The following is a 72,089-nucleotide window of genomic DNA, read 5'->3' as shown; positions in this document are numbered from 1 at the left end:
TATCCAGATGTCTTCCCTGAGGAGTTACTAGGTATGCCACCTGAATGAGATATTGAGTTTATAATTGAACTTTTACCTAGAACTGCACCCATAGCTAAGAGACCCTATAGAATGTGAGTGAATGAATTAGCGGAACTTAAGAAACAAATAAGGGAACTACTAGATAAGGGTTATGTCCAACCTAGTTCTTCACCTTGGGGAGCACTAGTATTGTTTGTAGAGAAGAAAGATGGTACACAAAGAATGTGCATAGATTACAGATCACTTAATGAGGTCATAATTAAGAACAAGTATCCACTACCTAGAATCGATGACCTGTTTGACCAGTTGAAAGGAGCTTGTGTATTTTCCAAGATCGACCTCCGATCTGGATACCATCAGTTGAGAATAAGACGTTCTGATATTCCCAAAACCGCTTTTGTGACCCGATATGGATTATATGAGTTCACAGTCATGTCTTTTGGTCTAACAAATGCACCTACTTACTTCATGTATTTGATGAACAAAGTATTCATGGAGTACCTTGACAAGTTTGTTGTTGTGTTTATTGATGATATATTAGTCTACTCTAAGAATAAAGAAGAGCATGAGGAACATTTAAGGCTAGTATTGCAAAAGCTTAGAGAACATCAGCTCTATGCTAAGTTTAGCAAATGTGAGTTCTGGCTAAAAGAAGTATCTTTCCTTGGCCACATAATCTCTAATGGAGGAGTAGCAGTAGATCCCAAGAAGGTTAGAGATGTGTTGAGTTAGAAGCCACCTCAGGATGTTAGTGAGATTCGAAGTTTCCTTGGTATGGCTGGGTACTATAGGAGATTCATTGAGGGATTCTCTAAGTTAGCCAAACCTATGACTGCCCTGTTAGAGAAGAATGCCAAATTTGTATGGTCTAAGCAATGTCAGGATAGTTTTGAGGAGTTGAAAAAGAGACTGACTTCTGCCCCAGTGCTTGTCTTACCTGATCTTACCAAAAGTTTCTCTATCTATTGTGATGCCTCATGGCAAGGTCTAGGCTGCGTTCTTATGCAAGAGGGTAGAGTTGTTGCCTACGCATCTAGACAACTAAGAAAACATGAGTTAAATTATCCGACTCATGATCGAGAGTTAGCAGCTGTGGTACATGCTCTCAAGATTTGGAGGCATTACCTGATTGGTCACAAGTGTGAGATTTATACTGATCATAAGAGTTTGAAGTATATATTCACTCAGTCAGATTTGAATTTGAGACAGCGCAGGTGGCTAGAGTTGATCAAGGATTACGACTTGGAAATACACTATCATCCAGGAAAAGCTAACGTTGTAGCAGATGCTTTGAGTAGGAAGAGTTATGTTAACATGGCCTATGCAACTCAATTACCTAAATAGTTGTGTGAGGGTTCAAACATTTGAATTTGGGTATTGTGGCTAACACTATAGAGTTAGAGGTGGAACCTACTTTAGAACGAGAGATTCATAAGGGACAGTTGAATGATGAGAATATCAAAGATATTGCTGAGCGTATAGTGATTGGTAAAGCCCCAGGTTTCCACATGGATGATCAAGGAATAGTATGGTTTGGTAAAAGGATTTGTGTACCAGAAGTGAAGTCTATTAGAGAGTCTATTTTGAGGGAAGCTCATGACTCGGCCTATTCTATACACCCGGGGAGTACTAAAATGTATCTTGATCTTAAAGAGAGATATTGGTGGTACGGACTAAAAAGAGATGTAGCTGAACATGTGGCCATATGTGATACGTGCCAAAGAGTAAAGGCAGAGCATCAAAGGCCAACAGGTTTACTTCAACCTATGAAGATATCCGAGTGGAAATGGGAAGAAGTTGGAATGGATTTCATAGTGGGATTACCCCGTACACAGTGGGGATATGACTCTATTTGGGTAATTGTAGACCGTCTGATAAAAGTAGCACATTTTATTCCTGTCAAGACAACTTACTCTAGTGCGAAGTTGGTACAGCTATACATGGAAAGGATTGTATGTTTATATGGAGTACCAAAGAAGATTGTTTTAGATAGGGTTACACAGTTCACATCTCATTTTTGGCAGAAGTTGCATGGGTCCATGGACATGAAGTTGAACTTTAGCTTAGCTTATCATCCTCAGATAGATGGGCAGACCGAGAGAACAAATTAGATTTTAGAGGATATGTTGAGAGCTTGTGCTTCACAGTACGGAACAAGTTGGGATAAGAGTTTGCCCTATGCTAAATTCTCTTATAATAATAGCTACCAGAAAAGTCTTAAGATGGCACCATTTGAAGTGTTGTATGGCAGAAAGTGTAGGACACCACTGTTTTGGAATCAAACGGGGGAAAGTCAAGTCTTTGGACAAGAAGTTTTGCAACAGGTGGAGAAACAGGTACAAATAATAAGGCAAAATTTGAAGGTTGCACAGTCTCGACAGAAGAGTTATGCTGACACGAGAAGAAGGGATTTGATGTTTGATATTGGTGATTTTGTTTATCTCAAAGTTTCACCTATGAGGGGAGTTAAGAGGTTTCATGCTAAGGGAAAGTTATCACCCAGGTATGTGGGACCCTTCAAGATCATCAACAGGAGATGAGAAGTTGCTTACTAGCTGGAATTACCGGAACAACTCTCAGGTGTTCATGATGTTTTCCAAGTATCACAGGTCAAGAAATGTTTGAGGGTACCTGAGGAACAATTACCTTTGGATGAACTGGATATCTAGGAGGATCTCTCATACAAAGAATATCCAGTGAGAATTTTGGAAACAGCTGAGAGAATCACAAGGAGCAAGATTATAAGAATGTGTAAGGTTCAGTGGAACAGGCATTCGGTAGATGAGGCAACCTGGGAAAGAGAGGATGAATGGAAATCTGACTATCCTAATCTTTTTTAATCATTCAAATCTCGGGGACGAGATTCATCTTAAGGGGGGTAGGTTTGTAACACCCTAAAAATTTATTATAATTTAGTAAATAAATTTGAGCATTTAATTAATTTTTATGCATTTTAAACCAAGTAAAATAATAATTTTTGGCTAATTAAAAATTACCATAAGATTTAGTAACATGATTGCTGCATTCATGCAGAGGCATTTTGGTTTTTGTCTGATTGTAGGGTTAGAGTTGAGTGGCTTTGAATTCAAATCTAGTTTGAATTTGGAGCAAGTTTGCAAAAGCCAAAAAATGAAAAGGTTTCTATTTTCTTTTCCTTTCCTGCACTCCATTTCGGCCCAGGACTGTTGGCGGCCTAGCCCCATGCCTTCTTTCCCTCCTCTTGATCCACGCACGTGGCCCGGCAGTGCAGCCTTCTCAGCGGCCTGCTCCAGCGCCTTCGCTTCACCGCACTCGCGCGTGCACCCCGGCCCGGCTCGATGCACGCTCGGCCCAGCAGAAGCCTGCTCCGCGCCAACACCTACGCACCGCCGATTTCCCTCTTCTCTCACTGTGTCGTGGGACCTGCACGTTAGCTACTTATTTCTCTTTCCTTCTTCGCCGTCCGGTGATGGTGCTTGCCATCCATGGCCGCCCACCGTGCCCCGAGCTAGGAAAGGAAGGCATTCGAAATCTGTTGATTCTGCAGCTCCGCCGCGCCTGCTTCCCTTTTCTGTCACGCTTGCTCGCCTATAAAACCCACCCCCGAGCCCTTTCCCCTTCCCTTTTCCCCGTTCACACCCGAGCTCGCACCACCGCCCCCTAATTCGCTGCTCCAGTGCTCTCTCGTCGATGAGGTCATACCCAGGAGCTCCGCCGTGCCTCGCCGCGTCTGTAGGTAATTTCTACTTTGCGATTTGGTCACGGGTTTGGCATTCCCGAGCTCACCAGCAGCGGTTTCTCTCACCAGCTCACTGTCGCCATTGACCAGACCCTTCGGAGCCCTCCCGGACGCCTTGAACATCTTCCCCGGACTCGCGGTGAGCCACTTGACCTCCCTATACCCTCCTTTATGTGAATGATGCTCTGGAGCACCATATCGACGAGCTCTAGATCACACCTTCCATGGTGCCACCATGGGCCCATCGTCCTGATGTGTCTCCTCGCCCTTCGTTTATGTCGTGTTGGACTCATGTTGTTGTGCTCGTCACTTTCGTGCCCTCGGTTGGGTCTGAGGCGGCTGGAATCACCGTACCGATGATCACCGGCGAGCTTGGGCCATCGGCGTTTATGGCGCTGCCGTGCTAGCACTGCACGCCGGTGAGGGGAGCCCTCCCTTTCTTCTGTGCCATTAGATCACAAGTAAACGGCTCTGATTAGATACCCCTTCAGGGTTATGTAACCGGTCCACCATGGACCGTGGACTCGGCGCACCGCACCCGCGTCAGCGCGTCCACCGCACACATGGTGCACCAAACCAACCAGAGCGCTCCACATCATGTCCAGTCAGTGGCCACACGGTCAAACCACAGTCAGCCATGCTCTTTTGCAGTTTAGCCCCTGGGTTTTCAAGGAATCAACCCCGCAGTCCAACCATAGCTCAAAATCATTTCTTTCCAGTCCTGTTTTCTTTTGTTTTAGCCCCTGTACTTTTGAGTAATAGTGCGCACCATCTAGAACACGTTAGAGTTTAGTTTTTATTCAAATTTGAGTTCGGTTTATTTACAGAAATGCCATTGAAGTCTTATTTCATGCATAACTTTTGTGTTTTAAGTTCGATTAGGGTGATTCTTTCGCTCATGTGTTCGTAGCAGTACGTAGATTAGTTTTATAAGCTTTTCAGTCTATGTTTCTACTGTTTGGTGTACTATTCTAATAGAAGTATCTTTGTATGCATGTGATGATTGGAATGTATGCTTGATTGGTGAATTGGAACACGTTTAGAGGGTGATCAGTTCGAGGTTGCTGAGATCAGTTGGGTGACCAGCAGTACCAGGAAGGAAGCTTTGAGGAAGGCAAGTGTAGCAAAGGCCCCTTGTACCTATGAACTCTACAATTCATTTACATGCATGTGTTTAAATTTGAATTACCTTTAAGTACTTTACCTAGATTACTATTTGTACCATATATCCTTGATACCTATGGTTTGGGATGCATTTTGGATAGATGCTGCAGCGCTCAACATAAAATAATTGTTAAACATGATTAAAGGTATTATGCAATATGTTAAAATGGAGCTTTTTAGCAACAATTAGGGGGCTAGAGTATGGGGTTGAGTGCTCTAGTGCCTCTCCATAAGGACTTAATCCTGAAGCGGCCACCTAGGAGGTGTCGTACAACCCCGAGTGTTAAATGGCTCTGACTTTAACCTATTAACTAGATTGTACTAGCTCGTCTGTAGCTTTTCGTAAGGGCAAGAGGGGGGCACTAGTTGGTATGTTTCTTTTCTTGCTAGGGTGTGTACCATGCCATGACCATGAGTTCCACTCCTAGAGGAGGGTCACATATGGCTAGACGGCTGAAACCTTAGCAGCTACGACCTGTTAGTGCAACTAGCGAAGGGTTGTGTAGTGAAACCCTGCCACACTTCCTAGGTAGAGGTGATGTGGGCTTTGCAAACCCCGGCATTGGGAATCATGGCTCGATGGGTAAAGTTGTACAATTTTTACAGAAATATTTAACCTGTTATAATAGCCGTGCTCACGTATACGAGTGATCTAGATCCTTCATGATTAGTGGTTACTATGGATGGTTGGCAATTGACATAATCTGATTATTCATTATTACCACTTGGGTTGGGTCTATTCACTAAAGTAGTGATTTAGGATGCTAAAACTTGACCAACTAAAATTGCTAACCGTAGTCAAATCGTGCCTAGCCTTTGAGCCTCATAGATCCCTTTGTTATACTTGCTAAGCATGGTGCGCTTACACTTGTTTTACATTCAATGAAAATCCCGGATGGGTAACAGATAATGCATATGAAGAGTTTCCAGAGGATGTCCAGGATTACTAGGGTGATGTCCCCTGGTTGGAGTCCCTATGGTGTTTTGGGCTTAGTTCTCTACTCTATGCAATAATGTTGCCGATGAGCAAGACTTGTGAGAACTATGTGATGAAATATGCGATGTAATAAAGTACTTTACTTTGATATTATTGCAATTTGAGATTATATGTGTGTTTGGACATCCTGGGTGCACATATATGAGCACTTGGTTTTGTTATGCAAAATTGGGTGCGACAACCGTGCTCCACCAAGAAGACCCTACCGCCTAGCATCCAAAAGGATGCCTGAGCCACCACAGCACACTGGGGATCCTCCATTGCCGCCGCCGCAAATCCAACGAACACATTTGTTTCCACTTGCAGGGGATACATCCAATATATAAGTCAACCTATCCACACAGAGAACATATACTACTATTATGACTCCAAAGACAGGTCAACACAACTAGGCGTCTAGCGCAATGGTGAAGATGGTCTATTCCTTGATCTGGTCCTGGGTTCGACTCCTAGGTCTCATGGTTTTTTTAGTTTGAATTTATTAAACCCCGGTGGCAACAAGTGACACGCAAGTCGTCGGGTCCCACAAGTCAGATGGAGATGGAGAAAGGTCCCACTGGCTATCGGGTCCCAAAGGTCGGATGGTCCCACAGGTACACATGACATGCAAGCCGTTGGATCCCACTGGTCTGTTGGGTCCCACAGGTCGGATGGAGATGGAGAACAGTTCTACAGGTACACGTGACACGTAAGCCATTGGGTCCCACAGGTCAGATGCTGAAGGGTCCCATAGGTACTTGTCGGATGGAGAAAGGACCGAGCAGAGACATCTATGACAAATTTCAAGTGTCACGAATGAGTAACTACAGGTCCCACAGGTACACGTCAGATGAAGAAGGGTCCCATAGGTACACATTGCATGGATAAAGGATCGAGTGGAGACTTTTCTAATGAATTGCAAGCATCACGGATGAGTAACTATAGGTCCCATAGGTACACGTCGGATGGAGAAAGCACAGTGTGGAGATCTATGATGAAGCCATTCATTACAGATCAAATATTGTCTGTCACGGATGTGTAATTAGTTCAATGACGAAGCCCTGTTCGTCATAGGTTTAAACGAGATCGTCACAGATGAGTCACGCAAGTGATCTGTAATGAAACCCTATGCTCTTCTATGACATTTTTTTGTGACGATGCCTGATTTTGTCATAGAAAGGGAGGGTTGTAGGATCGTCACCACTGATCTATGATGAAACGGAAATATTCAACATAAAAAATGATCTTCTATGATGATTTCAGACTCGTCATTAGCATTTTCATCATAGAAGTGGATATTTCTAGTTGTGGGGGAAGGATAGGAGAGAGAGAGAAATATTGTGAGTTTCTGTTGAAGGTTTCTTGTGATGGCCAGGCATCAACATCTATCTATCTATTGTCCAGTGCTAGGAGGGATCTTGCGATCTAGGCAGGACTGGGTGGCTTGGTCACTGGAGTCGCTGCTTTGGGATTCCCCCGGCCTCCGGAGCGCTCTGGCTTGGATGTGCGAGGTGGCCCTTGCCATGGGTAGTTCCACCATGTCATCTCTGTCCTTGTGAGATGGTGGCATTGAAGCCATCTCTCAGCCCCGTGTCCCGTGCTCCGAGAGCTATGGTGCTAGATAGAGTTTTGTGGGGTGCTTCTCTCCATCGCGTTTTGTTACGATGGAGGGCTGCGTCCCGCAAGCCCCTATTCAGCACCATAGCTCCTGGAGCTTAGGTCGCTGCTATCGTGCCTAAGGTTGCCAGGGCATGTGGCATTGGTCGTGCTTGTTTCATTGGGAAGTAGAGAAGGGTTTGTTTGTGAAGTGTCGCGGTGCTCGACTAGGTCAGTTTGTAATTTCCTAGGCTTTGACCTAGGATTGTTTCTTGATTTAGGTGAAAATTTTGTTTGGGCTTGGCACCGGGGTTTTAGAGGTGTCTTCCTTGACCAGAGGTAGTCGCCTCAATCCGGCGCCATCAGGATCGTGGTTCTGGTGGGATGCGTTGCCATTCGATTGACTCCTCGGTGCTACGTCGAGGACTCCTCGGTGCTCAGATATTGCCAGCTACGTTAGGGACTCCTCGGTGCTCGGACCTCATCAGCTTCGCCGGGAACTCCTTAGTGCTTGGACATCACCAGCTACATCAGGGACTCCTCGGACCTCGCCAACTACGCCGAGGACTCCTTGGTGCTCGAACATCGCCAGCTACGCCGGGGACTCCTCGGTGCTCGGACCTCGCCAGCTTCACCGGGAACTCCTCGGTGCTCGAACATCGCCAGCTACGCCGGGGACTCCTCGGTGCTCGGACATCGCCAGCTACGCCGGGGACTCCTCGGTGCTCGGACCTCGCTAGCTTCGCTGGGAACTCCTCGGTGCTCGGACCTCGCCAGCTTCGCCGGAAACTCCTCGGTGCTCGGACATCGCCAGCTACGCCGGGGACTCCTCGGTGCTTGGGCGTCGCCAGCTACGTCGGGGACTCCTCGGTGCTTGGACATCGCCGCCTACACCGGGGACTCCTCGGTGCTCGGACATCGCCAGCTACGCCAGGGACTCCTCGGTGCTCGGACATCGCCAGCTACGCCAGGAACTTCTCGGTGCTCGGACGTCGCCAGCTACGCCGGGGACTCCTCGGCGCTCGGACATCGCCTTTGGTGGTCGGATCTTGCTACGTCTCATCGGTGTGCTATCAAGCTGCTCCATGCTGTTTGGATCAGGGTATTGATCTTGGGCAGCACGTCTGGGGTCTTGATACGTGCATGTCGGATGACGTCGGCAAAGCTTTTAGACTTCTTTTTCTTTGACCCTGCTACAAGATTCATTCTTCATCTTCCAGCAGGCTCGATGACTAAGTGGGCACACTTCACCTTACGGTGAATGTGCGCTTTTCTCATCTCGAGGCTACGCCCGGGGACGGACTGCCTGCTCGGCTAGTCTTCTACTTTTTGACCCTGGCACCACGTGACTACATCACCTACTATCAGGCTCGGGGACTAGCTGTGGGGGTATGGCCCCCCGGTATCCACAAGACAAGACATGGGCCGCACCATCAGAGATGGCCCAGCCCACAAGATCAAGGCGTGCACGGTGTTGCTCGGCGTGCACCGTAAGCTATTGTATAGTACTAAATATGATGCTTTCCTTGTAACCCTACCCCTCCAGAGTATATAAGGAGAGGCAGGGGTCCCCTACTCGACATCTCAATGCAATACATCAGAACACATGATATAGGTATTACGTCATACTGACGGTCGGATCTGTCTAAATCTTGTGTCTTTGTGCTTGTATTACCATCTCGCTCCTGATCTCGCTCACCTCCACCGACAAATCTACCATCGCGGGATACCTCTCGGTGGACTGCCGAGCATCTTTTGTCGACAGGGACCCAAAAGTGCATTTTTCGAGTCCGTGGACCTAAGTGACACGCTTACAAGTTTGAGGGCTATTGGAGCATTTAAGTCTATTAAATATTTAGACTAATATATAGATTATTCATCTAGGTATCTGATGCCTCTTGGACGAATGGATATGTGAAATACCCGTCATGTTTTCACTCACATTCCTATATATGGACAGGAATACAACATAGAGAAATGTTAGGGCATGATTGGTTGCTGCGGGGATGGCGAGCCGGGATGGAGGGCCGGTCCAGGCTCATGGGAAGCTGGCCGAAACCGTACACTTTGCTCTTTATGGTTGCAACTTAGTCTAGATACTAGATGACAGTCATTGTATTTGGTTACATATCAGAGTTTTGAGCGTCTGACACATGGGCCCATGCACCATATGTGCATCAAGCCATCCCGGCTCACGTGGGAAGGAGAAATCGAGAAGACGAAGGCGTGCGGGATGGAGAAAGAGAAAGGAATGGAACGAAGCAGGCAAATAGTGCGAGGCAGGGAACCAAACAAGGCCGAAGTGCATTGCGAGGTGCCGGATGGTCCTTTGGACAGTCCGAGCAGGACACCCAATCACGCCCTTACATTAACTTGTGAGAGCAAGTACATTGGTAGAAAGTCTCATGCAGTGCCACATAATTATGAGGCAACTGAAGATGTAACACATACAATAAGTTGTCTTTTTAGTTGTCTCATAGTAATACTAGGGTCCTTAATTTGTGCATACAACCCAGAAATGTTTGTGAGTTACGTGATAACAACTACCAGGCATTGAGCTCGCTGACGAAGTAGGAGCCGCCGTCGAAAGGCAGCGCCCAGTCAAATTCGCCTCTCAGCGAGCAGTCCGTGCTCTCGTGCACGTCGAGGCAGAGGGTGGTGTCCTGTGTGGGCTCTGAGTCCGGCCCTCCGCCGCGCCAGGGGGCAAAGATTTTCTTCTTGAAAGTTACAAAGACGGTTCGCCCGTCGGGGTGCACGGCGTAGGAGGTGACGCAGCTGGAATCGAAGGGCAGTTCCGCGTGGAGCTCGCGCCACCACCACAGGTGGCCACCGGCGGACTCCTGCTGCTGCGGCGGCGGTTCGAGGAGCTGGATGGAGCGCCCCCACAGAGCGCAGAGCCTGTCGCCGACGGGGATGAAGACAGGGCAGACATGGCGGTTGTTCCATGGATTTCGAACCTCGCCGTCGTCGGGCCGAGGGCCGTAGACGTGGGACCTCGAGCGGACGTCGAAGCAGCGGGCGTCGTTCAGCTGGGGATGCATGGCCATGATCTTTGATGAGCCCAAGGAGGCCGCGAAATACATGGACACGTGCAACGCGCTCGGCCCCTCCAGTTGGAGGATGGGTCTCGGCACAGGTTGTAGGCCGGCGTAGCATCCGTAGGCCGCCGCCAGATCGATCTTGCGGATGGAGTACCCCAGCGACCAGTCGTCCAAGACGAGATAGAGGTCCCGCCGCCGCCGCATCGGCCTTCTTCTTGCCTTACGGTCTCCGCCACGCTCGTCGGGATCAGACCGCCGCTTTGGCATCCTCCGACCTTTCTTGCTCGCTTGATTTCTTCTCCTGATCCTTGACGCCCTGCGGTTCGAACTCCAATGGTAAGACAAGAATCAATCCGCCTAAATGCTACTCCTATTGCAACTTAATTCGACGTGTATACGATCCTAAAATCTGAATCTCAAACGGGTGACAAGGAGGAAGAGAGAAGGAAATCACACTGGGCAGTTGTAGTCGACGCAGAGGATACGAGAGATCGGCGGCAGGGGACCCGGGACGCTTGGCCGCTTGGGACTTTGGGAGGTTCGAATCCGGTGTCTGATGGTCCAATGGGCCGTCGTGCGGAAACGAATCGTGTTGTCAGCCCATTCGCTTCATAAAAGCAACCCATCTCAAAGCTTACAAAGTCCACCTATTCCATGTCTTTTCCGGTTGCTCAAAAAAAAAAAAAAATCCATGTCTTTTCCCGAAGAAAAAAAGGGAAAAAGTCATGGCAAAATGTCATCAGCCAACAACATCGCAACATGTCAAGGTAAATTATCTAGGTGTAAAAGTTGTTTGTTCAGTTATGTGACTATTACTGTTTTGAGGTTATCTTGGGTGCACTCGAGATAATTCTGGTGGTGGTGCTCATGGTCTTTTGTAAGGCCAAAAAGAAAAAAAGGACCCCTCCAACAATTTGGTAAAAGAATATAATTCGAGAATCCAAATATATTGGATTATTATTATTATTATTATTATTATTATTATTATTATTATTATTATTATTATTATTATTATCCAAAATACAGATTCTCAAAATCACTATCTACTATCCAGATTTCCATAATTATTTGAAGATCCAAACAGGGCTTAAGAGCATCTCGAGAAGTTTTGTAAAACAACTCCTTATTTTAATCCTTTAGCACAAAGAAAAAAGTCCCCTTCCAACAATTTGGTAAAAGAGTTCCTTAATGAAAATAAAAAAGTTGTCAAATATTCTCTCCAACCCGTAAGTTCCACAGTCAAGAGGAACTCCATATCTCCTTCCCATCTAACGTTTTTCTCGGTGGGTGTAAATTTAACGCATAAGTAAATTACAAGAAAATGAATGGTTCCTGTTGAGAAAACATTAAGAGAAAAAAGAAATTATTGAAAGAGGTTTGATTGGTTAGATATAGTTTAGGGTTCCCAATACAAAAATCGCTTAGGAAACTAATATAGAAAACTATCAGAGAGGAAAAAATATCGAGGTTGCTACTTATTTTGTTAACTCGCTAAACTTATTAGTTCAGCAAGTTAATTATATGAAACATCTAGAGTTGCTCTAAGAGCAACTTTCGAATGTTTGTAAGTGAACTCCCTAATTCATTTTTTTTGAAAAAACTAAGTAAAAAAGACCTCTCTAACAATTGGTGAAAACCTCTTTAAAATAACAAGTTGCTAAAAATCAACTCAACTCATAACTTACGCGTGGGGTAGGAAGCGTGCATCCTCCCCGTTCACGTCGGTCTTTTGTTTTTGGTGTTGACAAAGAAAATTATCACCCTATTCGCTTGAGCTACTTTTCAGACATAGAATAGTGTTTTTCTCTCACAATATTTCAGCATAAGCATCAGTATAAGCCAAATTTCAGCATAAGCGAACAGGGTGTGTGTGTATATATATTAATACTAGGAGATGAAAGGATGAGGAAAGCCTCCTTAAGTTGTTGCAGTCTACTTCCATGGCTTTTTTCATGTGTTTACCAACTAATGATGTTGAGAGTGCAGATGCGTCATCACAAACTGCAAGAGTAGCTCAATTATGCATGGACTGGCAATTATTTCAACAACCTGGTAAAACATTGTCTACTCATGCCTACAAGATACATAGTAAAAAATGATCTAGGAAAGGCAAAATGTTTTATAATTTTAATAGTTTGACATCAAAGTAGTTCATGTAGGCTATATAATCTAATCTCTTTCAAATATGCTATGACAAATATTGCGAAGATCACTCAAAGGTCGTTAACATAGTTTTTCAGTTGTGGCACAACGACATGCATGCAAATCACAATTACCATGGTGTTATATTTGGTTCCTGCATAAATCACAATTATTATCATGTTATTTTTTGTTTCCATTGCAACACACGCTATGGTACATTTCAAATAACTTGATGAACTTTAATAGAAACATGAATTTAGTATTGGTTCTTAATATACACTGACAAGATAGTGAAAAAACTCTCAAGTATGCAACAAATTTACTATAAAATGTTCTTGTCTCCATGCACTCCATATCCGAATTGCCAGTTGGACATCCCATTTTTTCGGTCCACTCCCTGGCTACCTCCGCATGACGCATGGGCTGACCTTGCAAGAAAGGAGTCTCCAATTTTACTGGGCTCTCCTGGTTTTTTCGGTCCACTGCTCCCAAGGCCCAGCATCTGCCAGTCGCATGCCGTGACGCACAAAACCCACGGCGGCACGGCCCCATTCCGCGTCGCACTCTCTATATAAAGTATCCCCTCCAAGCCCTAGCCGCGCCCCTTCTCTTCGCCACGCCGCCGCCGCCTTCCTCCCTCACCCGCCGTCGCCATGGGCAGAAGTAAGTTCGCGTTTTCGATTCAGCTCCTTCGTACGCTTCTACTGCGATGTTTGTTGCAACCGCTTGTCCGAATAGGGCTCTCCCTTTTCGTCTGGTGCAAATCTCGACTAGACTAGATCCACACGAAATCGGGTTGATACTTTTGATGAATCCGTGGTGCACGGGCTTAGTATTGTTTGTTTGCTGAGTCGATTTGTGAAACACGCAAAGTTGTGGTTGCTTTGTATATCGGATAAAGATGAGAAGCGCTGGGGCCTTGCTACTAATATTTTGACCCAGATTTCCTGTGTTCTGGGTGGGTGATTTGTTCCGAGGTAACATGCTCATAGTTTAGGACCTGTCTGACTACTGGTAGAACATGGCATCAATTGATTTGCTTTTCATAATTGGATTGGAAAATCGTGTTTTTGTTCGAGTTTATGCTTGTTGACCTTATACAGTTGCTTTACCTGTCAAAATGGGGTTATTAGTTATGTTCCATGGATTTTTAACGAATACATTTATGCTATGAAAAAATACTATAGGACCAATCTGATTACACTGCATATGCTCATTCTGCGTGCCTCATGCATGCACTGTTGTATATTCTGTGGAAATTAATGGTCTGTTTTGCATCTAGATGGTTTATATTTTTGTTTGCACTGAATATTTTTATTACTGTAGTGCATTATTATTATGTCCATTGATAATAACGAGCTTTTATGTGTCTGAAACTTTGGTTAGGGCCTGCAAGATGCTATCGCCAGATCAAGAACAAGCCATACCCCAAGTCCAGGTACTGCCGTGGTGTCCCTGACCCCAAGATCAGGATCTACGATGTTGGGATGAAGAGGAAGGGTGTGGATGAGTTCCCCTACTGTGTGCACCTTGTCTCTTGGGAGAAGGAGAATGTTTCAAGTGAGGCTCTTGAGGCTGCCCGTATAGCCTGCAACAAGTACATGACCAAGTCTGCAGGAAAGGATGCCTTCCACCTTAGGGTCCGGGTTCACCCATTCCATGTCCTTCGTATTAACAAGATGCTTTCGTGTGCCGGGGCTGATAGGCTCCAGACTGGAATGAGGGGTGCCTTTGGCAAGCCTCAGGGTACCTGTGCTAGGGTGGACATTGGTCAGGTCCTCCTTTCTGTGCGCTGCAAGGACAACAATGCTGCCCATGCCAGTGAAGCTCTGCGTCGCGCCAAGTTCAAGTTCCCTGGCCGCCAAAAGATCATTGAGAGCAGAAAGTGGTGAGTGCATAATAACTTCATTGATGCTGTGGAGCCAAACTGTCATAATCTAATACCTTGCTTAGATTATTTTGTATTATTGTTTTTAACTTGAATTATCCTGTTCAGGGGCTTCACTAAGTTCAGCCGTGCTGACTACCTGAAGTACAAGAGTGAGGGTAGAATTGTTCCTGATGGTGTCAACGCAAAGGTACAGTTATAACTTTTCTTGCCGCATTTCATGTCGATATGTCTCTGCATTTGTTTCGGTACAGTAGATATAATTTCTTTAAATAATGCATGTTTCGAAATGTAGCTATGCTTTTCCTTGGCCTCATTTCTGGAAGCAAGCTTATTTAGGACAGCATAGTCGTCTATGCTTAAATCACAGTTTTTACATCTCTGAGCATTCTTCTAATGTTTGCTCGACATAGCCATCTATGCTTAACCAGAGTTTTTACATCTCTGAGCATGCTTCTAATGTTTGATCAATATAGTCATCTATACTTAATCACAGTCTTTACATCTCTGAGCATTCTTCTAACGTTTGACCCCTCACCTCAGTATACTAGCCAGTGCATAATCTAATTTCATCTTGTCCTGACCTTTTACAGCTGCTCGGTAACCACGGCAGACTTGAGAAGCGTGCTCCTGGGCAAGCTTTCCTCGAGGCCGTTGCTTAAGTGGAATCCACGGTGGGAATGCGGATCCAGACGTTTTGTTTTCGTCTGTCTTATTATTTTGCTTTGTGGAACATGAATTTCAAGTGTCTGGGGTATTAGTGTCTTATGTGAACCTGCCTATGTTGTGCTGAACATTATGCATGGAAGTAGTTCTCTTTTGTGTCTGAATGCTGAGAATTAAGTGTGTTTTGCATCTAAATCTATCCTATCATTATGGTTGATCGCTTTAATTTTATTGGAAATGGGTTACGCAGACCTCTTGTAGAGGTGTCAATGCACAAAGCTGTGCAATTTACACGAATTTGATTTTTCTATGAGCTTTTTTATTAACCTTGTAGTACATATTTAGCCATTTAGGTGCTTTTTTTCTTCGTTTTCCCCCGTAGTGGTTAAAACAGCGTATTCACTACACGATGCATTTTTCAGCAGTGGGCTCTTTCATCAAAAGGTCAGTTAATCCGCCATCACTTCATACGTTACTTGATGTTCTCCAGGTCACTGATGTTTGTGTTAAAGTGTGAACGTAAATGAACAAGATTTGGGAGAACTATATCTTTCATTGATCTCTGAAATATATTTATACAAGTGAAGGGGTGTCACGAAGGGACACGACTGTTCTCCAAAGGACATGCCCTTTGGAGTAAAACTAACTATCTAATGCTATCCACTAATCTTGTAATTGATGGATGAGATCACTTCGTGAATAGGTGTCTGTTCATGGTGTCGTTGATGAGATCACCGAAGGGGTGTCTGTTGAGAGACACCGTTTCGTAACACTTCCCCTTGATCGAATCTTCCTTGAGATCAATGTAGCTGTAAGCTAAAATTTCTCGAAAAACCCTATGGGAAAAATCTGAGGAATATATGATATGCTATAAAAACTCCTTTAAACCTTATTGGAAAATAAGGAGAAAATAGCATATTTATTTGTGATTTAAGTAAACCACTATGTCATTGGTATCCCATTAAAAACCCCAATGGGGAAAAATATTGGAGATACGACATAAAGATAACTCCTCCAAAAACCTTTTCAGGAAAAATATGAGGAGCAATATAAAGTGATATGTCGCTAAAACTCCTGTAAAAACCCAGTGGGAAAATTAGGAGAAAATATGACGACATATTATTGGTATTGCCTCTTGGATAACTCACATGAAAAACCTTCTCAGGGAAAAACCATGAATGAGTTGTGAGGGCAATATGTGTCTTTGATATTTCCCACAAAAACCCCGGTGGGGAAAATAGAAAATATGACACATGCTTATATTAATATTACCTCATTAAAAACTTTGACAAGAAACCTTGTAAGTAAAACTTGTGAAAGAAAAGAGTATAATATGATGCTGGTATAGGTCAACATTTAGGAGATGTCTCCCCCTGATTCTGGCAAATCTCAAAGTCGCCACATACCAATTCCATGTACCAATTTTTGAAACATAGAAGTTGGTAAGGACTTAGTAAATAGGTCAGCGAGATTATCACATGACTTGATTTGCAAGATGTTTATTTCCCCGTTTTCTTGTAATTCATGGGGATAAACCAGTTTAGGAACAATATACTTAGTGATATTGCTCTTTATGTAACCTGTTTGCATCTATGTAACACAAGCGGAATTATCTTCATAGATAATTGTAAGTGATTCAATTGAACCAATACCACATGACTATTATATGTGGTTAATCATTCTGCGAAGCCATACACATTCTCGTGATGCCTCGTATAGAGCAATAATTTCAGAATGATTAGTAGAGGTCACCGTCAGAGTCTGTTTAGAAGACTTCATGAAATAGCTGTACCTCCATGTAAGAATACAAATCCAGTTTGGGATGGGGACCAGATAAGTAACCAGTATCCGTGTATCTAATCATATTGGGATCATGATTTCTCTTAAAGAATAAACCAAGATCCTTTGTGCCACTAAGATATCTGAGGATATGCTTCGCTCCCGTCCAATGACGATGAGTTGGATTGGCACTATGTTTAACTAGTATGTTCACTGCAAATGCAATATCAGGCCTGGTGCAATTTGCAAGATACATAAGTGCTCCAATGACACTAAGATATGGAACCTTGGTCCCAATATCTTTTCTCCAATATCTCGTGGTCTAAATGGATCTTTCTCTATTTCTAAAGAACGAACAACCATCGAGATTTTGTTATGATATGATTTGTCTATATTGAATTTCTTCAATATTTTCTGGATATAGGCTGATTGATGCACTAAAATCCCTGAAGGACGGTGCTCAAGTTGTAAGCCTAGGCAATATTTGGTCTTACCCAAATCCTCTATCTCGAATCCACATGATGGAAATTGTATCTCAAATGATTGCATAATTATTTCTGTATCATAATGATATCAAAATAACTAATATACGCAATCATGCTTAATTATACACAATGTATGTTGCGATTTGTATTTGGATTCAGAATATGAAGTCCATTGGGACTTATACGTCCGAATCTATCAAATTCATTTGATCTGCCAATTATTGAATTTGGAAAACTTTATTTTCACACATACCATGGGGTATGCTATGCTGGGTCTCTGCGTGAAACCATATGCTACAAGCTCTCATTGTTCACCACCTTGCTTCTGAAAAGAAACTCTATGAGGGAAGATATTACTGTGGTAATACTTCTCATCATTGAACAAGAGCAATCTCCTTAATTGCCACCTTTTAGTTTGACCAAATTTGAGTGTGAAGACACTCTGCCTAGGATTTTTGGTCTGGATCCAGTAAGGTAAAAAGGCAATCTTTGAGGAGTATATGCCGCGACAATTTGTAGTCTTTAAATAATTGATTCAGTTCTTGAAATCAATATAGCATGTGAAAATGTTAACCCTTTTGGACTCCGAGTCATTTCCCATATGGAGTCAGGGTGTTCCAATGTCCCAGGATCAGAATTTGGGTGCACCGTTGATCCGGGTGGATTTTGATCCAGGTTTTGGATGCTCATCCATTTTTTGGGTGTCTACCAACTTGAGGTTGGCTTAGATTTACTGATTTGGAGGATGTTGTCCTCGATATCCTCGGACGCTTACTTGGAGCATTATCCTTAGGAGCGGCCGTACTTCTCCCCCTCTTCTTTGGAAGTGAGAGTTGAATGGTTTTAATTGGTACCTCCATTCTTTCGGGCGCATTATAAGTAGGATAAGAGGATTTTGTGACACCCTTATTATCAGTAAATGTTTCTGGCAGATTCTTTGCAATATGATGCAAATATAAGATATTCCAAACGATTAGGTTTAGAATTTTTGGTACGTGAATGTGAGGATTGCTCTTTTGATTCCTGGCATTCTTAATGTGGTATAAATCTCCCCCTAATGCCTGGAATTATCCTCAAATGTGATCAACATACGGGCAATTTATAAATCCCATGTAGAGTTACCTCTTGGGATCCATAATGCCCATTGGTATGTTGGGGTGGTGATATGGGTATGTGAAAACATACTCGATGCGCAGATGGGAAATGTTTGGCTGCGGCCAAAGTTTCACGTACATACTGCAACGGAGGGAGTTGTATAAGTGCAGCTTGATGAATTTGAATTAACGATGCGGTGTGTAAGGCCGCATGAAAACAACTTAGTTCTGATAAATTACAATTCTATTTTAATATGTCATGCAATTTGATTCTCAATAAGAGACTCAATAAAAACATTATTGGTATGGACATAAGGTACTTGATATATAGTACCTAAAAACCAAACAGTTCCATATAAAATGGATTTGATCCCACGTCCAGGATAATTTGCTCTAAATTGAAGATTTCGAGCAATGTGTTTGGTATAGTGATGGTTCTCATGACTAAGAGACACACCTGGGAGTATATTATGGATGCATAAATGTGCATTACATAGTATCTTTATGGTCCATAAAATGGTAAATAGAGTCACATGTATGTTCTTGAATTTCTTCAAGAAATGTAGTGGCTCATATTTATGCTATGACCAATAGAATTGATAATAATTCTCAAATTATCTCTATAATTGAATAACCAAGGCAAATGTGCCAAGTCTTATTGACATCAAGAGAGAGAATTATTTGTACGCAACATTGGATACAGGTTATGTATGTGTAGTCAAATCCAACTGAGGATGTCTTGTTTAAGTATTGCCATATCCGTTGTTAAGAGAAAAATACTCCTCTTAGTTGTCATCTTGGGGTTTCCATATGAAAACCACATTGACGGATATCTCTATAATTTTAATTGGGTACATTTTGGAATCAGAATACAAGAATGGATTCATGATTATTATTTGAGTACCAATAGGGAGTATGATAGTAGCACGACCAAAGTCCACTATCATGACATCACGTCAAGCGATTAACAAAATATTTTCTTGTCTCTATGTAAGAGTTTAGGAATATTTTGCTTCCCTATATATAGAGTTTGTGGTGCAACTATCCACTAGGCAAAATTCCTCTTTGCATTTGGATTTACTCCCGTATAGGTCTATATATAGCATGAAGAATATAATGACATTCTTTGCAGATATATAGATTTCATACAAGTTAATTAATGGAATATCAAATGTGATGGCACATTATTGTGATATTCAATTGAAATTGATGACAACATTTTATATTACAACATCAAAATGGGACGTAGAAACTAGGTATGTTTGCAAATGGGAGACAAATTTTGGTCCCCAAAATGGATCAAGCGAAGTAAATTCGATGATCGTGCTCTCCATGCTCATAAGACCCACTTATTAATTAAGTGTTTGGTTGCTACTTGGTTTCTTCATGAAACTTGTTGTGAACAACTGACCTTCCTGGTGGTATCAGGTTGAAGATAGAAGCGTGCTTCATATCTTTATTGTTGAGCCGGATATTTATGTCCAATGGATTTATAATACCGATCAATTATATGTTTTAAGGCATGACATTTCCAAGTTGTGTAGCTATAACATACACAATTGGGACAAAATATGGTTCTGTCATATTTGGGAAATGCCTTGCCCTAAGGAATGCACGGGGCTGCTACTTCTTTTTGCGTTAAGTCTTACCATTAAAGTTCTTTGGATGGCATTATTACATGGCATCGAACTTGTATGATTCTGAAAAATTCAATGTACTTCAGATGATAGAGCATCACTATAATGTTAATGATGATTCCTCGATAAGAGTTTATCATACACTTAGACCTGAAGTAATATAGGAATTAATCTAGAATACATTTGGTAAGTAGTGTGCTTTCGCGAAGACGCAATGTTGGGGGATATTTTGGAACAACATAATTATATTCTCAAGTGGACTTAAGATCCTAGAGATAAAGTTGTGGCCAATCATAATTGGTATTGGACAGAATGACTGCCTTGTGTTGTTCGTATCAATCATTGAAAACTAGCCATATAGTGCTTCGATTTGTATCCATCGAGATACACATATGTGTGTTCTGGATGTATATGGTGCTTTATTTAAAATAAAACTCCATACTTAATTGATCATAAATGGTGATGCTCTCTTATGAGGAGCATCAAATATTGCCATGAATCCATAGAACATCAAGTTTAACATTACGTCCATTGACCATGTTAGATAATGGTGACCATCAAGAGCAAGAGATCAAACTCTTTGCTGGCTACTCTTCTAATAAGGTTTAAACCATAGATTTTCTGAATTTACGCTAAGGGTAAATTCAAAATTGCTATGGTGATGTTGTATTAATTAATGCAAAATAAATAGGAGACAAGATATATCTCACTAATAGTGTAAACCTCATTTATGCTAACATATTAGAGGTAGCCATCATAAAGATGTAGACCTCTAATAATATGGACATAGTCTGTTGGACAGTAGATGCCAAGTGATGTATGCAATTTGTATAAATACATTTTAAGATAATCATCAAAAGATTGATGTAGACCTTAGTTAATCCGCAAACGAATTGGGTACGCACGTTGAGGATAGTCACTAAGTTGTGGACTTAGTGTAGATCCCACAGTAGCAACTATGGTGCTACCTTGTGTATGGCCAATAGGAATGCTGATTAATGGTAGTCATCTTGTGAAAAGATGTAGACCGTATGTTCCAATTTGTGATGTTAGGTACGCACATTGAGGATAGTCACTAAGAATTTAGTGTAAATCCCACAGTAGCAACTATGGCGCTACCTTGTGTATGGCCAACATACAATGTGGAACATTTGTGTTGTACAAATAATGAGATAATACACTTCATTGATTTTGCATTAAAAATGTAAGCGCTATAAGCTTTAAATAAAGCATAAATAGGCTTAACATAAAATGAAAATTGCAACATAAAATGAAAATTGCAAATAACAAAGTAGTTACAATGCAAAGGTTGTGATAATTATATTACATGTTTATTGGGTTTGCCATTTTGGACAAACACTTTGAACAATGTAATGATTATACTACATGTTTATTAGGTTTGCCAATTTGGACAAACACTTTGAACATGCAATTTTAATAGCATATGTTTATTGGGTTTGCTAATTTGGACAAACGCTTTGAACAGTACTAAAAAAAAATTCCAGAAAACATAAGATCTGGAAAGCGAATTTACAGTGGTAAATTCATCTGCAGCAGTACATGTCATGATGCAATTCTTGATGACACATGGGTCTCAAAAATACTTATTTACTGAGGTAAATATTGTGCATCATATTGCATTTTAAACCTAGGGTCTAAAATTAATATTTACATGAGGTAAATATAGTATGCTACAGACATGTTAAAACATGAGGGCTTAATCATGAATCTGGATTACTATAATAATTCATGAAGATCATTATGTAATTCATAAGTAATAAGGGGGATTTTTATGCAAAAACAGCATAATCTTATCCCTTCCACACCGACGGTTTCCGTCGCTTGGACGCACGGCTTCTTCGTGGGAGTCCATCCGCCGCCGAACTGGCCTCTTGCCGCCGGCGCCGCCTTTCCACTTCACTGCACTGCCGTCCCCGTCGACCTTCAAGCCGAGGAAGACTCCTCCTCATCGGAGGAGATGAAGCGGCCGCCGCTGGCACGACGTGGGCGCACCAGGCGTTGGAGCCGGTCAGCGCCGTCGCCATGTGGGGGGTCGACCGCGGGCGCAGGAACTGGCCGCTGCGCGAGGGCCTGGCCGCCGAGCGCAAGGCTGCAGCCACGGGATCGCCTCCGCGGGCACGGGGCGGGGGGCGCTGCCGCGGGCTCGGGGCCGCCGATTGGAGCAACCGCCGGCCGACCGTGTGGTTCCGTCGCAGTCCCTGCGTGCGGACGCGCAGGAGCCGGGAGCCTTCGCCGGTCGAGCGCGTCGCCGCCGCATATGGGCGGTCGGGAACTAGATCCATCCGGTACCATGGACGTCTCACGGCGAGCGCCGCGTGGGAGCAGGGACGTTGAAGGGCGTGAGGCCGCAGGCGTGGGGCCTCTGACTGGGCCGGCCGTCGGGGTAGCCAGCCGCGGGCGTGAGGCCGCATCCGGCCTCTAGTGCTCGGCATCGGTGATTAATGAAAGAAAATCATGATGTCTTACGTGCAAGATGCTAGTAACGATGCCGGCTGTCTTGCAGTGATTGTGGACAGCGCCAGCGAGGCCGGATGCATGGCGTTCAACAGCAACAGCGCCGATTCTCCTGGGCGAGTCCTCCAGCGAACAGAACTGCTTGTCCGGCCTTCTTCTCAGGGAAGAACAACGTGGCTGATAACGTGTTAAAGTGTGAACGTAAATGAACAAGATTTAGGAGAACTATATCTTTCATTGATCTCTGAAATATATTTATACAAGTGAAGGGGTGTCACGAAGGGACACGACTGTTCTCCAAAGGACATGCCCTTTGGAGTAAAACTAACTATCTAATCCTATCCACTAATCTTGTAATTGATGGATGAGATCACTTCGTGAATAGGTGTCTGTTCATGGTGTCGTTGATGAGATCACCGAAGGGGTGTCTGTTGAGAGACACCGTTTCGTAACAGTTTGGAGCCTTGAGCGGGTATGTAATCGACTCGGGTCTGTACAAAACTGAAAGATGCTGCTCACTTGTGAGCGTTATCTGATTACGCCCGAACTCCATTTTCGCGTGATTCTCCTGTATGCTCACGAGTCACGAGACGCGAGCGCATGCCCGCCGAGCCAGCTGGCCCTTAGCAAGCATGTTTCCGTTCCCGGAACGGGATCATTTTATAGCGTGTGAACGGGAACGTTTCTGTTCCTGGGACGTAGACGTTCTGGAACGTGGAACATGGGACCGAGAACGTGGGTCATGTTTCCGTTCCCAGCCTGCTAAGAGCTGGCCAGCTGCTTTTGCATCCGGAGTGCTCACGCCGGGGCTGCACCGGCCGCTTGACTCTCTCCTGCTGCTGCCACCGCGTGGGTACGCGGATTGCGGAGCGCCGCTTGCTCGCACGATGCCAAACGGAGACCGGAGAACAAAAGGCTCCCTTGGTGGAGTTTCCACGCCTTCAGCTCCACCGGGCAAATTTACCATAGCGGTATTGTTTTGTTTGATATCGTAGCATTGAGCTCTTCTTCCCCATCAGTAGGCAAGTTGAAGCCACAGCAAACTCTGCCAAAGAGATCCAACCAAGGTCTGTAGTAGTGATCCCAACTAAACAAAGTCTGTTAAGTGATCCTAGCATCGATTCCCTGCAACTCATTTCCGTTCTAGTCGCCAGTACCAATTTGCCAACCAAAGACTACCACATATATATACACACACTTTTAAAAGAGCGAAGCTTTCGTTTTGCTTAGGACCAGGATAGATGCATTCTACCGCCGTGAATGAAAAAGCGTGCCATCAGAACATCCAGAAACGAGTTATAAATAAGAAAACATATATTTTTTTATCTTAAACTTGATGAACAAATTTCCATAACATCGACAATCTGTTGTTATTTTTTAATATATGACACACAACTCGTTTGAACTTATCAGCCGTACCGTTTCAGCGAAATAACAGTGTTTTTCTCTCCCAACAAATCAACATTAGCATCAACCATTTTTCCAGCCAGGTGAACAGAGCCAAACTCTTCAAAGTTATACTAATAGTATTTAAATTCAGTAATGAATTGTAGTCAGTAATAATATTTAAATTCAGTAATGAATTGTGGTCACTAATTCAGTAATAAATTGCAGTCATACAATGCAACCGTCGCCAGGATTTGGAGCTCAGGAATATCGCAATATTCCCTTAGGCTGCGTTTAGTTCGCGAAATGAAAAATTTTGGACGTCACATCGGATGTTTCAGGGATGTCGGAAGGGGTTTTCGGATACTAATAAAAAAACTAATTACATAGCTCGCCTGGAAACTGCGAGACGAATTTATTAAGCCTAATTAATCCATCGTTAGCGCATGTTAGTTACTGTAGCACTTATGGCTAATCATGGACTAATTAGTCTTAAAACATTCATCTCGCGATTTTCAACCAAACTGTGCAATTAGTTTTTTCGTCTATATTTAATACTTCATACATGTGCTGCAAGATTCGATGTGATAGTTTGGGGTAAAAATTTTTGGGAACTAAACCAGGCCTTAGAAAGCTATAAGTCTTCTTTTGACGTTTTAGGGACCTTGGAAATTGGAAAGCAGGAATTTGATAAGACTCTCTGGGTCGCCCAAAAAATGTTATTTTCGCTTTCCGAAGAGTCTACGGGTCTCAAGTTTGATCACATATTTAGAAAATTTTTAGTATTTATTATGACGTGTAATAAGTATCGTTAGATGGATTATGAAATATATTTTTATAATTCATATATTTAGAAATGCAAATATTGATAATATTTTTCTATAAATATAGTCAAACTTAAGAAAATTTGACTTATTTGAGGAATGGCATTCTTTATAGGATGGAGGTAGTAGACTCTATTTGAAAGGCAAAATTTTTCTCTATTGTTGTGTTTGTTTCTGTGAAATTAAACTGATTTCTATGAATTTATGTATGTAATCATTCTGTTCATTTTTATAGAAAGAACACAAGAGCGAGGAAAAAAATCTTGCATTAGAGGGTCTTATTTATTTTTACTTTCAATCTTATTTCTATCTTTTAAAGCTTCAATATTATTATTTTAACTAACAAATAAACCATGCGACATGCTCTCGCCGCTACTAGAATCCGAAAGGATTTTTTTTTTTAGAAAAAAAGGGTTGGATTTGATTAAAACAAAAGTTTTACATCCAGCCCTCTGACAGGGCACCCCTGAAAGAAAGAAAAATTATAAATGAATCCACTGAAGGAGCACCCAGACATTGTTGCCGTCGTCGACCGTTGTTGCCGCAAGTCAGATCTTCCTCACCTCCCACAATGAAGAAGATCCAGGATGAAGCTCATGGCTGGATCCCGAATTGACGAAGAGTCAACTTTTAAGAAGGCCATCAGTAGCACACCGAAAACATGCAATTTATCTACTGAACGCTCAGGCTAAACCTCGATTTCACCAGGATCAGACACCGACCGGTGAACCCCAGCTGGCAAGCAACTGACCTGCAAGGGGGTTTCAAAGAACACCAACCATTGCAAACGAGAAGGTGGAGAAGTAACTTGGCAATTCCACTCGACGTCGCGGCCATCAGAATCACCTTGAAAGGTCAAAACAGTCCTCCAGACTCCGGCGAGAATCCGAAAGGATTCCAACGAGAAATCAAGGACTTATCCAAATCACGGCCCAACTCTGTTCTCGGCCCGCTCGGACTCTTCTCGTCCGCGATCTATAAAACGCTGGCATCTTTCGGTTTCTTCCCACACGTTTTGAAACGGATGGAATCATGGAGTCCGCAATGGACTCGCGAAACGACGCCGCCGCCGCCGCCGCCGCTCCACTGCCCCTATACCCTCACGCTCTCCTGTCGCTTCCAGATCTCTACCACCCGCCGGCAGTCATGGAGATGTGGGAGCTGGAGGCGGTCGCCGCCGCGCTCCCGGCCAAGAAGATGCGCCTGCGGGAGACCTTCGACCGCCTGGCCGCCTGCTCCCCGACGCCGCTCCCCTTCCGCTGGGAGGATCTCGACACGTACATCTCCTCCCTCCAGTACTCCGTTACCCTCCGACACCGTCAGCTCCGGGAACTCGAAAAGTCTAAGCCTGCCCCAGCACTTGCCCCCGCTCCGGCCGCAATGTCCCTGCTGCCCGTCACCAGCGGCGGCGGACGTCGGCCAGGTGCGGGTCCTTGAAAAACCACGGCCTGCCCCTGCCCCTGTTCTTCCCGCCGTCTTGGCGCTTCCGGCCACAGACGGCGACGTCCACGAGCTTCGGGCCCTCGAAAAGTCCAAACCCGTCCAACCTCAACCTCCTGCGCCACCAGCTTCCGCCGCCGCAGTCTCCGCGCCGGCTGCCACCGGTGTCCACGTCGAGGAGGGAAGGAAAAGGAAGGCGTTTATCCAGGAGGCGGAGGAAGTCCACGTGGCGAAGCGTACGACGCATACGCAGGAGGAGGGCCAAGCAGAGATGCGGTCGCTAAAGATCCAGGAGGATGCAGCGGTGAAGAAGAAGGCGTCTCCGTCTCACGACAGCAACGGCAAGGAGTTGATGCCAGTTCCTCATGGCGACGACGACAATGGCCTCGCGGCGGAGGCGAACGCGAGCACGGACGCCACAGTGCAGGTGGATCCCATGAGCAAGGTCGCCGTCCTGCAGCCGGAGCTCCCTGGACCTGCCACGGCGCGCGACGCCACGAACCGTGTGCGGGCTGCTGGCGTCCCGAACTCCACTAGCCTGCAACAAAGTCGTCCGCCCCGCCCCGTCCCGGCCTCTGGCGCCGCAGCGTCCGCGGCGGCTGTCACCGGCAGGGATCTGGAGAGGGGCAAGAAGCGGAAGGTGTCCAGTCTGGAGGTGGAGGCTGCCAGAAAGAAGGTGCAGACGCAACACGCCGTGCGTGAGGTTGAACGACGACACGAGTCACACGACTCGGTGGTCACCACCAAGAACATCCCCTCTCACGATGGTGGTGAGGCCAAGGCGAGCCCGCGTCGCGCTAGCCCCAGCAGCGGCAGTGGCCTCCCGATCACGGCCGTCATGGCCACAGCGCAGGTGGATGCAGAGCCCAGCAACTCCGGCAGAATTCGGCACGAGCCCCCTGCCACGATGCCCCACGCCTCCAACGCCACTAGCCAGGCGGTGCCTGCCAACTATGAGGTCAAGGTGCCCATGGAGATAGTGCAACCGAAGGAGATGCCGCAGGTGCTCAAAGAGGACGCGTCAATATTAGCCAAGAAGGCATATCAAACACAGGTCACCATCAAGTCCGAGGAGGCCGACAAGGTAAGTCCACTTCCTCTAGGCTGCAGCAATGGCCATGCACAGGCCGTCGCTGGCGCGGCCACCGCGATGCCGCAGGTAGCCGCTGCTGCGGGCGCCACCGTGTGCAAAAGCTCACCCACCATGACGCGCGACACCCCAAACCTTGTGCAGGCTAGCGTCCCGTCCCCGAAGAGCGCTGGCGTGCCCGCTGCCACGCGCGACGCCCCGGCCCCGAAGAGCGCCGGCGTGCCCGCTGCCACGCGCGACGCCCCGGCATCGCACGCCACTCGACGTGCACTACCGGCAGCTGGCTCCCAGCAGGACGCCAGTGACGTGAGTCCAGTTCCTCCACGTGGAGGCAACGGTCTTGCTCAGTCGTCCCGCGTGAGCGCCGGCGCCGGCACGCAGACGGACAGCGCGCGTGACCTAAGCGCCACTAACCAGTGGCGGACCCAGCCAAAAATATGAGCTAGGACGGATCGCTATATACAAGTACAAAACTTAACCGATATACCGGTCTAACTATGTATGTATATCATATCTATATTGTAATGTCACATAACAATTATGTTCTAATATATAATTCAACAAACAAAAGGTACATAAGAAGTTTGAACAAGATTACCTTTCACATGAAGAGCACATAAGGAGAATTTTTGTTCCATAGTACGTCCAGATAATTTACCATACAAGAAATGATCAAAAGAAAAAGCATAAACAACCTGCAATTAAAATAAATTTAGTAATGAGTAAGTGACAAGTGAGGGAATATGTAAAAAAGTGTCAAACATTGTAGGAAAACATACCAATCCTATAACTCTAAGAACATCGAGGCCGCTTTGGAGGTAAACTCATCTTCGATCTTTCATGGATTGAAATGTCATCTTAATTTTCTCAGGGTCAAGTTCTCTAAAAATCTCCTTCTCAATGTAGCACAAAGTCAAGTCGTTAAGCCACTCATCATTCATTTTATTTCGCAAATCAGTCTTTATTATATTCATAGCTGAGAAAGCTCTTTCAACTGATGCCGTTGCCACTGGAAGAAGCAATGCTAGCTCAATGATGTGATAGACTAATGGAAAACCAAGGTGTGCCTTACTTTGAACCAACTTTATGGCCAAACTTGCAAAATCATGACAAGCTCTGAAATCATCAACTCTTCGCACATGTAAAATGAATGTCTCAAGTTCATCTCTTATATTAGAACGATCAACAATTGAAAAATCTTGATCATAGATCTCCGTTATACGAGCAATCTTCTCCAAATCAAACATAGAGAATGAATCTCTTGGATCAAGACAAGAGAAGCAAATAAGTAACTCTGATGATACCTCATTGAAGCGATGATCCATCTCTGTGAGAATAGCATCAAGTGCAGCCAAGAAAGTGTCAACACGATAATGATGTTCTTTAGTTATTAAGTCATCATCAAGCCTTGATCGACCCCATCTTGGTCTACGCTCACTGAAATCTGGCAACTTTATCTTTTTTGCAACACAAAAGGCTTTCACTTCTTCAAATAATGGCTCCCAACCTTCATTTCTCAAGTTTACCAAACGTGTTTTGACATCAACAAACAATGACATGGCCTGAATTATATTCTGATCCTTCTTTTGCAGTAAGAGAGATAACTCATTAGTAATACGAAGCACTTTCAACATCAACTTCATATTCAAAACAAAGGCAAAGCTCTCCATTTTTTTCAACAAACCGGCTGCTCTACCAGGATTGCGTTCATCCCCATGAACCATAGACAATACCCTCGACATAGAATCCCACATGTTCTCAATACGGAGTAATGTGGTGAAATGAGAACCCCATCTTGTATCACCGGGTCTAACCAAGCTAGTTCGTTGATGCTTCCCTTTTCCAGAAAAAATCTCTCCACTATCCAATTTCTCTAAAATTGTATTACGATGTTCAACAATCAAGATATCTTTCCTTCGACAAGATGAACTAGCACTAGTCACAATCAAACTCACATAGTTGAAGAAATCAGAGAATGATGAACAGCAAGTGGAAACAGCAACAATTACTAGCTGCAATTGATGAGCAAAGCAATGCACATAGAAAGCATGTGGGTTTTCATCACGAATTTGTTTTTGCAAACCGTTGAATTCACCTCTCATATTAGAAGCTCCATCATATCCTTGCCCTCGAAGTCTATAAATGGATAAACCATATTCAGCAAGAACATCGAGCAATGACTTCTTCAATGAGAGAGATGTTGTGTCCTCCACATGTTTAAGACCCAAAAATCTTTCCACTACCATTCCTTTGTCATTGACAAACCTGCAGACCAATAGACACAATTAAATTAAATAGTTTCTAATAATTATTATCATTTACAAATCAGCAATTAAATAGTAACCAACCTCACAATCACAGCCATTTGCTCCGCTATTGAGATGTCACGAGATTCATCAATTAGAACTGAAAAAAGTTTATTGCCAATCTCTTTCTTTATGACTTCCTTTATCTCCCTTGCAAAACTCGCACAAAGGTCCTTCTGAATCTTGTGAGAAAGCATTTGGGCATTTAATGGACATAACTCCTCAAATGCAAGTCGTACCTCCCCATTCCTTTTTTTGTGCCACTCAATCATCTCTAAGAAATTCCCTCTATTTAAGGAAGAGGGAGATTCATCGTGGCCTCGAAATGAATGAGCTTGTGAAATAAGATAACTTGCAACATCTAAAGAAGCTGTCACACATGTTTCATATTTCTTTTCTGCATCAACACTGTAAGCCTCAATTTTATGTGAGACGCTTGCCCTCCGATTCCGAAAATCTTCACAAGCTGTCCTTGCTCTATTGTGGCAGCTTGTCGGGCCACCAACATGCTGAGGAAATCCATTATATGCATTTTTCCAATTTCTATACCCCTCTTTACTGAATGCATCATGACCAAAATGTGTTTCTAAGGGCTTTTGCTTAAAAAGAAAGCAATAGAAGCAAAATGCTGCATCTTTAGCCACACTATATTCCAACCAATCATACTGTTGTAACCAATTCTTTAGAAACACCCTCTTATCATTTGGCTTCTTAGGAAAATTATGGCCATAAGGTTTGGTTGGGCCCTTCACCAAATAAGCCATCCTAACATCATCTCTAATGTCTGGATGGAATTGATCAATTGCTACACGAAGGCTCGGATCAGAAACAAGATGAACATCCGGGTTGAAAACCTTAATACCTTCAACATCTTGCTCATGTGACGACAGTTCTTGATGTTCAACACCTTGTACTGTTTCTACTGGATGTGGCTCTGAATCTCGTAGCTCTTCTTGTTCTTCAGATTCAGGAACAACAACATTACCGCTTTCACGAGTACTTGGTTCCGAGTTGCTTCCACTTGCGGTATTTGTACTAGGAAAAAAGCTTTTCAAATCTGCAAAACCAATTAACCATTGAATTGATTTCACCAGTAAGAGACCAATCTCTATCTATTTAATTGACTAACAATTTGCAATGGATAATGGATTAATAGCAGTACCTATTTTCTTATACCGCTTCTGGCTCAATGGAGTTGGAGTTGCCAGCCTCCTCGCCGTGCTAGACGCATCGCCGGCTCCGGCTTCATTTCTTCCCCCAATGGCTTCATCTCCTCTCCCATCCATGATCCAACTTCAGCTGCCTGCTGGGCCTGGGCAGCCAGCGTATGGGCTGGGGACGGGAAGCTGGGGAGGGGAGGCAGCAAGCACGGCCTGGAGCGCCGCCAGTTGGAGCGCCACCGCCGAGCTCCCTAGCTGCGAGCTTGTGTCTGGATGTGAGCGAATGCGCGTGCGCCCCTGCCCCTGGCTGGCTGGCTTGCCTTACGCCTAGCCCTATTGGGCCAGAAAATGGGCCATTGAAGACTGGGGTGGGGATGGGCCTTGTTTGCCAGACGGCCCAACAGGGCTGCACCTTCTTCAACCTCACGCACCTGGCGGCTGCGCTCGCTGACTCGCTCGACGGACACCGTCGCCGGCCGGAGAACTGAGGTGTAGTAGTGGTACTCGCCGGAGAGGACCTAGGGCGGCTGCCCAAGCTTGCCCTATAGGTCGGTCCGCCTCTACCACTAACCCTGTGCCGGCTAGCAGACGGGAACACACTGGCCCTTCAGAGGCCAGTGCTCCCCCGAATGCCGGCAAGCAGGTGCTCCAGCAGCAGCACATGCCCAAGCGTGAGCCGATTTCTTCACCGAAAAAAAGGTTTCAAATCTCTGGCTATAGCTGCAGCTATAGCCGGAGATAGCTATTGGATGACATTAAAGCTAAGATATGCAGCTTTTAGCGCTAAGAAATGACAGCAGCTAATAGCTGGCTAAATCCGGAGATAGCCGCTAAATGGGCCACATTTTAGCGGCAGCTAAAATTTTGTCGGCCTAGAAAACTTGACTCCCAACCCACCTCATCCCGTAACCCTAGCACTTGGTCACTCATTCAGTCATTCCACATCCACGAGCGTCGATCTCTCCCGGTCTTGGAAAAAGAAAAAGGAGCAGGCGGTGGCGGCGGCTTCTCTTCCAGCGGCGGCAGGCCGGAGACGACCGTGCGGCTAGTAGGAGCTCCCAAGCGGCGGCAGAAGCTGCCTTCGCCTCTCCTCTTTCGCTAGACTGCGGTGGCAGCGCGGTCCCTGGACAAGCGACGACGGCGGTGGCACAGTCCCCGGACAGGTGGTGACGGCGGCGGCGGCGAGCACGAGCGACTGAGACGGCGGTGTCCAGCATGAGCGGCGGTGGAGGCAGCACGAGCAGCACACTCCGGTTCTTCGTCTTCCCCAATTCAGTTCTAACTTCTATATCTATTCTCCGTTTCTCTGTATTCTCTATTCTCTGTGTTGAAAATTGCTACTTGAAACATGGAGATGTATCATTAATCATGTATTCTCTATTCTCTGTGTTAAACTGTTAACCACTGTGCTGAACATATGTCAATGTTCTATGTTTTTTCTAAGTTTTGCAAAAACAGCTAAATGTCTTAGCCGCGGAGATCTCCAGCTATAGCTGCATTTAGCTGTTCAAGAGGACAACAGCTAAATGGCTTAGCCGAAGATTTAAAACCATGAAAAAAATAGCAGGAATGGTCTTCCAAACTTCATGGCTGCCGTCCGATGGGCTCTCGACCTGTGCCTGAAGCACAGGACGCTGATACTCAGAGGTCGTGGAGCAGGCCCGGCGAGGGGAGAGGCGGCGGAATCGCAGCTGCAAGAGGTCTACGGGGAGATGACAACAACCGAAACAAGGACAGCTACAAAGCAAAGCGACCCCTATTTTGCGACAAGTGCGGATGCAAGGGCCATCTGGCCGAAAATTGTCGCACAGCAAAACACCTCGTGGCCCTCTATCAGAAGGCAAAAGAGGAGAGGGAGAAGGAGCAGAAACAGATTTGCTACAGGTGTGGATGTACATGCCATTGGTCTCGCAATTGTCGCACAGCAAAACACCTGGTCGACCTGTACCAAAAGGATCGAGCGGCCAAGCGTGCCGCAGGACTTCTTTAGGAATAATGTCCAGTGTTTTTGGAGATTTATTTCAAACTTATCTGGAATCCTGTATTTGGGGATCAAGATTGAAATATCTAAATGGAGTCTCTACAATATCCATCGCAAAATCAGATGTATGTTATCTTCATATTTGTTGCATTAACCCCCTCAAATTTAGGGTACCAAATTAGAATTCATGTTGGACTATTGGAGCTCCTTTTGAAATATTTGAATATTTGAATGCTTGTTTAAATTTATGTGATATGAATCTCATCAATATGCATTTCACAATTTCTTTAAGTCTAGATAGAATAATAACTATGCTGAAAAAATGGTAAATGATAAAACCGAGATTTTAAAAGTAGTTATAGCACTTTATGAAACTTGCCATACCCCAAAAGTTACATACGTAGGTCCATAAACATGCATTTGGTTTCGGGGACGAAGGAGGACACACTAGGTCCATCCTCCTTTTTTTTGATGTGTTTGGTTTTGGATAGTTGGATGGGATCATCCTCTAGGGGAATATACCATTAGATTCAAGAACACCCCATCCCCATGAAACAAAACATACAGCCTCATTCCCCTTAAACATCGTGGCTTCTCCATTCGTGGCCTAGAGTTTGGAGGCACCGGCGGTGGCCCGATGCATGCATCGGCGAGTGCAAGGCACGCAACTGTCGTTGTGCCGCTATTGGGGGCCCGCAGACGACTTGATCGAGGAGCTCCACGGGCGAGTGCTGACGCGGAAGAGGAGCTTCATTGTGGGTGGGCAATTTCACGGGCGGTGCAGGCAAGGAGCTCCGATGGTAGGTGGCCGGGAGGGGGGCATAGGAGAGCAGCTCTCTGGCGGGTGGCGCGGGCGAGCAACTCCAAGTGGCACAAGGGCAGTAGCGTGATCAAGCACCTCCTGGACGTTGTGGGGAACGGGGCAATCGCATAGGCGAGCTCCTCCTGGTCGGCGTGGATGAGGAACCACAAATGACTCATGCAAGATCTCAGAGAAAGATAAGGCCAAGCAAAAAATAGGGTTGGGTTTATCTCATCAGGCCGGTGGGTCCTAGATGACAAGTACGTCCCACTCATAACTATGACTAATGAAGGAAAAAGACAACATCCATCCTTTATTTCTAAATCCCACAAACTAAATGAATATCAGGGACCATCTCATCCTCCTCAACCAAACAAATAACAGGGATGGTCCCATCCCTAAAAACAGGGTAGGATTTATCTCATCTCACCATGTCCCCAAACAAAACACATGCTAAACTTATTTTGGTATGCCGAGGGGTTACTCTTGGGGAACGCCCCTGAAAGGACCTTGATGTCGTTTAGGAGGCCTAGAGGGGGGTGAATAGGTCTGTAAAAATTCAACTCGAAACTCTGTTAGAACAGAGGGCGGCACTGTCGGCCTTGTAGGGCAGCACTGCCGCTCTTCAAAAATAAAGCAGACAGCATTGAGATTTCACAGATAGTAACCTGACCCTCTCAGCTGCTCAATCCTGCAAATTCAACTCGAAACTCTATTAGAACAGAGGGCAGCACTGCCGCTCTTCAAAAATAAAGCAAATAGTGTTGAGATTTCACAGATAGTAATCTGACCCTCTCAACTGCTCAATCCTGCAATAGAAAGACAAAATCTAGTTCGAAGACTGGATTCCACAGAAATCTCACACAAGAGAGGATCGAGCTACCAAACCCTAACAACAGCTAGCAAAGAGCTGAATCAGCAAGAACACAAAGTGAAGCACGCGAGACACAAAATTTATCCTGTGGTTCAGCTCGCCACCAAGGCTTGCCTAAGTCCACGTTGTTGAGGCATCCACAAAAGGATTAGCTCGCCACCAAGGCTTGCCTTGCCCTCGTTCTCAAATCAAGAGAATGAACTCTTGAAGTGAGGGGTAATTTCTTAGCTGTGGGATGAGGTTACAAACCTCCTAAGGCTGCCACACGAGTTGGCAAGCATAAGGGCGACGCCTAGCCGGCTAGGAGCAAGCTCCAAGAGTAACAAACCCTAGAACCGCCGGCCAAACGTGAACCAAATGCTCTTAGACTTTGGGAATCAGTGGATCTGCTCTCCAATCGAGTTTTGCTGTCTTTTCACTCAAGTTTTGATGGTAGAAATCAAGGATTGCTTGGGAGCTTGAAGGAGCAACAATGGAGGAGAGAGAGGTGAGCTTTGGTCTGTTCAGTTTCGAACTGAACCGTTGGAGAAGAAGGTTCTTTGTTGTGGGCCAGCCCAAATGGTATTTATACCTCTTGGGTCCCAACGGTCGTTTATGGGTGGCACTGCCGCCCTAGCCAAAATAGGTAGAATTTGGAGATTTTTGGCTGGTTGCTTTGGCTGGGTAAGAGGATATAGATCTGTAGTTTTGAGTATTTGGTTGCACAGTTGACCAACTGTACTAGAATCCCTCTTTATAGTATGGCGTTTCCTAAACTCAAATTCAAAGCATAAAAGAATGTAAATGCCTTTGAGCTGGTTGCCACTTCATTTGGCAATTGAGGACTTCTATTATCGAATATGTTTTCCTCATTCTCATTATACCTTGATTATATGACTTGAGCCATTTCCATACATATGAGTTCACCTTCATGGCTTCAAGTCACTTCCACTAATGATTTTATCCTCAACACAATATGACTCCTCATAGCTTGATTAGTACCTCGACTCAATGCAAGTACTCTCTTCTTCAACTTAGCCATGGTACCTCGGTCGCCAAGCCGTCGCTTGCCCTTCACCTTCGCTTAGTACCTCGAAGCCCTTTCCTTGCTATCTTCACCCTATCAAGCCATACTTAAGTCACATTATATTAAGCACCCATTGAAAACCATTTCTTCAATATTTTGATCCTTGCTTGAATATTTTCTAGATATGAATGTTGAGATCAATCAAGCTTTAGTTTGTCTCACATAGAGACATATATGGATCAACATCAATATGGTCAAGCTAATTCATGATTCCTTATTCCCTTCTCATTTTGACTTGACATTCCAATTGATCTTTCATATATTCATCCATGTAAGCAAACCAATGTAGAGACCGACTTATATCCACTATACATTGTCATTTACCAAATATGTTTGCTTTCACATGATGCTATGATATCCCACAACATAGAAGCCATTTCATTGATTCCATTTGTATTGTTGTCTTTTGCTTGAACTAGATTTCTTCCATAAACTTCCAATACAACAATACATGATTTGGCATTCACTTTAACACAATGTGGCATATCATCAAGTTTGCCTACTAGTTGAACCTTGTATATACTTGTTAATACACAACTCATAAGTATATACAATAGACTCAATTTCCTGTTCAACACTTAGCAAACTTATTAGACCTTTAATTGTGTTGTCATACAATTTACGAAAACCCACTAAAGGGCTAGATGCACTTACAATCTCCCCCTTTTTGGTGATTGATGACAACATAACTAAAGCTTATAAGAGATTGATAAACATTAAGATTTTGAATCCTATTATATAGTGAGCTCCCCCTAAATGTGTGCATTGAAGGAATTCAAATTTTGGCCTCAAATACCAAATGCACATATTTAAGATGAAGTGTGGGAACTCTCCTATATCTTAGCATCCATGGGGTGCAAGGTGTAACATGATAACCATGATGCTCATGACAGTTCATGCACTCAAAGATTACTGACCAGCAGAGGGCGGCACTACCGCACCAGAGAGCGACACTGCCGCACCTGCCTGACCAGCATAGGAGAAAACAAGCATCACTCAAGGCATGAATGCCACACACTAGCATAAATGGTCCTTATCAAGAGCATCAATTTAAACTATCCTTGCACACACCACAATAATATTTTTTTAAACCTTATATGTATGCCTCTCCTTTACCCCTTTACATCCTCATATCAATCTCTCTCCCCTTACATTCTCCCATAATATTTCTCCCCCTTTGGCATTAATCTCCAAAAAGAATCTCTCCACCAAAAGAAAGAAATGATGGTCGACAAATGAGGGTAAGAGAGGTAAAAGTTTAGCATATGGAATTTTTCACCTATTTTCTACCAAACAAAGTATGCAACTTTTAGGTCAAGATTCTTGAGAGGTTAGCATATTTGGCTCATACCTCACTTAGATGACAGTATAACATGAGACAAACTCATGCCATAACCACAAGAGGTATCAACCAAGTATCTAAAGAATTCTCTAATCGCCACCATAAGAACAAACTTATGGTGTGACTCAAAAATTGCATACACATGCACACACTAGCATGTAAAGGCCTAGATGCACAAAGGTAATACATGAGTTCATGGAGCGATATACCTTTGTTCTAAGCCTCATAATCTCCACTATGAAGATGATTTCAATACTTGGATTTAGTGCTTTGATGGGACTAGTACTTCTTTATGCAAGATAATTTTATTTGTGCACATCTCTCATCATCATCATCTTCAATGAGATATCATAAACTTGTGCTTGATATCAATTGAAAGTCCATTGCTAACTCTTGTTGTCATATTGAGATATCAGCTGAAGACATATTTCTTGATATACCAAGTTAAAGATTATCAATCAATACCAATTGAAATATGATCTTCATAATTTTGACACTAATTGAGAGAATCTTCACAAGGCTTTGTAATGTTTTGGTCATCAGCAGCTAGCCCAGGGGCCGTGGGATGAGTATATATACACCCAAAACCAAAACTAGCCATTGGAGTTCAAAAACTAGCCATCAAGACCTGTACAGGTGCGGCACTGCCGCCCTTATGCGCGGCACTACCGCAGCTCTCAAAAACAGCATAGGTCACCTCACGGAAAACGTCATATCTCTTTACTCCGAACTCCGTTTTTAGTGATCTTGGACTTTCTGAAAAGCTTGTTTCGAGAGCTATCCAGCCCAACCAAGAGAAATCCCAAAGATCAACAAGTGCAAGTGTTATTCTATTGAAAGGATCTTCACTAGTTGATGCCAATTGAAATGAATGCCCATATCTCATAATGTCACCTAGGAAATGCTTATAAAGACAAGAGATAGCATTAAATTGCAAAAGAGAATTTCACAACTAGTGATCATTTTAGATGTGGAAGGAATGTAGATCACTAATTGCAAAACCTTATAACATAGAATAAATTCCCCTTTTTTTTGATAGTGCATACATATACATGTGGAAGGCAAGAACATAGGCACTTTTGGTCAATTAAGTCCAAACAAGGGAATTTAAGATGTATTATGGAGAGTAGCTACTTAAGAGATAAAAATACAATCCAAATGAATATGAGAGATAACCAATTTGGATTGAGTCAATGTAGCATATTCATGAGAGACTCATTCTCAGCAAGAGACTACACAAATTCACTAGAAGAAAAGGTTAGTCTTAAAAGACACAAGGCATAGGATGGGCTCCCCCTTAATATGTGCATCAAGTGCTTGAATTACTTGTGAAATGCACTAGAATCAGTTTAAGAGTCGAGGGAAGTTCATCATATATCTTGGTCAAGGCATGATAAATTTGCAACAATTGAAATTATGCCAAGGAAACATACCACCACCAAGGTAGATAGATCACCACATAAATTTTCATTGATATGACCATCATAGGTGAGACTTCAATGATTTGGATGACTATAGTTCTCACTTGATGAAATGTGGTAAAACTGAGCTCTTGTGATCATCCAAGATCCATATTAGTTTCCTAGTTCTTTCTTTACCTAGAGCAACTCACACAAAGAGCAAAGGTAAAATTCATGAAATTTGCAAGTTATGAACTAGGAGTTACCGCTCTTTGTTGATAAGATCCTGGGAGATCAATAGGATGGATCATAGGTACTTGATGAGCACTTAGAGAGGAGAAATAGCAATGAAAACCCACTCTTCAATTATTTTCTCCATCTCATCCAAATCTAGGTCCATTTAAAGGATTGGGACATTCAACATTTAAACCAGGAGCACTTGGTTTATAAAGACCGAGACCTCCTAGAATAATTGTGAAACACCTAGAGAATCCAAAGGAACTACCCATCCTCCTTTTTCCATGTGTGGGACTGCACATCAAACACTTGAAAGAAATGAATAATCCCATAAGATATAGGCTAAGCTCCCCCTAAATTTGTGCATATAAGAGTACACAAAGTTCACTTAAGCACATTAACAATATGAGGTCAAGGGAGTGACTTGCACTATACTTCAACTGATTTGAACTCCTTGAAACTGCTTGTAATTTAATAGTCTCAGCTAATTACTTCTTGTTCCAACTAGTTGCAATCACTTGCTGCTGCTTATACTCTGATTGCAACTTATTTGGATCCTTGTGTGAGTTCTTTTCTTTCATTGAAACTCATTTAGACCAAATTTATATTTCTCATATTTACTGATTCTTTATGACTAACTTGAGAGCTAACTCAATCTTGTTGCCACAATGCAATCCAATTCTATTCAGTCAGTTTTCAGATGATGTCATCCTTAGAAAAGAAAAATAAATCCATATCTCTCAGACCACTAGCCCAATATGCATGAAATTTGGTAGAGATCTTCATCTATGAGTCCTTTAACTTCTCTCAAAAATTTAGCTCATTTGAACTTCATTTGGTTTGTGAAAATAATTTTCTACCAGAACTGCTCAAATCTGAAACTACACTGTTGAAGCTGACAGAAACCAACTCAAAACTGATTTTCTTCAAAAACCAATCTTCATACCAATAGTACAGCAATAAGTACTAGATGTGTATATCATGCTCACAAAGTTTTAGGTCAATTTATCAGTATTTGAATCTCCAAATCTATGCTTGAAGGCAGTCAACTCAGATTTGCAATTTTCTGGACAGATTTGATGATCGATGATTCTTCTTCTTTTCCTGTCCAATCTTTGAGGTGATTTCAGTTAAGAATACATATAAGATGTTATATCCATTCAGTCCTCTCATCAACACTCATAATCTTGTGAATTCTTCTTGTATAGCTTATTCAAATCAACCTCAAACTTGATTCAAGCGAAACTGAAACTTTTGATCTAAATGGCCTTTAGCGGCATCTTTCTTTAGGTGAAGAATAACCTTTAAGCTTATGAATTAAATTAGCACAACATCTTCTTATTGATTTTCTATGAATAAGCTCAATCACAAGAAGACATTAGTAACATAAGCACTAGTTTCCATTTAGTAACCATTTATATGTGGATGACAAGTGGGTTACCAAAATGGAGAAACCTCATAACATGGACTAAATCTCCCTTGATGTCTCATGCACATTCTTTTGAGTGGAATGGAAATGTAAATGTGCATGGTTGGTCATTTAAGTCCAAAGGGCAGATTTAACCCATATTATGGTGAGTGGCTAACATAGACAAATCTAATCCAAATTAGCTAGAGAGAAAATACATCACATGGTTTTGGATTGGTAGCCTTCATATAATAGCACACTCTATTTGAGAAACACATTCTCATTTAGTGAGACTATATAAATCACTTAGAGAGAAAGATTAGTCTCACAACTCTAGCCATAGATTAAAGTCTCCTTTTATAAGTGCTCTAAGTATTTGAATTTCTCACATAGCACTTTATTCATTTAAGAACTTGAGATTTTCACTCTATGTCTAGGTCATGGCAACAATAGTGTAATCAATTTGAACTATGCCAAGAGATACTCATAACCATTATAGCATGTAGATGCCCATAAGATGAGAATGAGAATTTGGCAATCTAACATATGACAAGATTCCATCAAGTAGGAAGTTCTTAACTTGTGAGTAATAAGTCCCTTTACTTGACTTGAGCTTGATTCTTTATTCTTGGCCATTTTGAAGTCTACTTTTATCCTCCAATGTGTACCAAGATTCTAAATCCATCAAACCAACTCATAATGTGCACGAATATAAACTTGCTTCATCTTGTTTTTCTTGGTTTGAAGTCCACAAAGGAAAGTCAAGTCACCTATGTTGCTTGATGTGGATGATCAATTCAATTTTGATCATATTTCTATTCTATGACCAGCAACCAATGAATATCCTCAAGTGCTTCTATTATCCTAAGTGGCTACACAAGACACAAAGGAGTTTAGTTTCAAATAAATTGCACTTGAGATTTAGATGTTACCACCCTTCTTGATTGTAATGGATGAGGTGGTCTTTTTGTCTTTATCTTGCACATATGAAGGTTGTGGATTTGTCCATGAACTAGAGTGGAGTCAGCTGCTACTATGTAGGAGGGATGGCACTGCCGCCCTTGGGTGCGGCACTGCCGCCCTGCTGATTTGCAGCAGGGGTGTGCTGCACCTCTACATCAGAGTTGTCAGCGGAATTTGGTACAGCAACAACTTGAGGAGCTTCCACGTTTGTAGTATGTACTTCTTGTGGTCTTATATCACCAATGGCCATTTTCTTGATTGCTCCACAAGGTGGTTCCTCATTACCTACAACATGAATAAGATCTTGCTCTATTAGAGAGCCATTAAAAGCATCATATGGCAAATGATTCACTTAGACTTAAAGTACTCTAGCCACTCTTAATAATTCACAAACACACATATATTTGTGAACTATTAGAGACTACACATGTCAAGTGGCTAGCTAGCAAGGGTTAGGTACTAGTTACCGAGGTGAATATGAAGTTTGAAGTATTTCCATTGATTCATCTTTAGGTCAACCATATAAGAATATGCAATGTGAATTGATTGATAGCTTGAGTGAATATTTTCAATCAACTTGCTCAAGCACCCCGAAGCTTCATATCACCTTCAAATACCTACAACACTTACTAAGCATAATTTAGTACCCAAACTATGTTGGGTCCATTATGGTTAGTCACAAGAGACTTAGGCACCCAAATGGCCTGTGTGCTAGCACATGGTGAACCAATCACCTTTCTAGCATAAGTGTCATTTTTGGGCCTCCTAAGCATATTTAAATCAATTGACAAGTTGAGCTTAGAAGTGTTACCCATGGGACAATTCTTACTTAAATGTCCCTTTCCTTTGCAAGTGTAGCATAGGCGGTTCTTGTTCTTTCTAGCCTTCTCTTCTTGCACTTTGCTTGCTACCTTGCTAATGAACCTCTTTATTGATGATGACAAGCCTTCACTTTTCTTATTAGGACATGAGCCAATTTCACGTCCCTTCTCATAACAACCATAACACTTCCTCTTGCTTCTTCTTGTCTTGTTCTTTGGAAGTGTGGCTTGATCATCGACCTTGTTGGAACACATAGAAGCATTGTGTCCCATGTTGGAGAACTTGACATGAGCCATCTTCTTCTTCTCTTGGATCTTGCTCATGCCCTTCTCTTCTTTCTTCAAGGGGCAATCTCTGACATGGTGACCATCTTTCTTGCATTTGAAGCAAGTGATGAGAGTCTTCTTTGATTGACGTTGCACCTTGATGGCCTTGGGAACTTTCCTGTTCTGTCCAAGTGCGGCACTGTCGCCCTTGGGGTGCGGCACTGCCGCAGTCTATGCAGCTGGCTGAACTGCTGCATTCTGGATAGATTGCACTTCTTTAAGTATCCCCTTCACTTTGCCATTGTTGGACTTGTAACCCTTTTGATAAGGCTTGATGCATGCATCGGTTGATCTCTTCTCAAGCTTCTTCACCATGTCTTCATGGTTATCTTGAGAAGGTTGAGCATTGCACTTGCCCTTCCATTGAATCAAGTCCCTTTTTAGCATTTCAACTTCTTCCTTGATATGTTCATTTTCTTTTGCAATGGAATCATCACAAGTTTCTACAATTACATGCTCAATGGAAGGTTGGCTTGCTTGAGGGCAACACTTGTTAGCACATGATAAAATAGATGAACCTTGTGTATATGTGCATTTGTGAGTGTGAGGTTGGTATGATTTTACCGTTGTTACCACAACCTCATGAGCAACTTCTAGCATGAGATGAGAGTCCATAAGCTTCTCATGAGAGCACAAAAGCCCATCATGACTTTCTTGCAAAGTCTCATTTTTGCTAGTAAGCCTTTCCAACTTGTCTTTGAGCATATAATTCTGATCTTCTAATTGAGCAACACAAGATAGAGAGTTAATAGTATGAGTTTGCTCAATTGACAAGTTTTTATACCTTTGGACCAAGCTAGCATGAGAGCACTTAAGCTTTTCATGCTTTTTGGTCAACTTCTCCAAGCATTTGATCTTTTCAACGAGAAGCTCTTCTTACTTGTAGAGATCTTCTTCTTGCTCTTGAATCTTCTCTATGAAATTGATCACTATCAACTTATCTTTCTTGCTTAGATGTGCAAGGTGTTGATTGATCTCATCATCATCACTACCACTGTCACTGTCACTGTCACTCTCACTCTCACTCTCACTTGCCACTTTCTTCTCTTTCTTTGCCATGAGACCGATATGTGAAGTGGTATAGAGAGTTGAGCTTCTTGGTAAGGTGGATTCATCATTTGGCTTCCACCGATCACAAGCTTCTTCTTCCTTTAAAATGTTAGTCTCACAAGAACTAAAGAAAGTAGAAGTACCACATGTAAAAATATTGTTCTCACCAACTATTTCATTACCATCCAATAAGTCATATGTTGGCGAGTAAGTGGATGTGGCATGATCAAATAGGCCTTTTGAGAGAATCACTTGAGGCTCATCATTTGTCGATGAAGTTGAGCATTCCTCAAGTGTTTTTTCTAATGAGAGGTTGCTCACATCACATTTGGAGTTGCTATACATTTCCTTGAGCGTGGTCCAAATGATATGAGCATCACCAAGTGGTTCACCATCTCCAAATATGACAGCATCAAGTACATCTTCACTCAAAGCACTAAATAAGACATTAGCAGCTTGAGCATTGAGTTGTAAGCATTTCACTTCCTCTCTAGATAAGTAGATCAAATCATCATGAGGAGGTGAAATGCTCACATCTACAATCTGCTCTATTTGAGGACCCATGGTCCTAAAAACATCAAGCACACTAGCAGACCAAGATGTATAATTTGAGCCATCTAAAAATAAAAGTTCTAGAGATACCTCCTTACTTGTCGACATCATTCTCTCAAGGCGGTTAAGCCCGAAATTGAGAGCCAGGCTCCGATACCAATTGAAAGGACCTTGATGTCGCTTAGGAGGCCTAGAGGGGGGGGTGAATAGGCCTATAAAAATTCAACTCAAAACTCTGTTAGAACAGAGGGTGTCACTGTCGGCCTTGTAGGGCGGCACTGCCGCTCTTCAAAAATAAAGCAGACAGCATTGAGATTTCACAGATAGTAACTTGACCTTCTCAGCTGCTCAATCCTGCAAATTCAACTCGAAACTCTGTTAGAACAGAGGGCGACACTACCGGCCTTCAAAAATAAAGTAGATAGTGTTGAGATTTTACAGATAGTAATCTGACCCCAACTGCTCAATCCTGCAACAGAAAGACAAAATCCAGTTCGAAGACTGGATTCCATAGAAATCTCACACAAGAGAGGATCGAGCTACCAAACCCTAATAACAGCTAGCAAAGAGCTGAACCAGCAAGAACACAAAGTGAAGCACGCGAGACACAAAATTTATCCCATGGTTCAGCTCGCCACCAAGGCTTGCCTAAGTCCACGTTGTTGAGGCATCCACAAAAGGATTGGCTCACCACTAAGGCTTGCCTTGCCCTCGTTCTCAAATCAAGAGAATGAACTCTTGAAGTGAGGGGTAATTTCTTAGCTGTAGGATGAGGTTACAAACCTCCCAAGGCTACCACACGAGTTGGCAAGCATAAGGGCAATGCCTAGCCAGCTAGGAGCAAGCTCCAAGAGTAACAAACCCTAGAACCACCGGCCAAACATGAACCAAATGCTCTTAGACTTTGGGAATCAGTGGATCTGCTCTTCAATCGAGTTTTGCTGCCTTTTCTCTCAAGTTTTGATGGTGGAAATCAAGGATTGCTTGGGAGCTTGAAGGAGCAACAATAGAGGAGAGAGATGTGAGCTTTGGTCTGTTCAGTTTCGAACTGAACCGTTGGAGAAGAAGGTTCTTCGTTGTGGGCTAGCCCAAATGGTATTTATACCTCTTGGGTCCCAACGGTCGTTTATGGGCAGCACTACCGCCCTCATAGGGTGGCACTGCCGCCCTAGCCAAAACAGGGAGAATCTGGAGATTTTTCGCTGGCTGCTTTGGCTAGGTAAGAGGATATAGATCTATAGTTTTAAGCATCTAGTTGCACAGTTGACTAACTGTACTAGAATCCCTCTTTATAGTATGGCTTTTCCTAAACTCAAATTCAAAGCATAAAAGAATGTAAATGCCTTTGAGCTGGTTGCCACTTCATTTGGCAATTGAGGACTTCTAGTATGGAATATGTTTTCCTCATTCTCATTATACCTTGATTATATGACTTGAGCCATTTCCATACATATGAGTTCACCTTCATGGCTTCAAGTCACTTCCACTAATGATTTTATCCTCAACACAATATGACTCATCATAGCTGGATTAGTACCTTGACTCAATGCAAGTACTCTCTTCTTCACCTTAGCCATGGTACCTCGGTCGCCAAGCCGTCGCTTGCCCTTCACCTTCGCTTAGTACCTCGAAGCCCTTTCCTTGCTATCTTCACCCTATCAAGCCATACTTAAGTCACATTATATTAAGCATCCATTGAAAACCATTTCTTCAATATTTTGATCCTTACTTGAATATTTTCTAGATATGAATGTTGAGATCAATCAAGCTTCAGTTTGTCTCACATAGAGACATACATGGATCAACATCAATATGGTTAAGCTAATTCACGATTCCTTATTCCCTTCTTATTTTGACTTGACATTCCAATTGATCTTTCATATATTCATCTATGTAAGCAAACCAATGTAGAGACCGACTTATATCCACTATACATTGTCATTTACCAAATATGTTTGCTTTCACATGATGCTATGATATCCCACAACATAGAAGCCATTTCATTGATTTCATTTGCATTGTTGTCTTTTGCTTGAACTAGATTTCTTCCATAAACTTCCAATACAACAATACACGGTTTGGCATTCACTTTAACACAATGTGGCATATCATCAAGTTTGCCTACTAGTTGAACCTTGCATATACTTGGTAATACACAACTCACAAGTATATGCAATAGACTCAATTTCCTGTTCAACACTTAGCAAACTTATTAGACCTTTAATTGTGTTGTCATACAATTTACCAAAACCCACTAAAGGGCTAGATGCACTTACAGCCCCCCCTTCGTCGGGCTCCTCTTTTCACCTAGCGCCATCCAATTATCCGACTAACCTTGTGTAGGATCTCTGGTAAGCCTAGAGGGGGGGTAAATAGGCATGTTTAAACAAAACTTAGGCAAATGTCAAATTGAACCCATGGCACTGCCGCTCACAACCCATGGCACTGCCAGGCCAGAACAGCGGCACTGCCATACCTGTAAACAACTTCGAGTGACAGTTCAAAATCTATAAATGAAAATTTAGATCGAAGAAATTACTGAGCTTCCTATAGTGGGGTAGATCATAGATTGATAGCTACAAGTTGTACAGGAAAAACATACAAGTAGATCAACAACAAACCCTACAAATTACCTCAACAATAATGTGAAATGCAAGTGAAGTAAATCAAGCACACGATGACACGATTATTTATCCCGTGGTTCAGCTCACCACCAAGGCTTGCCTAAGTCCATGTTGTTGAGGTTAGCCACTAAGGCTTAGGGCTTTGCAACCCTTCCTCGTTGTCGGGGTTGTAACCCTGTGGTATCTCAAGGCACCGATTAGTTAGCAGGCCACGTGGCTCGCAACACAATGGCTAACAAAGGCCCGAACGACCGAGGCCCAGTGAAAGCCGAACAGAGCGGGCAAGACGCCAAGGCCGGGGGTCAGCCACGACCCCTACCAGCCACCTTAGCCATACGGCGCCCACAAGACGCATGGCCTCTCCTCCGTCACGACCCCCAGAAGGGGTGGAGAGAGGTCATGCCTAGCTAGGCATGACTGCTCTGATAGGAGCAAGCACACTGAACTAACCCCACAAGGACCAAGGGAACAACGGTCACCTTGGCCTAGTCAGACACCATCCCTGTGCCATACCGCTCCGACAAGACTACACCGCACCACGGTGGCAACAGGTATGATACCCACCATTCAAATATGGACCGACTAGACGCTTGTACGATCCCACCCACTACAGAATGGGATCCATGACAAGGGGCTTGATAGAAGGACATCTAGACCGTTAGAGTGCCCCGACCCCAACGAACGGGGTCATGGCCCTCGGCCCCACAAAAGCGACCAAGTGATCGATGACCCAGGGCAGCTACCTACTTTGGGTACAACACCCCTGGTAGCTCGAAGACAATGACGAAGGCTACGTCGGACACCGCGTTGCACATGACGGCTGATGAACCACCAACAAGGCTACAATGTAGCCACGGTAGGCACAGTAGCACCATGTCATGCCCTACCACAACATGGCCACAAGGCAATGATGACGGCCATGCCCGGATGGCTCCACAAGATGGCGTAGCTTGCAAACCAAGTTAGCTAGGATCTCCCTCAAGCTCACGACCCTTCGGTCGGGAGAACCTCCTGCTTTGTATGGGCCCTGGCCCCGAACTCTATATAAGGGCAGCCATGGCACCCTCTCCAGACATTCTGAGTTCCCTACTCATTCACATCCTCTACCATTCCATTCATTCATTATAGTAGGAGGGCTCCTGGAGATTCCCTTCAGGCAACCCTTCGCCTAGCATGGGTCCTTCCACCTCTTTCACTATTCTTGCACCCCCTATTGTAAGAACTTTAGAGCATTCAAGCGAGGAGCACACACTCGATCATCTCTATAACTGGACGTAGGGCTCTAGCCTGAACCAGTATAAATCCTCGTGTCTATTAGATGCTACCATCGTCTTCCTAGAGTAGCGCGGTAATCGTATAAGTTTACTAGTCCGATTTATAAAACACCGACAGTTGGCGCGCTAGATAGGGGGTAATCGCACACTCTCGTTTGTTGAGAAGGAAGCGATGACACCTCACACTGCCGGTGGACTTGCTGGTGGAATGGTCCACGATGGCCACATCCGCCGTAAAAACTACGAGTTCATCAGCATCAAAGGGCCAGCACCCGTGTCCGCCCACGGCTATGACCCAAACCTTTGACATGGAGATCCGGGGCATGTAGCCTATAGCGGACACACTCTCAGAACTGTCTCTGGTGGCAGCATTCCAGAGTTCACCTACCCAGAGGGGCCAGTACCCTCGCTCACCACCGACCGTGGCTAGGCCTCCTGTTCGGGAAGCCAAAGGTCTATGGTTCGCAACGAACTCACCCAGGTGAAAGCTCTAGTTTGGTTTTGGTGAATTGATGAAACCCTAAGTGCTAACCTAGTTTATCAAAGTGATCATGAGATAGGTAGCACATTCCAAGTGGTGAAGCAAATGAAGATCATGACATGATGATGGTGATGCCATGGTGATGATCAAGTGCTTAAACTTGAAAAGAAGAAAGAGAAAAACAAAAGGCTTAAGGCAAAGGTATAAGAGGTAGGAGCCATTTCATTTCGGTAATCAAGACACTTAGTGAGTGTGATCACATTTAGGTTTGATAGTCGTACTATTAAGAGGGGTGAAACTCATATCAAAATACGGTTATCAAAGTGCTACTAGATGCTCTAACTCATTGCATATGCATTTAGGATATAGTGGAGTGCTAACACCCTTGAAAATATTTGTGAAAATATGCTAACACACATGCACAAAGGTGATACACATTGTATTTAACACTTGGGAGAAAGGGTTCGAATCTTCACTGGCGGAGTGTCCGTCCGTAGAGTGCGGACAGTCCAACGGTGCTACCGGCGCCCTATATAGAAAAGACAGGGTTTCACAGAGTGTCCGAATGCTGGCCTCAACTGGACTGGTGCGTCCGGTCAGTAGCAGGTAGCAGCAGTGTAAGCACAGACATCGGTCTTTGACCGGATGTTGGGTCACTTCATGACTGGGCGCATGGTGGGTGCGTCCGGTCCCGCTGATGTGGCAGCATAGAAGAAGAGGAGAAGGACCGGACGCTGATGCTGCGTTCGATCGTGATCGACCGGACACGTCCGGTCGTGAATTTCCACCTCTGGTACCTTACTGGAAGTGACCAGATGCTAGAGTCCTACGTCCGGTCATGATCAAACTGACACGTCTGGTCATGAATGGAACCTCTCTGGAAACGATCGGACTCGGCAGAGGTGTGTTCGGTCTTGGCATTGTGCTGCGTCTGGTCGCTACTTGACCGTTGAGATCAAGCGACTGAGGTTGAATGGAGGCAACACATGGCGTGCATCCATTGATCGAACACTGGACCAGGTGCGTCCGGTCGATCTGACCGGAGCGTCCGGTCGCCCCAAGCAGTACCCAGTGAAGGGGTACAACAGCTCTATTTCGTGGGGGCTTCTATTTAAGCCTCATTGCCGACTCAAGCTCACTCTCTTAGCCATTTGCATTGACATAGCAACCTTGTGAGTTTAGCCAAAGCCCTCCCACTCATGTCCATCATTGATTCATCATCTTTGTGAGATTGGGAGTGAATTCAAGTGCATTGCTTGAGTGTTTGTATCTAGAGGCACTTGGTATTCATGTTTCGCTGTGGGATTCGCTTGTTATTCTTGGTGGTTGCTGCCACCTAGACGGCTTGGAGCAGCGAGGATCATCGAGCGGAGGTTGATGATTGTCTCCGGCTTTGATCGTGGTGATTGTGAGGGGCTCTTGACCTTTCTCCAGCGGAGAGCCAAAAGGTACTCTAGTAAATTGCTCGTGGCTTGTGTGATCCTCATCTTGTGTTGGTTGTACGGCATCCTATTGAGGGTTTGGCGTGTGATGCCAATTAGCGCGTGAACCTCCAAGTGAGTGAATCGCCACAACGAGGACTAGCTTGCCGGCAAGCAAGTGAACATCGGTAAAAAATCATTGTGTCATCATTTGATTCCGAGGTGATTTGTCTTCATTGGTATTCATTCTTGTGATTGATTGGTTCATTCCTCGACTCGGCGGTATAACCATCTTGCTCTCTCTCTCTCTTTATATTACCGTAAACTAGTTGTCAATCTCTTTAGTGTAGCTAGTCGTGAGAGCTTGTTAGTTTGGTTAGTGTGGCTCTTTAGTTAGCCTTTAAGAGTACACTAACTTAGTGTAGTGACATAGCCATTGTGTGGATAGATTCTCAAGGAGAAATTTGCTAGCTTCAAGATGCATACATTCTCAAGAAGAAATATGCTAGCTTCAAGATGAAGAAAGATGAGATTGTACCGGACATGTTTCATCGGATGGAAGTGCTTATCAATGATCTCAAAGCACTTGGTGAGAAGATGGAGGACAAGGACTTCTCTCATAAGTTCTTGAAATGCTTACCCGCAAGATTTGGCATATTGGTCACCTTGCTAGTGAGGACTGGTTTGGACACAATGACACCAAACCAAATCTTGGGAGATATCATGACCGATGATGCTTATAGAGATGATGATGAGAAGGAAAAAAAAAGAGGGAGAAGAAGGATGACAAGAAGAAGAGTGTGGCATTCAAGGCCACATCATCCAAGGGTAAGGCAAAGCAAGAATCATCAAGTAAAGATGAATACTTGAGCTTTGATGAGATGGATGATGAGAAGATGGCTCTCTTTGTCAAGAGATTTGGCAAGTTCATGATGAAGAAAGGCTACCATGCTAGAAGAAAGAAGTCTTCATCCAACAATAAAGAAGAGTCAAGAAGGTGCTTCAATTGTGTAAGCAAAGATTATCTTGTTGCTCAATGCCCATACAATAGAAACAAATATGATGATAAGAAGAACAAGAAGAAGGACAAGAAGGAAAAGAAAGAGAAGAAGGGCAAGATGACCTTCAAGAAGAAGAAAAAGAGTGGTTCATATGTGGTCACTTGGGATAGTGATGCTTCCTCAAGTGATGATGACAAGACCACCAAGAAGAAGACACTTGCAAGCATTACTATCAATGAGAAGTCTTCTCTCTTCGACACTCCATCATGTTTTATGGCTAAGGCCACTAAGGTATAAAACTTGTGATGAGGAACATGATAATGATAATAAAAATGAAAGTGATAGTGATGATGATGAAACAACTAAGGATGAACTACTTGACATGCTAGATGATGCTAAAGAACACTTTGATATTAAGAGAAGGGAATGTAAAAGCTTGCATAAGGAAGTAAAAGCCTTTAAGCAAGCCCTTGATGAGTTCAAAGCAACTCATGAGAGGCTAGAGAAAGCTCACGAGACTTGACAAGGCTCATAAGAAGCTTGAAAAAGCTCATTCATCTTTGCTTGATGAGTAAAATAAGAAAAAGCATGTTGAGACTTGTAATGTAGGTTTAACTTGTGGTATAATTGATGAATCATTATATAAAACTATCATTGTTGCTCCCGCTAACCCATCTTGTAGCACTTCTACTTCCACCTCATCTAGTACTTAGTAGTGATGATTTCACTTATGATGCCTTAGCTAAAATCTACAATATTTTTCTCTCACAACAAATCAGCCTCAATCGGTTAATCAGCCAATTTTAATACCAACCGTTAATACCAGCGCTGGGGGCCTACGCGCTACGACAGGCAAGGATATCGGTGCCTTAGAGATTTTCCAAACGAGGGACACTGCTTAGGAAGATGGAAAGTGCAGACCGAGAGGAAGGAGATGGTGGAGCTATTAAAAAAAATGCTGACACTTGAACCCTGCACTGAGCATGTACACCGACACATTGAAGGCGCGCACGTCGGCTAGGATGCGGTTGATGTTGACGCGGCCGCTGGCGCTTAGAACTCTAGACGCCACGAGGACTGTGGCGTTTGAACCTGAAAACGATGTCGGCGAGTGGACAATGGCAAGGGAGACGACTGGTGATCTCGATTCTGGAACAGCGTGGTAACGAGCTTCACGGAGGCAGGCGGGCAAGCGGCGAAGGTCGGTGGGGCTGAGCTAATCGAGGAGGACATGCTTGCGGAGAACATCTGCGAGGTCGGCGCCCGACGCGGCTACGAATGCTGACGACGACTATGGGATGTTGCCGTTGGGACGACCGCTGTCCCACTTGGCCCATCAACCTGGCAATCCCGTCGCTGTATATTTCCATATGCGAGGCCTGAGAAGCCTAAGAAGGCCCAACACAATATTTCCAGAGAAAATTAGGTTTACATGTCTAATTGGGGTACATCCTTCCCGTATGAGATTTTCTGATATGAGAGCTCTAAGTAAAAAAGAACAATACAAATCTCCCCTCTGGACATCCTGAGAGTTACCAGCCCTACATTGTACTCATGTTTTCGTATGTCAAATTTCAATATATAAAAGATAATAATATTTATCATATTAAATATATACCATTAAATTAGTAAAGAAATATAGTTTCATACTATATTTATTTGATGTCACGAGCATTAATATTTTTACCTATACCAGATATATAACCATGAGTTGCATAGGGCCACGTGTGTCACCGTGGCCCGTAAAAATACATAGCCCTTCGTGCAACGCATGGACATATATCTAGTAACAGAAAAAAAGACCACCAAAAGGAAATAAAAAACCAAAGAAGAGGCAAGAAGAGAGAGAGAGAGAGAGAGAGCACCCTGCAGCTTTCCACCAAACATACCGCAGATGGGTGCGCAGCGTTTTCAGCTTTCATCGACCGGACCCGGGCACAACCAACATGTCTTCCTTAGTTCAGCTCCTAGGTGCTTTGACTTCTCTATGGAGCTACTCTGTAACATTGTTGATCACTGTAGGTCTATAATATATAGGTAAAAAAAATAGCTTCGGCTTTGACACAAATCAACATTGTTGATCACTGTACTTCTATAATATATAGGTAAAAAAATAGCTTTGGCTTTGACACAAATCAACGGGAGAGAGGAGGAGCCACCGGAGCCATGATTTCCACCATAGTGCCTCTACAGGGAGCAGGTAGGAGCTCCTCCAAACACGCTCTAGGTTGTAACATTGTTCACAACAGTCCATTGTAGAAGTCGATGTCTTCCTTGATAAACATCACCTGCAGCTCTTGCATCGCCATACTTGGAAGATGAATCATTCTTCAGTTTTTTTTTTCCAAATATTCCACAAAAATATATAATCCCTCTGTCAAATTTCTACCGATCCTCTTTTGAGACCCTTAAGTCTGCATTTTTTCCTGTGCTCACCCCTCAACAACCACCCCTACCTCCCCCAAAAAATGATAATGGATCCCCTTAGTTTTTTTTTTAAAAAAAATTGATACAAAAGCTTGTCAGTTGGTTTTTTAATCTTTTTTTCAAAGAAAAGTTTTGTTTGAGCAATTTTTTTTTAAAAAGCTGTACAGAAATTTTGTTTAGAAAATGATAAAGTTTTCGGGTAGACATTTTGGGAGCTTTGTGCAATATTTTAACAAATACAAAAGTTCTTTTGAGAAAAAATTGTAAAATTAATGTTAGAAATGTGTTCCAAAAACCAAGTCGATTTTTTCCCCTAATGTGTCTTGTAAGATTTGGTCGTCATCGGCAAAAAAGTTATACTCCTTTAGGGCATGTTCGGTTGTGGATCAATCCTGGCCTGGATTCAATCACATTCCTCCCTAAAATACGTGTTCAGTTAGCCTGTGAAACCCTGTATACTGGGTCTGTTTCGATTATACAGTCGCACCCCCGCCTGCAAAGACCTGACCAGGAATGAAACCCCTGGAGTCATGGAACGAATCCCCCAGAGGCGAGCGCGACGGCTGCGGCGCTAGGTGCTCCCACGGCATCGGCACAAGATCTTGCATACCTGCGAATTGGAGGACTCGCGATGGTCAGTCTCGCTACACACGGCACTGCAACCGAACATGGCCTTAGGAACTTTCAATCCCATTGGGCCTTCGCCCTTTAGCCCGGCCCGGCCTGGCCAGACGCACCGCCGGGTCCGTTCGCAACCTTGCCAGGAGCCCAGGAGAAACGTGTCTGTTCCGCTCCTCGCCGACTCGCCGTCGAACTCGCGATGGGAACCACCACCATGCAATCCGCCGCCGCTCCAAAACCCCAACCCGCTTACACCCTCCCGGCCGATGGCGCAGGCCAGCCCTGATCACCGGGATCCAATGGCGATGACGGTGGCGGAGCTGGAGGCAGCCATCGCCGCCCTGCCCGGCAAGCGGGACGCCCTGCGGGAGGCGTTCGACCGCCTCGCCGCCTGCTCCCCCTCGCCGCTCTCCTTCGCCTGGGAGGACCTCGACGGCCACATCTCCTCGCTCCAGTCGTCAATCGCGCTGCGGTTTCGCCAGCTCCGTGTGCTCGAGGCCGCCGGCGCTGCACCCGCTGCTTCCGCGTTGGGTGGAACTCGCGGCGATGGGAAGGGAGAAAACCAGGAGGAGGACGAAGAAGAGGAGGAGGAGGTGGAAGTGGAAGTGGGAGTGGAGGAGGAGGTCGCGGTGGATGTGGAGGAGGAGGAGGAGAAGAAGGCCGATGAGGAGATACAGGAAGCCCACAGCGATAAGATTTGCAATTATGAAAAGGATGGGAAGCAGGCCAGAGAGGTGGAAGTGGAGGAGAAGGTAGCGGAGCTGGAGAAGGCCGATGAGGAGATGCACGAAGCCAATAGCAATAAGATTTGCAATGATGAAAAGGACACGAAGGAGACCAGAGAGGTGGAAGTGGAGGAGGTGGTGGCAGATCTGGAGAAGAAGGCCGATGAGGAGATGCAAGAAGCCGGCTACGATAAAATTTGCAATGATGAAAAGGACAGGAAGGGGGCCAGAGAAGAGGTAGTGGAGGAAGAGGAAGTTGAGGAGGCAGCCAACTTCAAGATTGGCAATGAGATAAAGGATGAGAAGGAGGCAAGGGAGGAGGAGCAGGCCAGTAAGGTGAACGAGCAGGATCCTGACAAGGAGATTCAGGTGGTTGATAATGATAAGGACGGGCTGAATACCAAAGATGCTTTGAAGGCTTCTCAGGACAAGGAGGAGGAGGAGGATCAGGATACCAACATGGATGAGACAGCGGCCAAGATGGCATCTTCAGTGCAGCACAAGGAGGTGGAGACTTGCGACAAGAAGCAAGAGCAGGACGTTCATGAGAAGGTGGAAGGTGCCAAAAATGTTACAGACCAGGTGTCTTCAGACCGGGGCAATCAGGCTGTTCCATGTAGATCTGATGACCGCACTGTAGCATGCACAAACATGGATGCACAGAGGTTGGTCGAGCTCATAAGCACCAACACCGAATTCAATTCAGAGTTGCATGCTGCAGTTCGCCGTGCTCCAGATGCTGCAGCACTGGCTCTTCATGTAATTGAGCTATTCCTACACAACAAGATATTTGTTAAGACCAGGAAGGTCTGGGCAAGCTGTGTTGGGCTAGTTCAAATGGTACCTGTAGTTGTTACCAAGCCTTCTGCCGACACGATTGAGCAGGCCAAGCGGGTGGCTAAGGATTGGAAGGAGATGATTGACAATCCAGAGAGTTGCAATGTCGTTGGCAACCTAGCCTCGTGGGGCCTCCTTAACTTCGTTATCTCCTATAAAATTGTAACTGAGTTTGATACGAAGGAGATCTTCTGTCTCTTTGGTAACATCTCGTTAAAACAGAAGAAGAAATCTACCATGCTCTTAAAGGGTCTTGGCCTCGGCAATAGAATCCCAGGTACAACCACATCTTTCGGCATTATTAACTATAATATGTTCTGCACTTTTGCTCAAACTGTGCTGGGAAAACATAATATGTTGGATCTTTAATATCTGCTCATTACGTAAATTCAGAGTCGTCTTATGGTTTAAGCATTTTATTTTTACACTTACAGCCTTGTACTACACAGTTCACAGATGACTATGGCAAAAGTACTTATCCTGTTATCCATGATATTTAAAAATTTGCATACTTTTTCCTCACTTCAAGTGAGCAGTAGCAGTCAATGCAAGTCGGTAGCTTAAGATGCACAGAGGACTAATTAAGTAATCCTAGTTTTCATGATGAAACTATCAATAATCTGAGGCTGAGAGTCAACATTATATCACTTACCCGTTTTCGTGTGCTGTTCCCATGTGAACCTATTCTTTGATGCTTGGCTGCTGCCTTTATGGACCTATTCCTTGATACCTACCTGCTGCCAATTGTGCCAGCCTGCCATGGCGCCATCTCTTGATCGAAATCACATGCAAGAAATTTTCCAAAATCTGGGTGAAATGACATTTTTGTACATTTCATGGACTGAGCCTTCGCATGACATAAATCCAAGCAGTATGGTTTGTAATATGATATTGATGGATATATTTGATTCATTTGGGTATATTATAGCCTCCTCAGTGAGTATATCACTATGCACTTGATCTGTTGATGATTTAGTTCATTGCTGCTTTGCATATTTGCATGCTGAGTCATCAGAATGCATGTTCTGAACCATCATTTCAACTCTGACTCCACCTCATCTGCAGTGTAAGGTCTGCTTGTTAATGTTTTTCCTGCTTTCATCTTTTTTTGTAGAGTTAATGGACTATTTGATCGGAAATGGGCAGCAAATGGATGTTGTATGTTTGGCACGCATTTTTAATATGGTGGACAAGTATCCTCCACTTTCTCTTCTGAAGGGATATGTCGAAAAGGCAAAACAGACTGCTATGGAGATATCTCAAAAGAATATGACACGCCAGTTGGTATGTGCTAGAAATTGATTTTAGTGGCACAATACATTTTTTAAATTTATTTACACGACTGTGTGGTTGTTTCACCCAGTTTCATAAGAAAAATTGAGGAAATTTAATGTCTTATGCTTGAGCTATTTGGAGTGGCCTATTTCATTATAAAGTTTCATTTTGAAACATGTAATATTCTTATGGGGGCAAATATATATTCATAATTCATCTCAATCTGCTTCATCTCTGCTATATTATTAGTTTAATAGTTCTGCATCTTCCTGTGTGCAGAGGGCGGTTATAATAAAGGAGCTTGATAATCTAAGAAGTGCAAAAGTTTTGGCTAAGAAGGAAATCACCAACTCCAACCTCTGTACCAGTATCAGGGAAGAAATCAACATTTTGTTAGGTGAGCTTGAAAAAAAGAAGCGGAGTTTAGCAGATCCCTTGACAGCCTCAACTTCAAATTCACAGCAGCAACAAACAAAGAGTAAGAAGAAGCTCAAGATAAAGCAGGAGCAGGAGCATCACAAGGGACAAGAAAACCAGATGCGAGGGCAACTGAGTGAGCTGGCAGAGAAGCTGGAGAAAAAACAAAGGAAGCCTCAACAGGAGCAGCAACAGAAACAAGAAGATAAGCTGGAAGAGAAGAAACAGAAACAAGAAAATGAGCCGGAAGAGAAGAAACAGAAGCAAGAAGATAAGCTGGAAGAGAAGAAACAGAAGCAAGAAGATAAGCCGGAAGAGAAGAAACGGAAACAAGAAGATAAGCCAGAAGAGAAGCAGCAACAGAACAAACAGAAACATCAGAAACGGCTGAGGCAACACACTCACCAGCCACCAACACAGGGTTATCCTGCAATGTGGAACGCGGCACTGAGAGGCGACTTGGAGCGTCCACCATATGCCGCAATGCATGGAGTCCATCATGGTTACCCTGCCCAGCCAGGCTGGCCTGGAGTTCATGGTGCATCGCCGTTCATGCCAAACTTGGAGCACCTGACTTGGAGCGTCCACCATATGCCGCAATGCATGGAGTCCATCATGGTTACCCTGCCCAGCCAGTCTGGCCTGGAGTTCATGGTGCATCGCCGTTCATGCCACAACTTGGAGCACCCTTTACACCCTTGTACCCTCGTCCGCAGTTCTATCCCAGGTAGCAGTACCTGCTCTGTTGGGGGGTGTTGCTCAGTCGCCCAGTGGAACATGGATTATGCGCAGGAGTTCAGTTAGGACTTTGGAGAAATAGCCTGGTATATTTTGGTTCGTTTGTTTGGTACTGGAGACTGGAGTTGTTTTTCTTCTAACCTGACAGACTGACATGTGTATATTCTTCTGTGCGTCAGTCTTCTTAGAGAATTTCAGTGATCTGAGAGATAGCTCCTGTTATATGTAGGACTCACTCCGTCCAAATTTTTATTTATTCTGTCTTTTCTATATCTACATGTAAAAAAACTATATATATTTAGAAAAGTCAAAACTACTTATAATTTGGAATTAGTGGAGTACTACATATATAATAGGAACTGGCTGCAGCTGGAACTTGAAGTGTCTGCAGGCCTGCAGTTGCACATTTCACACAAGCCTTTGCGGAAAGGGTTCGCGTGCGCCGTGCGGCGTGTGATGAGTAGCAGCCGCAGCCAGCCTTGCCGGCGACGGATGGCGAGTAAATTTGATGATCTTCATCATAAAAGGAGCTACTACTCTCTTGAAATTAAGTAAACGCCTTGTTCGTTTGGGTTTGTTTGACTGATAAGCCAGGACTGAAAGTACTATTAGCTGATTTAGTGTGAGAAAAATATTGTGTTTTTGTTACCTTTGCCACGTGGGAGTAACGAGTATGTTTTTTTTTAATTTTATAAATATCTATATATCTATTATATATACTACTAACTCTATTCTAAATTGTAGATATTTTGATTTTTCTAGATGTATAACTTTTGCTATATACTTAGGTATACGTTATGCCTAGGTACACAATGCAAATAATGTATAAAAAAACTAAAATGTTGTAGTCTTAAATAAGGGAAGTACCTCCGTCCATAAATACACAATGCAAATAATGTATAAAAAACCAAAATGTTGTAGTCTTAAAGAAGGGAAGTACCTCCGTCCATAAATACAATTATAGTTCCACGTCGGAGGCCAGTGGCTACACCCTCGATGTTACGTCCTAAATAAATTATTAAATCATATTATGAGCATCATGTTTATGTAATAATACATGTGATAGAAGGTGTTGATAAATTTCTTGTAACCTAAAATAACCATTAAAATGTTAAATGAATGTTGATTCAATAGCTCATGTATATAAGTAGGGTTAAAAATCAATTTTTATTAAGTAAAAATACTATAGAACATGTGTGTGATACTTAAATAAAATTTGAAGTACTAACTTTGTAGATGACAGTGAAATACTTGCTGTTGAAAAATGTTGTTACTAACTGATATTTCTACTAGCCTAGAAATTATAGATTGAAATCAAGTTCAGCTCAAAACTTAGAAAAATTTTCAAGTTTGTCAACAGCAAGACATTGCTATGTTTAGTAAATTATTTTGAAAGATTGGGTTAAAGGGTGTTGTAGTGTTATAGCTCGATTTGGTAGTCTCATATGCCATCTTGAGCATGGTGAAGATGGTTTAGGTCTAGAAGCAACCGTTTAGTTTTTATAGGCACTTTAAAATTTGTGCACGACACATTCTCGGGCTGGCTCGCCGGGTGGACACGGTCACCATGCTCGGGTGCTCGGTGTCACCGCGCTGGTCGCGCGTGCGCGCGCTGCCGTGCTTGGCCGGCCGTGGCTGCCTCTGGCCCGGCTGTGGCCCGATCGCCGTTGGCCCCACCGCGTGGAGCCGCTGCTGCTGTTGCCTGCCCCACCCCGCGTCGCGACAGAGCCGCTGCCAGCGCCATCACCTTGCCGTCGCGTCTGCGCTCTCTGCAATCCTGCGCCGCTGCCTGGCCCTGTCTGATGGCACGGTCTCTGCTGCGTGTGTGTTGTCGGCCAGGCCGTGCACGGGGCCAAGCCGATGTCACAGCGGCCGTCGTCTTGCCGACGTGGCACTCTTTCCGCCGCTTGAATCACCTACTCGCCGAGCCGCTGTCTGCCTCCGTAGTCACGTCGCACTAATGCCTGTGTCACGGTGTCACTGCCCACCCTCGCGTCATTTTGTTGCACCGGCCCTGCGAGATGGCCCCGCGCACAATCGCTGCTTGCTGCTGCCCCCGCCTGCCCTTGTCGCCGACAGAATCACTCGCTTCGCACGACAAATACGTGCAGTTTGGGACACCACACCTCAATTCGGTGTTCCAGTAGTTAGACAGGAAAGCCAGCTAGCATCCTGACCCTCACCTTGGCGCAACCGAGCAGTACTGGCGGCCAATTTCTGTTTTTCTCGTCGCCGGCCAGGTGCGCTGCCATGCCAGTGAAATTGGGGTAAGGTCTGAATTAGTTCAATTGTTTGTATCCATGAGCTCGCCTTGACATCCTCTATCTGGCGCTCGCGCCATTTGGCCAGGGCGACTACCGGAGATGTGGTGACGCATGGGTGTCCATCCTGGAGCACCGCCGCCCCAGCGTCTCGCACATGGCCAGGCCACCTCAGCACTCCTCCGTCACCGCAACATGAATTCCGGTGAGCTACGGGTGCTTACCCGCTATCCCTACCACCCCGATAGAACCTTAGGTCGTCGGAACAGTCATGCCGCCATCGTGGATAGCCACTCGCCGCTGCAGCCCGTGACAGTGCACCTCCGAGTCCCTAACCGCCACCCATCCTTACGCGTTTAGCTGTAGATGGTGGTCGGCCCCTTAATCCCATCGTAGCACGCCTAGGTTGCCCGACGTAACCGCCTTATACCATCAGCCGCCACGCCGGCGTGCGCGGGGATCCCTAGGGACCTCCCCGTGGTAAAGTGGAAACATCCGAGGGTTTGATCGCAAAACCACTGTCGGTAGGAATAGTGCACATAGCATTCGCATAAATCTCTGGAAGCTCGAGGGGTTTTCTACAAAATAGCCAACGCGTGCGGGCGCCCTCGGCCTTGGGCCGTGCTGGGCCACCGCGATGCGTGCGCAGCCATGCCCGCGCTGGGTTGCTAGGCCGATTAAGTCGCCACCGACCCTTTTTCCTTTTTCTAATGCATTTTCTAATTTAGTTTCTAAGACAAACTTGTAAATTCAATAGAAATTTGTGTAGTTGACAAAAAATTCTGAAACTAATTTTGTTAGGTTCCTAAAATCACGATCTATCTGCTAGTATATTTTGTTCACATAGTTTTATAGTGTTCTTAGGAGTTATATAATTAATTTGAGATATTTAATATTGTTAAAATATAAACTTGTAGGAATTGTTGTGATAAATTGGTGATAGTGTTGGGTCTGAAACTTTCATAGTATATTCCTAACATTATTAGGTGCTCATTGTAATTTTTGTAGCTCCATAATAATTAGTTTGCTAAGGTAGCTAAATGAGACTTAGTTCAAAAATATATATTTAATCAATAAAATGCCAAAATAATTTGGGATTGTAGGACAAACATTTTTCTAGAGACAAAGCCTTACCTGACGACGTAGATACGTAGACTAGTATGTTAGTAATATAAAGCTAGGTCGTTAGCTTGCGGAGTGTAATCGTATTTTAGAGTTGCAGTTGCCGTTGATTATTTACGTCTCTGTGTTGCAACCACGTATATCATAATAGGAACAACGATGGATCATGGAGTCGATCGAAGTAGCAGAAAAGATGGTGCCTTGATGATCGTGTCACTATGATAGAATACTAACTTTTGGTTATATCTTACTTAGGCAAGCTCCAGTGAATAACCTCTAATATTCTGCACTTTATTTTATGTTTGTGCATTAAGTTTTGAGGAGTTGAATGAAACCCACTTGCATATGTATATATATATATATATCCTTATCCTATGAGTCCTACTAGTATGTTAGGATCGTGTAGATTGCTATGCTATAGGACCCGGTAGAAGTCGAGTGATTGTCTATCACTCGTGAGAGATAGGAAAGATATTATTGTTATTACTATATTACTATCGCATGGGATATATTGATTCGTGAATTGCCGTTTCTATGAGATGGTACCGACTTGGCTATGGTCTAGCACCATAGTAAGAACTAGAATTTGAAAGGTGATAAAATGGTTCTAATTGCTTACCACCTGCTTGAAAGTATCATAGGTGCTTACATAGAATGGATAGTTAATGAACTAATGATGACAACTAATAAAATTTAATATAAGGATGCACATTTAGTAATGCTTCCTACAGATGCAATAACCCATAAGGCCACGGGCTCTGTCTCGCCCGACCCCTTGGGTGCGGGTTCTGTCTCGCTTGACCCCAAGGACGCAGGTTCCATCTCGCCTAAGGCCGTAGGCTCCGTCTCACCTGACCTCGAGGCCGTGTGTTCCGTCTTGCCCTACCTCGAGGCCGTGGGCTCCGTCTTGCCCGACCCTAAGAATGTGGTTTTCATCTCGCCCAAGGCCATGGGCTCCGTCTCTCCCGACCTCGAGCACACGGGTTCTGTCTCGTCCGATGGAGACCCATACCACCGCCAACCACTCTAGGTCCAAGTGTATGGGCTTGGGTCAAAACTCTAACGCTAGGGAAGAGGCTGGCATGCCTCGATGTAACCCGTGGCCAAGGCGGGCCATACCTGGGGATTCACATCAAGAACAGTGTCGGGCGTGCTGGTGCTATTCTTCCTAATCCTCGTACGGACGCTGACAGGCGCGTCAGTTCACCACGACATCCGCTGAGACAGAGTGGAATGCCATGATCGACAGATGACGTATGCACATGACGCCAGTGACAAATAGGGCCATGATATGGAGCCATCCCTATTGACATCTACAGGATCGGTGGGACCCGCATGAAGGAGAAGAAGGACCCGACAACCCTGGAAGCCTTCTCTCTCTTGTTCTTCTACTTTTCCTCCTCTGTAACCCACGCTTTCCCTTTGCCTATAAAAAGGGAAGCAGGGTGACCCACGGGGGATCGGGACAGAAGAGCACGACATGAGCACATGGCTGAGCGGCAAGCAAGCTCTCAGCACCCGTTCACTCCTTCCACCAGAGACTTGGGATCCTCTTTCTCTCTCACCTTTTTGTAACCCCTACTATAAACTAAGTGCCAGTAACACGAGCAGTAGTGAACTAGATGTATGGATATTCTGCCTGAACTAGTATAAACCCTTTTGTCCTCCAAGCACACCATCCTAGCCAGACACACAAATACAAATTTACTAATCGGTGGTCCGAAAACATCGACAGTTGGCGCGTTAGGTAGGGGCTTTTTGCGCATCTCAACGTCCACATCAGGCCTCAAATGGCTAGTCACGACGTCAGTTGGGTCCTGGGCACGCACGTGCGCTTCGGGAACCTAGGCTTCATCGTTACGACAGGGGGAGAGTTGGCATAGGTTGCTGCCGCCATCCAGCCTCTCCACTCCACCAGCCTCGACGCAATCACCGAGATGCTTGAGGAGCTATAGCTGCACGCACCAGAGGCCTATGCCCCTAGGAGTGACCAGCTCCTTAGCTTCCATTATTGGAGGCTAGAGTGCTAGCTCAACTCCTTCCTAGGACCCTGACCGTCATGGGAGGACCTGCAGTGCCTCACCTTCTCGTTCGCCAATGTCATGACGTAGCTTACCAGAGGAGAGCCGCTCTCCCCGGAATACCTCATTCGGAGCGCCCCGACAGCGCTCCTGTTCGGTCTATGCTATGCCACAGAGACCATTGGCAACCTTATGGCGTAGTGCAAGCCCCCATCCCCTATGAACAATGAGTTCATGGGGATGACCAAATACGTCGTGGAATCTTTTCATGACCTTCTCGTGGGAGAATTGAAGTCACCCTCTGACTCTAACTCTAGCAGGGGGAGCCATCACCCCTCACGAGAATGTTTTATGGCAGGCACCCCTAAGGGATACATCGAAAGGATCCATGAGGGAGGGATACCCCAACAGACAACCTTGAGGATGAGGTCGAGGGGGACGTAGGGGGCCCACCTCGCCTGCGGTAGAGTAGCTGAGCGTGCGACACCAAGAGCTCAAAGAAGCACGACTCCAGCTTGAGCAGGAACGTGCAGAGCTCGAGCGATAGATTGAGCGCCATGGAGACGGTGGGCGTGCGGATGCCGTGGCCCGCGACATGAACCGGAGGATCATTGAGGACGACGAATCCCTCCCACACTTCACCTGGGCAAGCTAGAACATCGCTGCCATGGCGACCTTGCTCTGAGGGCTTCCAAAGCCAGCGACACCCGAGGATCGTCGGGCCCATCATGAGATTTGCATGCTACTCGAGTGTGCGGTGGCGCAACAGGCCAAGAGCTCACTGTCCCGATGACACGAACTCGAAGCCAGCCAGCGCGTGCCCTCAGAGTGACCCGACAGGGATGTGTTAATCCACCAGGCGTAGCGAGGCGGTAGGCCGTGCGCTGTGGCCTCGGTGCTTGAGCGTCTTGGCCTCCACCGTGACACGTGCAACACCCTGGATGCCCATAGGCATGCCCGTGGCGATGAGAGGGAGGAGGCTAGCCATGGCTATCACCCTCATCATGGCGAACGCTATGACAGCGATGAGGACCGAAGCCCGAGCACTGACTTGTCAGGACTACAGGTCTTTGGCCAACACATCCTCAACGCCGTCTTCCCACCATGGTACCGACCGCCGATCAACATCCTAAAATACTCTGGGGAAACAAACCCTAGACTATGGCTTGAGGATTATTAGCTTACTTGCTAAGCCGATGGAGCAGATAGTGACAATTTCATTATCCGCAACCTTCTATTGTTCCTGGCCGATTCGGTACGAATGTGGTTGGAACACCTTCCGTCCAACCGAATCCAAAGTTGGGCGGACCTAAAAGAGATCTTCGTGGGAAACTTCCAGGGCATATACACGCGTCCTCAGAACCCATGGGATCTAAAAAACTACCGATAGAAGTCTAGGGAAACTCTTCATGGGTACATCTGGCGCTTCACCCAGCAGTACAATGAGCTGCCCAGCATCGCCGACGCCAACGTCATAGGGGCTTTCCTGTCCAGGACCACCTATGAGTCCCTAGTTCACAAGCTAGGACGTAAGGGCCCGTGAACCACCAAGGATCTCCTCGACATTGCCACCAGCCACGCCTCAGGCGAGGAGGCGGTTGGGGTGATTTTTGACCACCCTAAGGGCAAGGCAAAGCAGGACAAGGATGCTGGCGAAGGTGCCTCCAACCACCCCAACAAGAAGAAGAACAAGTAGTGGCGTGAGGGCTCGCTCGTGGCCACTACCAACCGCAAGGGGGGGGGTCAGAAGCCCACTGATGGTACCCTATACCACTATGAGAAGCTGCCCAAAGGGCCATGCTTTCCCCATCAAGCACCTATACAAGGACTGCGTCCTCATGAAGTGGTTCTTGTCCAGAGGCTCCAACAAGGGGGAGCATAGGAAGGAGCCCAAGCCAGCCATAGACGATGCTGAGGAGAAGGACAGCGGATTTCCGATGCTGGATGGCTACCTCATGATCTTCGAAGGGTCGGTGGCCTACGACTCCAAGCACTGCCAGAAGCTTGCGCGCCGCGAGGTCTATACAGCCAAGCCGACCGTGCCTTCCTTCCTCTGATGGTCGGAGTCTACCATATCCTTTGATCAGACCGACCACCCGAAAAGCGTCCCATAGCTGGGAAGATACCCGCTCGTGGTTGACCCAATCATCGGCACGAAGTGGCTCACCAAGGTGCTGATGGATGGAGGCAGCGGCCTCAACATTATGTATGCTAAAACGCTCGACGTCATGGGCATCGACCGATCGTGCATCCGGACAACCGGGGTGCCTTTCCATGGCATCATGCCTAGAAAGTAGGCCATGCCACTTGGGTAGATCAATCTGCCTATCACCTTCGGGAGTCTGGCCAATTATAGGATCAAGACCCTTACCTTCGAGGTGGTCGGGTTCCACGGGACCTACCACGCCATCCTAGGACGTCCATGCTACACAAAGTTCATGGCCGTCCCCAACTACACCTATCTAAAGTTGAAGATGCTAGGTCCATGCGTGGTCATCACCATCGGCACCTCCTTCCAGTGCACCTAGGAGTGCGAGGTTGAGTGCTGCGAACACGTCGCGGCAATTGTCGCCTCCAAAGAGCTTATGGCCATCAGTGAGGAGGTCGTCGAAGAAGCGCCCGACCCTAAGCGGTCGGCCAGGTCTTTTGAGCCTATAGAGGGCGCCAAGTACATCCTCATAGACCCCAGCGGCTCTGAGGGCAAAGTGGTGCGCATCGGCACCACGCTTTCCTCCAAATAGGAAAGCACGCTCGCCGACTTCCTCCGCGCCAATAGAGACATCTTTGCGTGGAGACCCTCAGACATGCTAGACATTTTGAGAGAAGTCGCTGAGCATGCCTTGAAGATCAGGCCAAGCTCCAAGTTGGTGAAGCAGTGCTTGCGTCGCTTCGACGAGGAGAAACGTAGGGCCATCGGTGAGGAGCACGCCTTGAAAGCAGGCAGCCGGGTTCATCAAGGAAGTATACCACCCTGAGTGGTTAGCCAATCCCGTTCTTGTACTAAAAAGAGTGGGAAATGGAGAATATGGGTTGACTACATGGGTCTCAACAAAGCGTGTCCAAAGGATCCATTTTCTTTGCCACACATAGACTAAGTAGTCGACGGTGATCCTGCAGCGCTGCATCCCCATCAAACAAGGGTAGCAGTTGCTGAGTGATATCTACAGTGGGGTCTGCGGACACCATGCCGCACCTAGGACCCTGGTCAGAAACGTGTTCCGACAAGGCTTCTACTGGCCGACCATAGTAGCCAATGCTGAATAGATTGTGTGCACCTGTGAAGGGTGTCAATACTATGCTTGATTGACCCACCTATCAGCCCAAGCACTCCAAACGATCCCCATCACATGGCCGTTCATGGTCTCGAGGCTTGATCTGGTTGGACCTCTCAAGAGGGCACCCGGGGGCTATACGCACTTGCTTGTCGCCGTAGACAAGTTTACAAAGTGGATAGAGGCTCGACTGATCTTCGCAATCAAGTCCGAGCAAGCCGTGATGTTCTTCCTTGACATCGTCCATTGCTTTGGAGTCCCAAACTCCATTATCATGGACAACGACATGCAGTTCACCAGGAAAAAGTTCCTTTGATTCTGTGATGAATACCACATCCGCATCGATTGGGCCACTGTGGCGCACCCCCGCACAAATGGGCAGGTTGAGCACGCGAATGGCATGGTCCTACAAGGCCTCGAGCCTAGGATCTTCAACCAGTTGAACAAGTTTGGCAGACGATGGGTCATGGAGCTTCCCGCGGTGCTCTAGAGTCTGAGGACCAGCCGGGCCACTGGCTACATGCCATTCTTCATGGTCTATGGTTCTAAGGCTATCCTCCTGACCTATGTCGATTATGGAGCGCCGAGGGTTAGGGCATACGATGAATAGGGAGCCGATGCGTACCTCGAGGATGCCATGGACTAGCTAGATGAAGCGTGCGACGTTGCCCTTCTCTGCTCAGCCAAGTACCAGAAAGCATTGCGCTGGTACCACAGCCGTCGAATGCGGGGTCGGGCCTTCAACGTCGGGGACTTGGTGCTCTGCCTCATCTAGAGCAATAAGAACCACCACAAGCTCTCTCCGCCATGGTAGGAACCATACGTCGTCGTGAAGGTGCTCCGACCAGGCACCTATGAGCTCAAGACCATCAATGGTGAAGTCTTCGTCAACACCTAAAACATCGAACAACTAAATCGCTATTACCCTTAATCTACACATGCTTTCTCTTATCGGTTTTGCTATCGATTCCTCGATCTTTAGTGACACCCGACCGCAGCAATGGCAAGGGGTCGGTCCTCACTCGGGGGTTGATTAGAGCATATCTATCAGGTAGACATTCTTGATGTCCGACCCTTTCTCATGTTTAGATCTAGAAGCCAGGGTTGTAGAAACAAACGCTGAGTAAAACTAGTCGGACCACAAGAAACCTATGCCCCAGCGGCTATGGTGTTTTTGCTCACCAGCGTGATCAGAGTTTTTTGCCTGCACCATGAGCTTTATAGCCTTAACTATAGAAAGAGTCAAAACACATTAAAGAGTATATCTATCCGATAGACGTTCTCTATGCTCGACCCTTTCTCATGTTAAGATCTAGAAGCAAGGCTTGCAGAATCGAACGCTAAGTAAAACTAGTCAGACTGCAAGAAACCTATGCCCCAGCGGCTACGATGTTTTTGCTCACCAACGTGATGTAGCACCCAGTTTTAAAGACAAAACCAGATACACACTATATGTGAGCCCAAGAAGTCAAATCTCACATATAGCCACAAATAAGGGTAATATCAAGAGATAATACCTATTACATAACGTATTAGTAAAAGGAATATAACCTTAGAGTATAGACAGCGGAAAGTCAACTCTGATCTGGTACCCATCTAGGATTTTTATCCAAAGTATAGAAAAGTAAAGCAAGCATAAGTACATATCATACTCAGCAACATAACATGGGGTTCATGAGGCTCAAAATGGCTGACATTGGTTTACTGCGATTAGCTTTAATAGGTCATCTTTTTAAGCAATTAAGTAGCAACAAATTTATCATTCCCATAAACACATGATTAGGTAAACATGAATAATGAATAGCATAAACAATTAATTATTAGTACAATTAACCAGTAGTGATCATCTCTATTCCATAAGGGTCCAAGGCCGCTCGTGATCATGAGCACGGCTGTTATAACAGTTTTACACTCTGCAGAGGTTGTACACTTTCACTATGAGTCATGATTTACCCTTTCGCCTGAGGTAGCTAATCTATTGACCCACTTCCAAGGAAGGTCGGCAAGGTTCACTATGAAGCCTTTCAAAGGTTTGTCTAACAAGTTAGGGCCGCTAGGCGTATGTGGCCCTTCTCTAGGAGTGGCACGTGTGGGCACGCAGCACGGTACACACATCCTAGCAGGAAAGGAAACATACCCTCTTGCACCATAAAGGTAACCACTAACAAGCTAGAAAAAGTCCTCATACTAGGCTAAAGCTAGAGTCATATAGCCCTCACAGTTGTACTATAAGTCCCAGATGATCACTTATAGATAAGTCCTTAGGGAGAGGAATATGAAGCATTTAGAAAGTAGCTAAATACTCCATCCCCCCGTTTCCATGTTGCTAAAAAAGTTATGTTTTAATGTTTATTGCATATACCATTAGTCAAGTTATAAGATCATGGTTTAGTTAAGCACTAGCAAAAACTACCCAATGCAATAACCCAAAGGTATCAAGGTACAAGATATCAAATATCTATGATATCCTTATTGGCAACAAGGTAGACACATGCAATATGAATTAAGTGATTAAATGTGAATAGGTATCAAGGATGGTCCCATGCTATACTTGCCTTACACACCGATCCTTCGGTAAGCTTTAATCTTCAGCATCCTTCTTCTTTTTCTGGATCACCACGTATATCTCACCGGCTGGACGTAATCGTAGAACACCACACAAACATCCATACACATACATGCATAGCATACAATTGCATCTATATTAGAACAGTACACCAATCATAGAAAAATAAGTAAAACATATTGAAACACGATTCTACGCGTTGCTACGAACACACAGTCGCGAGAAGCACTCTAATAGAGCTACGGGTGAAACGATACAACTACTGAGAGATTTGCTTTATACGTGAAAAAGAAAACTATAGGCTTCATTTATTTTAACTATATAAATTCATATATATAAGATATTTTATAAATAATATAGATTGAATTAAGTCAATTTTAGATTTGAATTATAAAACTAAAGTAAAACAAATCATATTTTATTTATAATATCCAGTTGCATAATCATTAATCAAGATATGATTTAAACCATATTATTTCAGAAATAACGATACAGTAAACACTATTACTAATGCTTAGATCTTGTCGTTATGAATCTAACGTAACTTGAACAGACTATTTTAGAATTAAAATGAATAAGTTATGATTTAAACAAGTTTTCCTTTAGTTACCCATGAATTTGAAATATTGGAAACATGTCTAATAGTAGTGTAAACACATAGAAAACGTAAATACAGTCCTAACGCAATTCGAACGGGTCCAATGGGACTTAAAACGCAAAAGTTACGCATGAAATAAGGTGCAATGACATTTCTGTAAATAAACTAAACTTATTTTTGAATTAAAATAATTAAAAATATGAAATTACACGGCTGCTGGACTTCAGGTACTATTTTTGGAAAACACAGGGACCTAAACAAATAAAAACATGGCTGAATTGTAATTAAATCGAACTGCTATGGACTGCGGGTTGATTCACCAAAACCACAAGGGCTTTTATTGAAAAAGGGCACAGCTTGACTACGGGTTTGACCCAGTTGCTGACTGGGCAGACGCATGGCGTGTGCGGATTGGCGCAGTGCACCACGTGGTGTGGGCCAGCGCTGACACGACATCGTGGGCCGGGTCCATGGGTCCACGGTGGACCGGCCACTTAACCCCGAAGGGGTACCTAATCCTGACCGTTCATCGTGAATTAGGTGGCGCAGGCATGACGGGTTGACCTCTGGCGGCAGCACAGCAGCTCTAGCGAGCTCTCCATTGCTGACGGCGAGGCAACATGTCGGCGGACGCTGGTACGGTGACTTCGTCCACCCCAGGCCAAGCTGAATGCATCTACATGAATTGCGGAACCTCGCGAACTCACTGGGGTACCTAACGGGGATGGGGATCACGTCAGGGTGGCGTTCCCCCCGATGACGCCATGGCCGGTGGCTCGACAACTTGCTGATACGGTGCTCTAATGCGTCAGCTACTGAGATGGAGGCACGGGGAGAACAAGGAGCTCACCGTGAGTCAGGTTAAGGTGGACGTAGCGTCCGGGAGGTCTCCGAGGAGGCTAGTCGTCGACGGCAGTGGCTGGAGAGGGAGAAAGTGGCGCGGGTGAGGAAAAATCCGAGCAATTGAAGGCTAAATCGTGGAATTGAGGGTACCTATGGGCACGAGGGAGTACGGCGGTGCTCCTAGGTACGTCAACGACATGGATTGGAGCACCGGAATGATGAATCACTGGCGGTAGTGGCGAGCTCAAGCGCGGAGGGGAAAAAGGAAGAAGAAGACACTCGATTCTGTGCTTTATAGGCGGCAGATGCTGCGTAGAACAAAGGGGAGCAGGAGGTGGGCAGATTCAGTCACCTTCCATGTGGGTGCGGTGGACCGGCGGCTTGCCGTGCATGGCTCGCGCCATCGCTGGGCGAAGAAGGAAAGGAGCGGGGTAGAAAGGAAAGGAAGAAGAAGGAAAGAATGTGGTCGGCTGACGGGTGGAGCCAGCGGCACAATGAGGGAAGGGAGAGAGCGGCAGGCATGGGCGCTGACGGCCAAGCGAACAGGCCACCTAGCTAGGCCGTCGGCGCATGCGGTGCGCGCGCGGGAGAATGCGGGAAGGAGAAAGGGGTGCGTGGAGCGGGCCAAGCGACGAGCTAGGCTGATGCGGGCCACAGCCGGGAAGGTGGGAAGGAGGGGAAGGGAGGGGCGGCTAGGCCGGCCAGCAGGCCAGGCCAGTTGCCGGGCCAAGAGCGCGAAGGGGGCCAGGCTAAATCTAGAGTTGGGCTGAAAAGGAAGAAAAGAAGATTTTCAAATAAAAATCCTTTTCTATTTTTAGTTTTCAAATCCTAAGCCAAAATCAAATCAAATTCAAGTATAGTTTCAAATATATTTTCCTATTCAAATAAAAATGGACAATTTTATTAGGCTTCCTAATATAAACTTTACAACTTTAAAAATACTTTTATTTTTTTCTAATTTTCTTTTCTTTTATTTTAAAGCCATTTTTTAAAACCCTTTTCAAAAACATTCCAAATTACTTTGGAGTTTTGGATCAACACCATTCATCACAATAAAAAAATGCAACAGCATGTATGCTCACACATGTTACTACCTTATGATGAATTTTAAATTAATGAAAATTATTATTTTCCTATATTTCATGTGCACAAAAATTCATAAATAAATCATTTTAGCTCTATTTCAAAAGAGACAAATTTTAGGGTGTTACAATTCTACCCCCCTTAAGATGAATCTCGTCCTTGAGATTCGGAAGACGTCGACTAAGAGATGGGAATACTCCGTCCTTGGATTCTTCTTTACTTTCTCGTGCAGTTTCATCGTCTTGATAAAGATCCACTTTACTTTGCATACATGTTGCCCTTACTCCAAGTAATTTGCCTAACTAATTCCAAAATTTTGATAGGTACCTTGAACCACTCTTAGGTAACCCTAATCACTAGGCCATAATTCTCTTTCCTCATATGTTCACCATCCAACGGAGCTTCCTTATGTCCTTGGTCCGAAAGAGAATCTACCACCAATCTTCAAAACATTAATAATCCTAGTTAAGTTGCTCAAACTAGAAATACAACTCTTAATCCTTAGTGTCACCAGAACCTTCTTAGCATAATTCTCCGTTGCTAAGGGCATCGGTCATGACTTCGCTTCTTGAAGTGATAGCACTTTTCCAAGTCATAATCAATCTCATTCCAACAAGGTTATCACAAGCTCAAGACCAACTTAGTGAAGATGTCCAATATATTCTTGTGATCCTCCTAGATGTCACTTTTACTTTCAAGAAGATGGTACTTCCATGCTCCACAATGGATAGCTCCAGATAACATGTTAGTTAGTTCAACTCACGCTTCCTT

At 44.7% G+C, this 72,089-nt stretch overlaps 3 protein-coding genes and 1 pseudogene across 3 annotated transcripts; 3 read left to right on the top strand and 1 right to left on the bottom strand.

The window, feature by feature from the left end:
• The first annotated feature begins 13,189 nt into the window (after nucleotides 1-13,189).
• Nucleotides 13,190-15,376, top strand: LOC136472002 (large ribosomal subunit protein uL16). Its single transcript, XM_066469750.1, has 4 exons — nucleotides 13,190-13,321; nucleotides 14,045-14,546; nucleotides 14,655-14,736; nucleotides 15,140-15,376. The coding sequence occupies exons 1-4, from the start codon at nucleotides 13,312-13,314 to the stop codon at nucleotides 15,206-15,208; spliced, it is 663 nt and encodes a 220-aa protein (XP_066325847.1). The 5' UTR covers nucleotides 13,190-13,311; the 3' UTR covers nucleotides 15,209-15,376.
• A 10,548-nt stretch (nucleotides 15,377-25,924) lies between these two features.
• Nucleotides 25,925-31,630, top strand: LOC136451621 (uncharacterized; annotated as a pseudogene).
• On the bottom strand, nucleotides 28,020-31,014 carry LOC136510111 (uncharacterized). The gene is made up of 4 exons (XM_066504679.1): nucleotides 30,891-31,014; nucleotides 29,771-30,785; nucleotides 28,202-29,687; nucleotides 28,020-28,117 (listed from the first exon to the last, which is right to left on the bottom strand). The coding sequence occupies exons 1-3, from the start codon at nucleotides 31,012-31,014 to the stop codon at nucleotides 28,247-28,249; spliced, it is 2,580 nt and encodes an 859-aa protein (XP_066360776.1). The 3' UTR covers nucleotides 28,020-28,117; nucleotides 28,202-28,246.
• Nucleotides 31,631-53,696: 22,066 nt separating the features above from the next.
• Nucleotides 53,697-57,861, top strand: LOC136471992 (uncharacterized). Its single transcript, XM_066469738.1, has 3 exons — nucleotides 53,697-55,399; nucleotides 56,237-56,406; nucleotides 56,677-57,861. The coding sequence occupies exons 1-3, from the start codon at nucleotides 53,827-53,829 to the stop codon at nucleotides 57,616-57,618; spliced, it is 2,685 nt and encodes an 894-aa protein (XP_066325835.1). The 5' UTR covers nucleotides 53,697-53,826; the 3' UTR covers nucleotides 57,619-57,861.
• The last annotated feature ends 14,228 nt before the right edge of the window (nucleotides 57,862-72,089 follow it).

This window comes from Miscanthus floridulus, chromosome 1 (genome assembly GCF_019320115.1).
Source record: "Miscanthus floridulus cultivar M001 chromosome 1, ASM1932011v1, whole genome shotgun sequence".
In the NCBI taxonomy this organism is placed as follows: Eukaryota; Viridiplantae; Streptophyta; class Magnoliopsida; order Poales; family Poaceae; genus Miscanthus; species Miscanthus floridulus.
The sequence above is the reverse complement of the archived record's forward strand: the minus strand, read 5'-3'. Positions and strand labels throughout refer to the sequence as shown.

Bases quoted from the DNA above. Each gene is read 5' to 3' on its own strand.
- LOC136472002 (XM_066469750.1), top strand. The intron at 14,547-14,654 runs GTGAGTGCATAA...TATCCTGTTCAG, and splicing joins ATCATTGAGAGCAGAAAGTG to GGGCTTCACTAAGTTCAGCC. The intron at 14,737-15,139 runs GTACAGTTATAA...GACCTTTTACAG, and splicing joins CTGATGGTGTCAACGCAAAG to CTGCTCGGTAACCACGGCAG.
- LOC136510111 (XM_066504679.1), bottom strand. From the start codon at position 31,014: ATGGATGGGAGAGGAGATGAAGCCATTGGGGGAAGAAATGAAGCCGGA. The intron at 30,786-30,890 runs GTACTGCTATTA...TTGGTTTTGCAG, and splicing joins GAAGCGGTATAAGAAAATAG to ATTTGAAAAGCTTTTTTCCT. The intron at 29,688-29,770 runs GTTGGTTACTAT...ATTGGTCTGCAG, and splicing joins CAAATGGCTGTGATTGTGAG to GTTTGTCAATGACAAAGGAA.
- LOC136471992 (XM_066469738.1), top strand. From the start codon at position 53,827: ATGGCGCAGGCCAGCCCTGATCACCGGGATCCAATGGCGATGACGGTG. The intron at 55,400-56,236 runs GTACAACCACAT...CTTTTTTTGTAG, and splicing joins CCTCGGCAATAGAATCCCAG to AGTTAATGGACTATTTGATC. The intron at 56,407-56,676 runs GTATGTGCTAGA...TCCTGTGTGCAG, and splicing joins AGAATATGACACGCCAGTTG to AGGGCGGTTATAATAAAGGA.